The 72,089-nt window shown below is 33.6% G+C and overlaps 6 protein-coding genes and 2 pseudogenes across 9 annotated transcripts in view; 4 read left to right on the top strand and 4 right to left on the bottom strand.

Annotated features, from left to right (window-relative positions):
* LOC120151090 (serine/arginine-rich splicing factor SC35-like) overlaps positions 1-939 on the bottom strand; it is a 3,765-nt gene extending 2,826 nt beyond the window's left edge. For both annotated transcript variants that reach the window (XM_039163628.1, XM_039163627.1), the window contains exons 1-4: positions 663-939; positions 492-570; positions 315-394; positions 98-164 (exon numbers count right to left, since the gene is read on the bottom strand). In XM_039163628.1, the coding sequence (XP_039019559.1) occupies positions 98-164; positions 315-394; positions 492-570; positions 663-738 (302 nt within the window). In that variant the 5' untranslated portion in view covers positions 739-939. The remainder of the gene's footprint in view (positions 1-97; positions 165-314; positions 395-491; positions 571-662) is intronic.
* Positions 940-18,633: 17,694 nt separating this feature from the next.
* LOC120151089 lies at positions 18,634-23,450 on the top strand (annotated as a pseudogene).
* A 1,560-nt stretch (positions 23,451-25,010) lies between these two features.
* Positions 25,011-26,686, top strand: LOC120150997 (copper-transporting ATPase PAA1, chloroplastic-like; the record flags this gene model as incomplete). Its single annotated transcript, XM_039163559.1, has 5 exons — positions 25,011-25,050; positions 25,146-25,199; positions 25,314-25,466; positions 26,173-26,214; positions 26,305-26,686. Coding segments are annotated over 4 exons (279 nt in total), but the record flags the coding sequence as incomplete, so codon positions are not given.
* A 731-nt stretch (positions 26,687-27,417) lies between these two features.
* On the bottom strand, positions 27,418-29,602 carry LOC120151018 (annotated as a pseudogene).
* A 4,835-nt stretch (positions 29,603-34,437) lies between these two features.
* On the top strand, positions 34,438-41,155 carry LOC120150898. The gene is made up of 3 exons (XM_039163500.1): positions 34,438-35,294; positions 36,101-36,453; positions 41,147-41,155. The coding sequence occupies exons 1-3, from the start codon at positions 34,484-34,486 to the stop codon at positions 41,153-41,155; spliced, it is 1,173 nt and encodes a 390-aa protein (XP_039019431.1). The 5' UTR covers positions 34,438-34,483.
* Positions 41,156-48,271: 7,116 nt separating this feature from the next.
* On the bottom strand, positions 48,272-57,840 carry LOC120151069 (NADH:quinone reductase-like). Of its 2 annotated transcripts, XM_039163614.1 has the most exons (7): positions 57,680-57,840; positions 57,356-57,568; positions 57,053-57,148; positions 56,829-56,974; positions 56,523-56,742; positions 56,220-56,421; positions 48,272-48,301 (listed from the first exon to the last, which is right to left on the bottom strand). In XM_039163614.1, exons 1-6 carry the CDS (start codon positions 57,812-57,814, stop codon positions 56,227-56,229), a joined length of 1,005 nt encoding a protein of 334 aa, XP_039019545.1. In that variant the 5' UTR covers positions 57,815-57,840; the 3' UTR covers positions 48,272-48,301; positions 56,220-56,226. The 2 variants fall into 2 exon arrangements, with proteins under 2 accessions (XP_039019545.1, XP_039019544.1); XM_039163613.1 differs by lacking the exon at positions 48,272-48,301 and having other exon boundaries at positions 56,063-56,421.
* Positions 48,517-49,829, top strand: LOC120151071. The gene is made up of 2 exons (XM_039163617.1): positions 48,517-49,235; positions 49,353-49,829. Exons 1-2 carry the CDS (start codon positions 48,999-49,001, stop codon positions 49,443-49,445), a joined length of 330 nt encoding a protein of 109 aa, XP_039019548.1. The 5' UTR covers positions 48,517-48,998; the 3' UTR covers positions 49,446-49,829.
* LOC120151070 (NADH:quinone reductase-like) lies at positions 49,778-51,501 on the bottom strand. 2 transcript variants are annotated; one of them, XM_039163615.1, is made up of 6 exons: positions 51,195-51,501; positions 50,901-51,113; positions 50,692-50,787; positions 50,472-50,617; positions 50,137-50,356; positions 49,778-50,053 (listed from the first exon to the last, which is right to left on the bottom strand). In XM_039163615.1, the coding sequence occupies exons 1-6, from the start codon at positions 51,327-51,329 to the stop codon at positions 49,859-49,861; spliced, it is 1,005 nt and encodes a 334-aa protein (XP_039019546.1). In that variant the 5' UTR covers positions 51,330-51,501; the 3' UTR covers positions 49,778-49,858. The 2 variants fall into 2 exon arrangements, with proteins under 2 accessions (XP_039019546.1, XP_039019547.1); XM_039163616.1 differs by having other exon boundaries at positions 50,472-50,621; positions 50,696-50,787.
* Positions 57,841-72,089: the final 14,249 nt, after the last annotated feature.

Here is a 72,089-nt window from a genome sequence, read left to right as displayed (position 1 = left end):
CAAATATTTATCACACGCCATATATCCTTTCTACATTAGGCACCCGTTCAGGTGTAAAAGCAATTGAATAATTAACGGCAGCTAACACACAACTTACATCATCTCTGCATTAGGCCCATATTTTGCAAACTGAACTGTTATCTCCCGACCATCAACGACTCTCCCTGCAATAAGAAGAAAATTTTCACATATTGTAACGAGTTATCTACAAAATCAATACAATATCGCAACTAAACACAAATTTGACGGGAAAAAAAGTTGCTCGCATGATGGGGGAATAAAAAGTGATATAAAAAGAGGGGACGATGGGTTACCATCGAGCCTATCCACAGCTTTTTGTGCCTCGTCTGCATACTTATAGCGCACAAACGCAAAACCTCGAGAATCACCAGTCCTGCCATAATTAATAAAAATCACTCTCTTATAAATTACCCGCAAAGCAACAACCACAAATGAACAACAAAATTATATCAATCAATCAGAAGAAGAACCTTCGATCTTTGGGGATGAAGATGTCAACGACTTTCCCATACTTGTCGAACAACGGAAACAAATCATCAGCGGTCGTTCCTACACAAATTCAAAACCAAAAACCAAACAGCATAAACAAACTTTTATCAAATAAGAAATTAACGAGCGAAGCCATAGAAAGAGAGGCTTACGGAAGGTGATATTGAGGACTAGAAGAGAGTATGTGTCGGTGATATCGGGAGGGCCTGATCTTCCAAAGTGAGACATATTTTTTCCGCAGATGATGAGAAGAAACTGGGGAGAAAAGATCGATGAATAAACGGTTTTCAGGGTTAGGGTTTATCTGTTGATATTAAAATGCACGAAACAAATTTGGTTAATTACAAATTGTTTGAGAAATAAACCAAAGTTTTCGATAATGCTCTGATTCTGGATAGTTCATATTATTTGGACAGGCGTTTAATTACAACTCTGCCGCCGTTCAAGAGTGTTCTAGAGCTTATTTAAAGGATTAAATACCAATTTGCATTTAAAATATAAAGTACATTAAATTTCATTCTATTTTTTATTTTATAAATATTTTTTATCGTTACAAATTTATGATTTAATATAAAAATAAGTATTTAAATTATTTCTAAAAAAAATTTAGTGTTTAAAGAATATTTTTTTAAAAATATGTGTCAACTTTTTTCTGTTTACATTTTTAGATTATATCATTATATATTTTTTATTTTTAAATAATAAAAATATTATTGTTAAAAAAGAAAATAACATCAGTGACCAAAAATGCTTTATAATATACGAATTTAACCAACTTTTTTTTGGATTTGCCAAAATGACCAATAAATTCGCAACGCGATCTCAAATTCGCAACCCAGTTTCCAATTTCGCAACGCAAATATGTAAATCGCATTGCGATTTTCCAAATTCGCGTTGCGATATTCCAAATTCGCAACGCGAAAATCAAATTCGCAACGCGAAAGTCAAATGTTTTTACGCGAAACACAATATTAATTTCGCAACACAAATGTAAACAGTATTATCGCAAATCATCTCTAACCTAAAACCCTAAAGCACAACTCAAACCCATCTCCCTCTCTCACTCTCTACGGCGACATCCGTCCCTATCTCCGATGAAATTCGTCTATCTCCATCTTTCAGATCAACCCTCACAACCATTCACTGTCAGAAATGGAAAATCAACCATCGAGGGTTAGTTTTTTTAATCTCTTATTTTTATTTTGAAATTTTTGTATTATTATTAGATTAACCATTTCACTGAGATTGCTAAATTCATTCGGTTGCTGCCAATACTGCTAAACTGTTTAGTCTTTAACCCTGTGAAGTTAGTATTTGTCTTTGTTTTGTCTTTTTGTTGAAGAAACCCTAAATCGTAACACCAAATTCACAACGCGAAACTAAAATCGCATTGCGATTTTCATTTTCGCGTTGCGAATTTAAGTTTCAGAAACTTCTTTTATTCGCCAAATTGAAACTTGAATGAATTGTATTACTTCAACCAAAAAACAAAGACAAATACTAACTTCACAATGTTGCTAATTTAAGTTTCAAGAATAAACTACTACTCTTTATGTTGTCCTTGAACCTGCACTAAACCTATATGTTGTCCTTTTAAATGTTTATATAAGTGCTTACTTCTGGAATGTTATCTGATGCATTTTGTGAACTATGATGGAATAATGACTTGGGTGAATACCATGCTAGTTTGAAACATATTTGGCTTTGTTTTCACTGTTTAATATCATGTCTGTTTGTAGTGTATAATTTGTAGTTTTTGGTATATCTAACTTGGTATGTTTATTGTTTTTGTAGAAATTTTTTTCGGCTCAATTGACCTCAAGGAATAAATTAAGCATAGCCACTAAAATTGTGTCGACGCTTACACCTCTACAAAGAAAATTGTTTGAGGATACTTGCTTCGAGCCATGGCTGAAAGTACAACATCCGGGTGAAGATGCTATGTTGACACATTTGTTTCTTCAGATCATGACTAACGATCTACCCGAGGGGGAACAACGTGGTGATGAAGAGATATGGTTTCATTTCCTCCGGCACCGGCGCATACTTGTTTTGGGCGGGAGGAGTTTTGCTTAATCACCGGTCTACGCTTTGGACACGATGATGTAGGTCGGTACACTAGTCATATGGCCCGTCCATCATGGTTATATCGGGTTTTTCCTGAGCTGGCAAAGTCGAAGCCGAGTATACATGTCAACAACTTAAAGAGATTATTTGATAAAGATGGTTTTACTCTGATGGATGACCTTGATGTTGTCCGAGTATGCCATTTACTACTTTTGCATGCCGGCTTTTTAGGCAAAGAGGGCAAACAACCAATCTCCGATGACCTAATATTATTGGTAGAGGACCTAAATACATGAAACCTATTTCCGTGGGGTTCATATATATGGAAAGTTACCTGGAAGAAGTTGCCGTCTGCCTTCGAGGACCAAAAAAGTTTGCAGGGCGATAGTTCTAAATACACTTTGACAGGCTTTACTTGGGCCTTTAAAGTAAGAATTTCTATATAATGTTTCCAAAATTATAATTAATTATTTAACAATTACTAATGTTTGTGTATTATATTGTTTGTAGATTTGGATATTTGAGGCTTTCCCCAGTATGCGGACATATGCGATAAAAAGATCAAATGATATTCCTAAAGGTATTACCTGGAAGAGGAAACACATGTTGGATTAGGAAGACTTACTCTCATATACGACGATTAATGATGTAAGTTAACACAAAAATACTACCATATATAAACAAGTTATTACTAGTACATGTTTAACTTTGTTTGAGCTTTTATATTGTTAGGAGACCAACTACCCATTACAGAGGCTGACACCCTCAGATGCTGAGCTTGCCACTGATTGGTGGCAAGCTAGTAAGCGGTTTTTTGATGGGACGGATGATGAGCACCCCCCACTTTGAAAGCCATCACCCCATCGGGCCGATTCTATAGCTCGACACCCGGAGCCATCACTTGGTCTAGCCTCTTCTTCACCTCCACCATCACCTATTCCATCACATCATCGAGCCTCTTCTCCACCATCACCTCATGATAGGCGACTGGCAAAGAGGCTCCATCTATCTCCATCTCTCTGTTCTCCACCTCCACGAGATGAGTTAGGGGAATTACGTGATGAGGTCGGTGTTTTGCGTCATGAGGTCTGTACTTTACGTGAAGATAATGGTGCATGGCATGATGAGGTTCGATCTTTACGTGGTGAGGTGGATTTTTTACGCGATGATAATGGTGCGCTACGCGGTGAGGTATCTACCTTACGTGATGAGGTTACCGCTCTACGCGAGATTGTTTCATTGTTGCAGAATGAGGTTAATACTCTACGCAATGAGGTAAATTTGTTTAATACTAACTAAAAATGTAAATAATTTTTTCAGCATTATTTATTTATTTATTTACTGATTTATATATTAATTTATTTTCAGCGGCCCGTTAAGGTAGATGCTTTACGTCGGGTTTTTCTTGTACGACGGGGTTCACGCATCAGACGTCGTGCACGTGCCATTACGTCACCGTTCACCCCACTAGTGCCAAGACTCCGTAAGAATAATCCTGATGCACCTATCATCATTCAAGAGGCACCTCATATCGTTCAAGAGGCCCCTATCATCATCAAAGAAGCCCCTCCCACTGTTCAAGAGGCCACTGTCATCGTTCAAGTTGTCCCGCCCGCCATTCAAGAGCCCGATTCATTTGGCGTCATATTTCGACATATTGATAAACCACCTCCTGTACCCGATATGATGGATGCGTGTTGGCTTTCGTATGAGTTACCGGCCAGTACCATTCCTCAGCAGGAGATGGAAACACTACCGGACACAATTACGAATAATACCCTTTAGGCTAAGACCGCAGTTGATTTTTATCTACATGAGCGGAGTAAGGGGTGTTATTCTGATCTATGCCAAATCGACGATGCTAGTCATTTGTTTCTTGATCGGTCTTGGTGGGGTATTTTATTAGGGGTTGAGATAATGGCTACCTCGAAGGGGGTAAGTATTATATTCTTCTTATATTGCATTTTGATTAATTTTTTTTAAATTATTAATAAATTCACTAATATATTTATATTTTTATAAAACAACATATTGATGCATGGGTGTCACGTCTTCTAATAATAAGGAAATGAAGAAAAGAGGTATTTGATGGACTATTATGCTGACGTCTTTCACGCAGCTCACTTGAAGGATCAGAGAGATGCTTCATATAAGTTGGCTAATGGAAAAGCTAAACTTTATCTCACGTGGTGGGAGGTCGATAAGGTTAGTATTTATTTTTTGAATATTTTAAAGGTTTTCATAAATTTTATTTGATGCACGCATTATTTATGATTGCAGGTGTTTATCCCTGTTTTTGGAAAAGCGCAATTGGCTTCTCGTCGAGCTTTAGCTCCCATCCCTGAAGACAGTGGTATATGACATCATGTTGAATTACATACCATTGTCTGATTTGAGAGATATTATTACAAAGAGATGGAGCGATCATTTGGCTAAATTCTTGAATGCGATTGATTATTTGACAAAATCTGGAAACAAGAAGCCAAAGAAGTTCAAAATTATAATGATTAGAGACGAGACTGCGTCACAACAAACGCAGGGAGCCAGAGGGAATTGTGGTCCTCTCGTATGCTTGTTCTTGGAACGTTTGATGACAGGAAGTATACAATATCAACCTCCCACAGATAGAGATAGAGTTGTAGTAGGCTTGTGGTTTCGGCATTATATGGCCATATATTCGAGACGCTGCCTACCTGCATCCGCGTGCTGAAAGTTGTACATAAACAATTGGTAAGTTTGAGCAAGTGTTGTTAACATATATACTCTTTAATTGGTTTTAAAATATTTGGCTAAGTACATAGAATTCAGTAATTTGTTGTTTGTTGGTTTTAGATGTGTAGAAAGTGTTGTTTGAGCAAATGTTTGGTTTCTGCAGGTTAATCCTGAAGTGAGCTGCGTGAAATGTATTTGTGCATAAACAACAGTCTGGGTACAATTTTTTTCTTTGTTTAATTGAATTTTACATTGAAAGTTGATTTGTTACAATTGATGAGGAAATAAGATTTATTTTTTGATTAATTGATTTGTAAAAGTTGATTTGTTTAATTTGATTTGTAAATAAGAATTATTTTTTTGCTTGTTTAATTGATTTGTAAAAGTTGATTTGTTGTTTCTAAAAAATTCAATCTGCATTATGTTTGAAGGCAAAAAATAAATGTTGAAGGTACAAATTCGCAACGCGAAAGTCAAATTCGCAACGCAATTTTTGGTTTGCGAATTTGATTATCGCAACGCTTATTTCGCGTTGCGAATTTGACTTTCGCGTTGATCGAAAATCAAGGTATATACAACATCAAACACATTCCAAGCTATAAATTACAAGCTAAGGACACTTGAAGAAGCAAGATAACAACTATCCAAGCAATCAAAAACGAGAAAATCCTAACATGATAACAACTGAACAGATCATATCAATGTTCAAACTCAAGTTGTAGATTTTGATTTCCTTTTGCTTGGCACTATATGTGCTTTGGATTTTGATGAGCATCGGAAGCATTTCGGACTTATGATTTGGGTGGTACTCAGAAGCATTTCGGACTTATGATTTTAATTGCCATTTGTTGCATTTCTCGTATACCACCCAGATCATACGCCCGAAACGTTTATGACGCTTTAAAGTTAACCAAAAAATACGATGGTCGGGATTTCCCTCGCGTTTAAAGTTGAAAAAAAAACAATGGAATTTAGGAATAATCAATGATAACATGCATATTGGCTTGGGCTAATATTTATAGTGGAGCCGAAATTTATATTGAAATTCAAACTCAAATTGAAATTTAAATTCAAACTCCAATTACATATGAAATGAATTTGAAATGCAGTGTTAAATTGAACATGGAAATTGCATAATTGATTCATACTGTTCAAGTAACATGCTTTATGAACCATCAAGCTAAAAGAAAATATTGATTGGGTTCCAAGCTGAGTTGTGAGTTGATGGGGTTATCACACTTGTCACATGGTTGGAATAAAGTACTCACATGGAAGAGATAGATTGTTTTGTTATACACAGCCCATTTCATCTGAATAAAAATATACATACAATATAATCAAACCAAAACATACATACATAACAAATTTATACATAACAATGTTCGAATAATGTACCCACAAAAACGAAATTAATCCGATGAAAAAGGGTTATTTCTAACGAAGTCCGGAACATTATTTTTCCAAATAATGTACCCATAACAATGTTCAAATAATGTACCCCAACAATGTTTAATTAATTTGTTGTTTAATTTTCAATCTGAATTATGTTGAAGGTAAAAAAGACCTGTTGAAGGTAAATTCGCAAAGAAATAAGCGTTGCGATAGTCAAATTCGCAATGCGATAGTCAAATTCGCATCGCTTATTTCGCGTTGCGAATTTGACTTTTGCGTTGATCGCAACATACAACATTAAGGTATATACAACATCAAACACATTCGAAGCTATAAATACAAGCTAAAGACACTTGAAGAAGCAAGAGAACAACTATCCAAACAATCAAACACGAGAAAATCCCAATATGATAAAATTGAACAGATCATATCAATGTTCAAACTCAAGTTACTAATGAATGTCTAACTGAAAATGTATATTCACACATAAAATACACATAATACAACGTTTTTATTTTAAAATCACCTAAGTTAATAAGTCCCAAAATGTGAAGTCGGTTGTGATTGGGATTTTGATTTCCTTTTGCTTGGCACCATATGAGCTTTGGATTTTGATGAGGACCCATTTTTTGGTAGAGGAAAAGATGATTGTGATGACACTGGTGATCCACAGGTCAACCTTGTATGACCACTCTCCTTGCACCGGCTACATGTCGATATCCTCTTCTCTTCACCCTTAGACGGTATACGATCGTGATTTTTTGGTCGGCCAGGTAGCCTGCTGTCCATGACTGGTGGCAAAACTGTTTGTAAGTCATCTGGTATATCCCACTCAGAAGGATGTGGACATGGTAGACAATCTCGACATAAGTCTGTCGATATACTTCTGTAGTGTAGCAATCCATAGCGTATGCGCTTGAATCATCTTGGTTTAGATGAAGAGCAACTTTTATAACATGGCCACACGGATAACCAGATGTTTGCCATTTCTTACAACTATACGTCTTTGCATTTAATCGACAAGCCCATTTAAATTATTATCCAATATTTCAAACAAAGTGTTTGAACATGGTTCAACTCTCCAGGACGTTGACTTCACAACACGTTTCGTTATCTTTTTTTCAGTCCATGGTGTAACACGACGTTCCAATGTTCCTATAAATTTAAATAAATAATACTTAGTAAAATATATGATAAGTTACGAATTTAAAGAAATAATACCTGCATGGTTTCTTTTCTTGTAGTAGTACTGTTGAATAGATGCTCGAAAAAACTCCATTAACATAGTAATGGGTAATTTCCGGGAATGACGACTTAGAGCTTTGATTGATTCTGCACTATTAGACGTCATGAAACCATATCTTGCTCCAAGTTGATGTACTCTTGACCATCTTTCAAACCCAACATCTTCTAGTGTTTGAGCACATTGAGGCAAAACACGTCTTAAACAATTTATATGCTTATTAAAATCCACTTCCCGATAAGCTTTTACAACCTTCCAGTATGTCCATTTGTGATTTTTTATACCAGCTGGCCTTGATTTTAGATTTTTATACAAATGAACACCACAAAGTCCATGAAAAGCATCTGGGAAACACCTTCTAACAGCATTGTCTATTGAGTTTGCCCTATCGGATATGATTGTCAGATTGTTAATAGGACCTATGTAATCCCTAAGATGCCCCATAAACCATGTCCATGAATCAGAGGTTTTAGATTTGTCAACCCCGTAAGCTATTGGCAGTATCCATTGTTAGCATCCATGGCTACTGCTAATAAGTTTACTCCAAGGTATCGACCTTTCAAATGTGCTCCATCAACTATAATAACTGGGCACATGCAAGTAATAAACGAACGAATCTACAAAATCATATACACAAGAAATATAATCATTTAAATGTGAAATGCATGCAACTAACAAAAATGAGTCAAAAAAATTATAATTATTTACTAACCGCAGCACCAATGGTGATAAACATCAACTCAAAGCGTCCATCTCTATCTGTTTTGATATGAGTTACTGACCCAAAATTTTTCAGCTTTAAATTGTGACAATAAGCCGACAGTTGGACAAACGATGCTTCTGGCGACCCCCTCAACAATTCCAAGGCATAACATTTGGCTCTCCAAGCTTGAGAATATGAGATACTAATCTTGAATCGAGCATTCATGTCAGTCATAATTTCATGTCCCCGATATACCCTTCCATTCAAAAACATTAACTCAGCCAGAAAACCACCCAACACCTTTTTGTTTGCTGTCTATGGTGAGGAAAAACTTGGGTTCTTGAACATGTATGTTTATCAATAAAAGTCCTAACTTGAAACATTTCGCAATCTTTTATCCTCTTAGCAATCATACACCACGTACAATTTTTGTCAATCACACACCTTGTTTCGAAACGATCTTTGCTTGATTTGTTAACTCTTAGTTGATAGCCATCTTCCACACATTTCATATACAAAGTTATCTTCAAGTCTTCCTTTGTATCAAAACAATCATCTTTCTTGATACGAATAACTTTTGTGTAATAATCAACTGATATCTTTACCAACTCTTCTTCCGGTATCTGAAGTAATTCTGGCATATTCCAGTTATACTCTCGTGGCATTTTCTTCTTTTTCCTTTCTTCAGGGACTTCTTCTTTTTCTTCAGGGTTATATGAATTACATAATGGATGTTCAACATGTTCATTCACAGTCGTAACTTCCTCCTCATTATCATTAACAACATATTCCTCGATAGTGGCTGTTTCATCATTTTGTATCAAAACAATCATTCTTGATACGAATACTTTTGTGTAATAATCAACTGATATCTTTACCAACTCTTCTTCCGGTATCTGAAGTAATTCTGGCATATTCAAGTTATACTCTCGTGGCATTTTCTTCTTTTTCCTTTCTTCAGGGACTTCTTCTTTTTCTTCAGGGTTATATGAATTACATAATGGATGTTCAACATGTTCATTCACAGTCGTAACTTCCTCCTCATTATCATTAACAACATATTCCTCGACAGTGGCTGTTTCATCATCAAAATTCGGATTTTGACCAATATCAAAATCATTACATGCAGGGTCTGTTTCTTCTTCCATCACATCATCAAAATCCGAGTATTGATCAAGATCAAAGTTCGGGTATTGACCAAGATCAAATTTCGAATACTAACTAGTACTCACAATTTTTTCTGTTGTCTTATAATCGTTCTAACTGGTCAATACGAAAATTGGAATTTGGTGCTGAAAGTTGATTGAGATTTGGATTAGGAAAAGGTTGTGGGTTTTGAGATTGTGTTTGATTTTGTGTTTGGTATTGGAAATGCGGTGAAACAAAATTTGCTTGGTTATGAAATTGTGGTGGAACCATTAATTTTTGGGTTGAAGAACTTAGTTGATTACTACCCGCTACTGACCCAACTTCACTACTTATAGGTTCAACAGCATATAATGTAACATCATCTTCTTGCGAAACACTAATGTAAGCAATGAATCGTTCAACATCTTCATTGTCGGTTAACAAATAAACTTTACCTTTTCTCATATAAGATAGCCTAAATCCACTTAGAGGCTCTAAATTCAATTTCTTTGCAACATGTAACATTAGAGTTTCATAAGTTAACTTTTTTAATGACAGTTTTAGTTGAAGATTCATGGGTAAAGGAACATATTGTAAAACACCATGAACATTCTCCCATGACCCTCCAAAACACAAATCTATCCAAATATGATCAACATTAGATGATTTCATTCTAAAAATTGTAAATTAATTTACTAAACAAACGAGCTATAAACTAGATATCATCACTAACTTAGAGAAAAACATACCTTTATTAGTTGATAGTTGATAATTTGGGAGAGAAATCATTGAAAAATTATATAGAAATAAAATTATGTAAAAAAATAGAGATGGAGAAGGATGTCGTTGGATATAAGAACGGATTTCGCCGGGAGAGAGTGATAGATGGAGATGGAATGAGTTGCGATTTAGGGATTTAGGTTATGAGTTGATGCTGCTGCGTTGTTATATACCCAAAACATTTGTGTTGCGAAATTAAAACCTGTTGCGAAATTAAATTCGCGTTGCGAATTTGAAATTCAATTGCGAATTTGACTATCGCGTTGAGAATTTAACTATCGCGTTGCGAATTTGGAAAATCGCAACGCGAAATTGGAAACTGGTTTGCGAATTTGAGATCGCGTTGCGAATTTGTTGGTCATTTTGGCAAATCCAAAAAAAGTTGGTTAAATTCGTATATTATAAGGCATTTTTTATCACTGAGGTTATTTTTTCTTGTTAAATTAAATTTTATTTTTATTTTTTAAAATAAAATATTAAAAAATCATTTTAAAAAAAAGATAGGTCCCACCTCACCCTCACCTCCCACCCCTGTCTCACTTCTCTCGCCCCTCCCATGCGCAGCTTCCCCTCCACTCCCCCAATCTGCTAAAACGGTGAAACAAAAATGGCTACAAGAACGAAGAAGCTCGCCTATGGTCACCGTCACCGTCGGTCCCTCTTCCCTAGTATGAATCATAGGGATTATTAAGATTAAATTTCAGCTAAATCTCTCACCCATTAAATTAAAGTTTAGGAATTTTAAGTTTAAAGATTCATAGATTTAGAGAGATTCAAACGATGATAAAAAGAATATCTGGTAATGAAAGTTCGGCGACAGGTGGGTGGCCGTTAAGGCGGCCGGTGATAATCGACGAGGAATGGTATGAAGGGTGAATGAAGGATTTTAGAGTTGGAATTTGACAGAAGGATTTTAGAGTTTGAAGGATTTATTTTGTAATTTTGGAAAATTTAAGATTTTTAAATAATAATATTTTTAATTTAAAAAACTTAAAAAATATGAGGACGATATATGTTAAATAACAGTCAAATTTAATGGCTGTTATGGTTCGAGTACTTAAATTGTAAGTTGAAAACATTAGACACATATATTTAACAAAAATATTTTAAAAATTAAAACGTTTTCCGAGATATAATTTATACATTTATTTTTGTATTAAACCTAAATTTATTCATTTTTGTGAAATTTATAAAAAAAATCATTCATTTCAAATTTAATATATAAATGTTTAATTAAAATGTTATATTTTAATTTTTTTAATGATTTAATAAATCATTTCAGATGTATTATCAAACTCTAACTTTGTTGCTTACTTCTTAAATCGTTTGTTCTATTTTATCTTTAATTTTAGTTTTAGACTTTTAGTCGTTGATGTATGTTATTTTATTTTTTTTATATCATATTTTTTTCTTTTATTTTTAATTTTTTAGTTTTTAATAACTTTATCATTATAATATAATTTTCTCTAATTTTATAGTACGTTTTTTTTCTGCCTTTTGACATGTTATAGGTCGTTTGAACTTTATTTTCGTTTATCTTTTTCTCATAGTTGGATTTGGTATCACCTCGACTGAACAAAATGACTTTTATTTGTTATCATGTTATCTTCCTTACTTTGGACTCTCATATTGTGTTTCGATACGCGATTTGTGTTCTTCGATAGTTTTTAACATCATTCGATTTTGGTTTGTGGTTTGTCAATGATATTTTAATAGTTTGATCCCTTTTATGGTTCGTTTGTTAATATAATCAGTTTTGTTCATATATATTTTCTGTTTGAATTTTTGGTTAGATTTTTAACTTTTTACTTAAATAGTCATTGTATAATTCAATTTACTAGTTTCTTGCGTCGATATATGCACACACATTTGGGTAAACTACTTATTTGGTCATCTTCATATTACTTAGTTTATGTTTAGGTTACCCAATTATTATTTTTCTTAAAATCATAGTTAACTTTACATTTTGATTTTATTTTGTTCACTAAATGTTAAAAATTTAATGGTGATATTGATGTGATTTTTTAATATTATTTTTCAATGTTGATATGACATTATCTTATGATGACACGTTAGAATCACTATTAATTTTTTAACAGTGAGTAGCCAAAACAAAACAAAAACGTAACATTAAGTATGATTTTAAAAAAGACATAATGTCGAAAAATGCCCCTAATTCTTGCCTAGATAATAATTTTGACCTCTATTCTTCTGTTGAAGCATTTTGGCCCTCGATGTTTCATTTTAAGGGAAAAAGGCTCATAATATTGAACTAAATATTAAATTTAGCTCTTATTATTTCTTTTTGGAGCTTTTGGCCCCAACATTTTCATTATGAGACAAAAAAACTCATATTTAAGAGCGTTAACAGTTTATTGATTAACGATTTCCAACAACGAAGAGACATTTTTGGCGCAAAATAAAATATTGAAGGTTATAATGCTTAAAAACAGAATAAATGCCAAAGTGAATAATTAATCAAACATAATGGGTATTTTCTTCAATATGTTTGTGATAAAAATTAGGTGATCAAAATAGAAACTAAATACTAGATGAATGATCAAATAGGTAGTTCACCCTTCTTTTTATCGAATATACATACACTTTATGTAAATATATAAGCCGTAATGCAAACAAATACTCCTAACGTTTGACAGTATTGTCAAATTTGCCTTTTTTTAACATTTGACCCCCAAACGTTTCATTATGGGTCAAAAAGAACCTTCGTTGAATGGAAACCATTAGTGATTAGTCAACTAATGGTCAACACATGGTACTGATCAAGCAAAACACGTGGACCCAGACATTGATGTGGCGTGTCCATGTCATGATAGATGATAAATAAAAATTAAAATATTATTCTTAATATTTATATATTTTTATTTAATATTTTTGTCTAATAAGATGATGACACTTGTCAACACCATATTAGTTTAAATTTAAACCAAACAAAACATGTTTTTGTGGAGAGTTGAACCTAGGCCAAATGCTTGAAACCCCATCACCCAACCACCATGCCAAACCTTTCATTTGTTTATTTTTTGCATTACAAAATATTTAACATATATTATGTCTCTCATACATTTCATTAAACACCTTATTTATCCCCTCTTGACATGTAATTTCTTCTCCCCTCTTAACTATGTGGTTTTACATATAAATAAATAATTAACTATATTGACTTAGGATTTATCTCACTTTATCTGTTACACAAGAAAAAGCTAATTGAATTAGGTTTTTTTTCACATGACAGTTGTTTTCTTTGTAACACCTCAACCCGTACCCGATCCAGATACGAGTCTGAGATGTCACATTGACATTTCAAAACCTTTATTCTTGTAAAATAATAAAACATTTGAACTTATATTAAGAAAATATGATCATATACTGTTCAAATGTGTTTGGTATAAAATTTTGAGATAAAACGTAATTATGAACAATGAAATACGGTATGAACAGTACCGTGAACAGTAATGAACAGTGCCATAAACAGTGTATCGATGCACTACTACAGTGAATTTCGTAAAACGTTCATAAAACTCGTAAAATTTAACCGTTCATTACTATATATTTACATAAATACATTTAAAACATTATAAAACTCTATCATATGATTTTAAAAAACCGATTAAAACATATCGGATTTAAAACTTTAATTACATGTCAACCACTATCATTATTACAAAATACATACTACACATTTCTTTTCTGATCTGATCTTTTGAAAGGATGAACTGATTTGTCTTGTAAAACCTTTATCAATCTTCCTCTTCTCGAAACCTACGTGTGAAACAATCACACGCTAAGTCATAGACTTAGTGAGGCATATAAAACATGAAATAAAACTATATAACATTTCATATAATAAAATGCATACATATACCATCATCATAATCTCTATTTATCATATGATTTTGTACTTATCATTTTCGTATATCCTAATATACACATAACATCATATAATTCATGTAACATATTTCATATCACCAAAAGCATATACATCATAGGTATTGTATTTGTTATTGTCTCTTTATTAGACCATGGTACATTGGTGAGAACTAAGGATATGTGAGTACATTGAGGTTGTGCACTAATGTTTTCACTACAGCTCGTATAAGTCCCACTGAGTGGCATATGAAATTTGTCCCGAAAGACCTCTGTATTATCCCGAAGGACCACTGTATTGTCCCGAATGACCTATGAAACCCTCGACTCTTGGCATGCCAACTATACCTATAGCTCGTATCATATAACATGGGCATTATTCTTATGTTTCATATGTTCATGTACTCATGTCATTTCTCTTGTGATCACATATACCTTTCTTCTGTCACACATCACATGTATGTGTAAACATCTGTATCATTTCATATAACATGTATATCATATCTTATTCACATATGTTCATATATACTTCACATATGATTTGAATCATCTTTTTCACATAACTCATATAATCCTTTTCTATAATTCATAATTTATTTTCATATATGGCATATCACATAAATCATATAGCACATATCAGTTCATATAATCAAGTATACATACATTTCATGTCATTCACATTTTTAGAATCAATACTCCATACACTATAACTATTAGAAATAAACTTATCTCAAGTCCAATTCCTTATAATCCTATAAACTAACATGCACTCATAAGAATCATATCAATTTATAACATTTTAGGAATTACTTCTTACCATAGTAACTCTGTCACTGGCTCATCGCAAGCCAATGTTTTTCGATAGCATAAGTACAATTAAATTGCACTCACCTTAGCCTTGCTTTGATTCGATCCTAATCCTTTGATTATTCTGGAACTTGTTTAGGCTCAATATCTACATAAATATAACATTTCAAAACAACTATCAGAAGCCTAGACCTTAAACTTGATATTGATAACTTAAGTCAGTTTAATGAACCAAAATTACATTTTTCATTTAGGGGTGTATTGATGCACTATGGGTGCATCGGTACACAAAATAGCTTCAAAATTTTCATGCATCGATGCACCCCTTAATGCATCGATGCACCTTCAAAATTATCTTAGTGCATCGGTGCTTATTCATAGTGCATCGATGCACCTATCCAGAATAGTCTATTTTCACCCGAAATTCATAAATACTTCACTCAAATTTTCATGTATAATATCCTTATCATGCTACTAAACTCATCTATAACAACTTTAACTAATTTCTATCATTCGAACACTTTATAATCTTCCATATTCCATCCAAATTCTTAAGGTTAAGAATCATACCAAATTTTCCATGTTATCCAAACTTAATTCTAACACTTCTAACTTCTTATTCTCATGGATGACAAGTCAAATTCATCTTCCAAATTCATTTAAATCTTCTTATTCAAAATTCCACCTAAAAACCCATTTCCTTTAATATATCATAACTCATTTATCTTTTGATTTTAAGATAACTTAAGCTTTCTTTAAGCTTAGTTATCATCTAATGATCAAAACCCAAGCTTTAATCAACAAATAATCAACAAATTCGAAAACTTACCTTTGCAAGCTTGGCTCTCTCTTTCTCTCGTATGATGAAGAAGAAGAAGAAGATGATGAAGAGAAAATATCTCTTCATCCTTATCCCTTTATACAAATATATCATTCATTTTTTTAAAGTCAAATGACTATTTTGCCCTTTCATTCTTTTAATAATTACTAACAACTTTCAGGAAATATCTTCACATAAATCATTAAACTATTAAACTATTCTACTTTAATCACCAAATTCTGAAATTTTACAATTTGATCACTAACCCATAGTTTGGGATGTTACATTCTTCCCATCTACCTCGTTGGCTCCAAGTTCTTCTGACTGTGAAGTTCTTCTGACTGAGAAGTTCTTCAATGCTTGCATAATTCATGAAGATGCCAAGAAAAACGAGAAGAATATCTATTGCTTGGACTGTTGTATCAGTATTTGCCCTAACTGCTTGTACCCTCACTCCTTAAGTTGCTATTGTCAAAAGCAGCACTTTTATAAAATGACATTGACATTTGAGATCCGACAGCACCAGTCCAGGTGCCCAACAACATCGACAGGCAGCAAAAATACATTCCGTTCTATTCTTTAATATTTTTTATATTCATATATTCAGAAGAATCTTACAGAAAAACTGACTGTTGCAACTGTAAACGGAAAAATAGAGTGATGACATGATTTCAGTCACGTCGGTACAGTTATAGGGAGTTAAACCCCATTACTTGGCCTCAAACAGTGCTCTATTTTTGTATGCAGAGACTGAAAATAAACAACTCTCACTCAACATATGCCTTCATTGAATAGAAATACACGGCGTATATCAAAATGTCCTACTCTATTGCGGATGAAGATTCAAATAATGATAATATCGTCTCTGTATATACGCGTTAAGATTATTGACATGGTGACAAAAGAATCGAAAGAACGCATTGTTATTGACCCGGGACTTTTCGAGCATATGTCAGTACCATCACAAATTCCTTTGCACTAGAACCAGCAGATGCTGCTATACGCTGTGATGTCGATGCTGTTTGTAGCCACAAATCCACTAAATTATACAACTGCAGTGTGGGCGGCAACTTCTGCAGTACCTTCTACAGAAGCCTGCAAGACTCTTATCTCTTTTGCTGCTCTCTCCTGCAAGGTTCCTTCTTTTTTTTCTTTTTTGCATTTTCCTCCATAACCCCATAATTATTATTTTATTGTTTATTCTTTTTATTTCAAGCAGGTTAATTATCTGTTAAGAACGGAAGACGGGGTTTCGAAGTTCCTGTTCGAGTGCAATTTCTTGCTTTACCCGGGGTGGGGTCGGAGGATGGTTTGGTGACACCGACTCGGTCCTCGAACCGTCTGGTTCAACCAAGACATCTTTCGGGTCTGGTGCGTGCGTCAAGGTGTCGCTTCGTTCCACTGCCACGACAGAGATCGTGAGGAAGAAGCGAAGAGGGAGAAGAAATTACATGAGGGTGATGAAGGTGTTTGATAAAATGTGTGTGATACATAACTTATATGTTAAATATTTATAATGAAAAAAATAAACAAATGAAGATTTAACGTGGTGCTTAGATGATAAGCTTTCAAGCGTTTGTCCAAGTTCAACTCCCACAAAAGCAAGTTTTTGCTAAGTTTAAATTTAAATCATATGTAATTATTTAATTGAATAAAAATATTACATATTAATAATAATATTTTAATTTTTTATTTAAAAATTTGACGTGACATCATTTATTATGATTTGGACACTCTACATCAATATCTAGATCTATGTGTTCTTGTTTGTTCAACATCATGTATTAATCGTTAGTTTAATTGACTAACGATTTTCATCTAACGAAAATTCTTTTTGACTCATAATGAAACGTTGGGAGTCAAATGTTCCAAAAAAAATAATGCGGACAAATTTGACAATACTTCCTAACGTTAGGGATATTTATTTACATTATGTCATATATAAACACATATATTATTTTCTGTCATTTCAATTCACGACCTACACTTTGTCGAAATTCAGAAAGTCTTAAATGCGATAACCTAATATATGACTAAGGAAGTTACTACCGGAAATGTTATTATTTTTTTAACATTTCTGGTAAAAACATTACCTAAAACATTATTATTTCTATCGGAAATGTTATTATTGGTTGCTTTACTAAAAATGTTTAACATATTCGGTAAAGTGTTACTTAAAACATTATTTTTTTTTACAGAAAATGTTAATATTAAATATTTTATCGAAAATATTAAAAAAAATAATATTTTAAATAAAAATAATGTTATAAGTATTTTTTTATCGAAAATATTAAAAAATTAATATTTTAAATAATTTTTTTAACCATATACGTATATTAGACTACATGTCGAATTTCAGATCATCGCATGGCACAAATAGCCCATTTGAGCGCGTGAAGCTCAAACTCTCTTCGCAATGGATATATCCCCCTGCTTCGTTAGAGGACTGACGCAAACTGTGAAACACCGTTTTGCCATTTCCGTTCACCGCGTAATCTTCGAGCATCATCCAAAATATTTGCCAATCCATGATCTTTTCTTCGTAGTTTATTGCCTCGAATCTCTTATAAATCGTTTGTTTTCTCAATGGCGGAGGAGGTCGGCGGCGGTAGCGGAGGAGGTTCATCGTCGGCGAGAGGAGGAGGAGAGATCAGCAGAGGAGTAGGATCAGCCTCGATGGATTCGTTGGAATCTCGTTGGGTGTTCCCAGGCGAAGATGAATCTGAGATCGAGGACGAGGACGAGGAAGATAATACAGATGTGCCGTATGAAGTGGAGTAGATTCCGAAGACGAGGATAGTCCGGTGCAGCGTTGATTCGCACCGAACCGCGCGTTGATTCTTTCGACGTCGAAGCTCTCGAAGTCCATGCGCGCATAGAAGTGACTACGAGGTATGTCGTTCTTCTTGTTTCATGATGCTAATGCAACAAATCAGTCCTCTGTATGTAATTTTGGAAAATCGAATTTATTTGGTGCCTAACTTGATCAAATTGAGGCATGCATTTTTTTAATGTGCTTTGATTTTGCAGCTTACTTTTATGTGTATACTTAAATTTGATCTCAGGACTTTGGTATAGGAAGGAGATAATACAGCATTTCAGACTCTTGGAGTTGTATTTGGTGATGTTGGAACAAGTCCTTTATATACGTTTAGTGTGATGTTTAGCAAGGCACCTATCAACGGAGATGAAGATGTTATTGGCGCGCTATCACTAGTTCTATACACTCTACTCTTGATTCCTCTTGTCAAATATGTCCTTATCGTTCTTTGGGCTAATGATGACGGTGAAGGTATGCCAGATGTTCTTCAATCCCAATCAAATCCCTGTTAAATATTAATTCCATGTCAACTGTTTGACATTTGACATCTTTTGTTGATGTATTTATAATCTTTTATGTAGGCCTTAAACAAGTATGTTAAGTATATATTCTTTGTCAACTGTTTTACATCATTTGTTGCTTTTTCTTGAAGGTGGTACTTTTGCGTTGTACTCATGATTTGTCGGCATGCTAAGGTCAGTCTTCTCCCGAATCATGTTCCATCAGATACACGGATATTGGCTTCATGTTAAAGGTGCCGTCTCCTGAGCTCGAGAGATCACTTAAAATAAAGGAGAGACTAGAGACTTCATTGACTCTGAAGAAATTTCTTCTGATGTTAGTGCTTGCTGGCACTTCTATGGTGATAGCTGATGGGGTTGTTACTCCAGCAATGTCAGGTTTTTATGTGTTACAGTTCTTTCATCTCTTTTGTTTACAGAATCATGCTATGATAGAATATAACATAACTGTTTTGAGTTTTCTGTTTTCATTTTTAATTTTCAGATTATAACTTCTGCATTTTTTTATAGTTATGTCTGCTGTTGGTGGTCTGAAGGTTGGAGTCGGTGCAATTGAACAAAGTAAGCTGTTATTCCATGCTGTTACCAACTCTATAAAACATTATTGCTTTGCTGGCTCACATTCCTTTGTTTGTTAGTAAATTATGTCAGAGAGGACATTCTTGTTTCTCAATTTACCTTTTGGCTAAGAACCTTTGCATAATTTAACTTGTATATTATTGAAACTTTTTTTTTGAATATAGCATGCGGTGGTTATTAACCTGTAGATCTCATAACTAAATCACGAGTCTACAATCTTCATTATGTTTCTGCAGCTACCTTTTTCTCAATCATGTGATGTTTGTAATGATAATTTAACTTTAGTCAGACTATAGTTTCCAGTTTGGTTAAATGTTAAATCTGCATTTATTAGAAACAATATGACCTTTTTTCTTTTGCCTTCCCTCTTTTACATCCTATGATTTATTTTCCTTTATGATTTGCTTATACAGGTAAATAGTCATTAACTATTGTGTTTCCTTATTTTTTATTTATTTGCAGATGAAGTGGTGATGATATCAGTTGCCTTTCTTGTAATTTTGTTCAGTGTACAGAAGTTTGGAACAAGTCAAGTAGGACTTGCTGTAGGCCCTGCTTTGTTCATATGGTTTTGTTCTTTAGCAGGCATTGGAATTTACAATCTTTTAAGCATGATGCAAGCGTCTTGAGGGCATTTAATCCTGTTCACATCTATTTATATTTCAAGAGAAACTCAGTTAATGCCTGGTATGCGCTTGGAGGTTGTCTTTTATGTGCAACAGGTAAACACATTGATAAAACATTATTGTACTTCAAGGTTGACTATTTTTATTATTTTAATCAATTTTCCTTCTTTTGTCAAGGATAATTTCCAAGAATGTCATACTGCAAATCTCTTGCAACCCCACAAATTGTTGTAGGAAATGTCACTTCTAGTTATCTCACATTATCCCAACTTTTTTTTATTGTTTATCTAGTGTTTCTTGAAGCATTGGAATGCAATATTTTAATGTGTTTACAAAATTCAGCTAAAGTAAAGCATTTTGATTCGCTTTCATGATTTTGAAGTTGGAAATTAAATGGCATATGTTCTATATGATCATTGTGCTGGTGATGGTTTATGTTTCAGGGTCTGAAGCAATGTTTGCAGACCTTTGCTACTTTTCTGTACGATCAATTCAGGTAATGGAGCAAGGGGTTACCTTATCATCTGCATTTTCTATGTCCTGTACAAATTGCTGGTAGTCCTCTACTCTAGATCTTACAATTTTTTGATTTGTGTGATAGTGGTTGTTTGCAGCTGACATTGTCTTTCTCGTATTGCCTTGCCTATTGTTGGGTTACCTGGGTCAAGCAGCATACCTTATAGGAAATCATAACGGTGCTGAACATTTCTTTTCTTCAATTCCTAGTAAGTTCCACGTTTTATCATCAATGGGTGTCGATCACGAATTATTTGGATTAGAACCTATATTTATTTTGAAAATACACCCTGCTTGGCTTCCTTTAAATGGGAAACTGTTTTTGCCCCATGTAGGTGGTGCGTTTTGGCCAGTCTTATTGATAGCTATATTGCCGCCTTGATTGCCAGTCGAGCAATGACAACAGCAACATTTTCGTGCATAAAGCAATCATCGGCTCTTGGTTGTTTCCCTCGTCTTAAAATCATTCACACATCTAAAAGGTTCATGGGTCAGATCTATTCCTGTCATAAACTGGTTCTTGCTGGGAGTTTGCCTGGTCATGGTTGCTCCATCTCAAGCATTAACGAGATTGGAAATGCCTATGGTAATATTTCTTGATAAGTCTCATTTGTATTGGTTGTACTAGCAGTCGTCACTTTTGTTATCATTGAATTAATTATTGTTCATGTAACTCATAAAAGTCTAGGTTCTTTGTAGGGTATAAAGAAGTAATATGCAATTATTTTATGGGGTGCTGAAACAACTACCGAGATAAAGCGATCTCCTTACCTTTTCTTTGCTTCAAAATTAGATAGATTTCTCATCTTTCTAGTTATATATATTGTTCCAGGTATAGCCGAGCTTGGAGTAATGATGATGACCATATTTTAGTCACAATTGTCATGCTTCTCATATGGCAGATAAACATCATAATTGTGCTGAGTTTTGTGATCTTCTTCCTGGTTTGGAATTGACCTTTTTCCTCAGTTTTATGGAGTGTGCCGGATGGAAGTTGGATAATATTGGTTTTCGCTGTCATAATGTTTGTCATTATGTGGATCTGGAATTATGGTAGCAAGCTTAAATATGAAACTGAAGTGACGAGAAAACTGCCAATGGATTTGATGCGAGAATTGGGCTGCAACCTTGGGACAATCAGAGCTCCCGGTATTGGTTTGCTTTATAATGAACTGGCGAAAGGAGTACCAGCTATATTCGGTCAGTTCATAACCACACTCCCTGCTATCCACTCGATGGTCATCTTTGTCTGCGTTAAGTATGTCCCTGTTCCCGTGGTGCCTCAGAATGAACGATTCTATTTCAGGCGACTCTGCCCCAAAAGTTACCATATCTTTCGGTGTATTGCCAGGTACGATGCTCTGTTTCGAAACTAGATCCCATTGTAAAAATGACACTGGTACGGTAATTGTGGAATTAATCTGGCAGCATCTTTGATAGTTCTCCTTTTCCACTATGTGCACAATTCCTTATTCCTCATCGTTCTTCACCTTTTCCCCTTATGGAATTCTCTCGGTCGACTGACCAACCGCTTTCTCAGGTATGGTTACAAGGACGTTCGTAAGGAAAATCACCTAGTGTTTGAGCAGCTGCTGATTGATAGTCTTGAGAAGTACATTCGTCGGGAAGCCCAGGAAAGGCAATTGGAAAGCGATGGTGACGAAGACGCAGAATCTGAGGATTCATCTTTCTCGAGAGTTCTCGTGACTCCAAGTGGAAGTGTTTACTCACTTGGGGTTCCCCTGCTGGCTGAGTATGGGTGCACTAATAATTCGATTTCAGAAGCAAGCACATCTGAGTGGGTAGTAAAGCCCGACTCTGCTGCAGGTCCATCGGCATCTGATGCCGAGCATAGTCTAGAAAGGGAGCTATCTTTTATACGAACGGCTAAAGAATCTGGAGTCGTTTATCTTCTTGGTCATGGAGACATAAGGGCAAGAAAAGATTCTTGGTTTATAAGAAACTGGTTATAATTACTTTTATGCTTTCTTGAGGAAGAACTGCAGGAGGGGTACTGCGAATCTGAGCGTGCCGCATTCACACCTCATTCAGGTGGGCATGACTTACATGGTTTAAGAAGGTTCGGTTCGTGTTTTTTATTTACTTCTTCTGAAAACGGGGATGACGATCGGAAAGGCCAGTGTGCGCCCAATCGGCACGCGATGACCCAAGTTACGGTTCACCATTCTGTTGATCAAAGCTGGCAATTTGAACCAGCAAACTTTAATATCGTACCCTTTTAACCTAGTTGATTACTACGTTCGTTAATGTTTAACGATGTATTGTTTTTTCCACTGTTACATTTAGCAGGTTAAGCTTCTTCCGTTGCTTTTCTATTCACTACTATTCGATACAGGTTTAAAGCGTGGCACGTCCCCATTTTTTTCTCATATTAAAATATTTTATTTTTTTAAAACATTATGATATAGTATCCTATGTCTATGTTGTTCGAATCTGGATCATCAAAAGATTGTGAAGTTTTATCATCATAACTAAAATTTATCTATTTATTTTTAAAATTAAAGTTTTTTAAGAAAAAGTTTAATTAAGCTCTTACACCTTCACATTCCTTCTAATCATTTTGTCATATATATATATATTAACAAATTAGTATAATATTTATTTCATCGAGCTTCTTCTTGTGTATATAATCGAGTCAAATATTTTTTTATTTTTTATTCAAACAATACATGTGAGTTAATAGATAACTATACATATTCATTCATCTCTTCAATTTCTCCTCTCACTTGTTGAAGAATGAAGATAGCATATAAATATCTTTTTCTTGCTGTTGTCACTTATTATTTAATTTATCGATTGAAACAAAAATCATTATAAACACACATGAAAAGATTATTTTTCAGGAAAAAACCTTAAAAATATTTTTCCTCATAAAAATACTGGATGTAAATGTGCATTTTTTAATAATGATACAATCTTTTATGAAAAAACAATGTCAATCAAACATAAGAATCTTTTCCAAATTTACATTTGACTATTAATCTTATTAATTTGTGCAAAATGTATATTCAATATGATAATTGTATATCACCAAATTTTAATATTTTTTTATTTGGATAATGATTAAAATATTGGCCTTATTAGAAGAAATCTTCATTAGCTTTAATCGTGGGTAATATTAAAATTAAAAATATCTCACTTGAAAAAAATTATTTTGATTTTTATAGTATTGATATTATATTGTTTAGGTAAAAGCGTTATAATATTTTTAAGTTTTTTGTGAAATAGTATATTTTATGCATTTGCATAATTTTAATATTTTTTTCTTTTGATATTATTTGAAAAAAGGAAATTCAATCACATTACAAGTAATTTAAAATTTAAAAATAAGAAATATTATATCTTATATTTTTTTTTGAAAAATTATTTATAACATGTATGGAGTATGGACAAAGCATGATTACATTGACATTCTTAATAATTACTTAGGTAAATAGCCTTATTTCAAGAATAAATATAAAAAAAACCTTATTTGAGAATTAAGATGTCAGAAATTCGACGCCTTCTGTGTGTATATATATATATATATATATATACACACACAAACCAAAGGATAAGAAAGATAATTGATAATAATTTTAGACATGGAATCAGCACTCTCAGCTACTCCCTTATCCATTCCTAAAACCCTAAACCTTCATTTCCCCAACCCCAAACCCCCTCTCTTGACCCCCACCGCCTCCTTTCGTGCCCCTCTCCTATAAGGATCAGCTCCTTCTCCATTCCCAAACGTTTTCACCGCCGTTTGGAGTGCCTCGGGAGTTCTGGCGGAGGCGGAGCGTTTGGTGGCGATGATGGGAGCTGTGGAGGTGGGGGTGGGGAAGGAACGGGCGGCGGAGATTCCGAGGCTAAATTAGGACTCGGAGCGGCTGGTGACCTTTCTGCCCTTTCATCCGATGTCATTATTCTCAATGTTGGGGTAAGATGATACATATGATTCCCCCGTGTTAGAAAGATTGAGAAAAAAAAAACTTGTAAAATGCTACTGATTTTTTGCTCTTAAATTTATGTTAGGGGATGACTTGCGGCGGGTGTACTTCAAGTGTGAAGAAAATACTGGAAAGTCAAGTAAGTTATTCTATATATATATATATATATATATATATATATATATATATATATATATATCATTTTAAATGGAATCGTTTCTATCTCTTATTGTATGATTGCTTTAATGTGCAGCCCCAAGTCTCTCTGCAAGTGTCGATCTAGCTTCGGAGACGGCAATCGTGTGGCCTGTTTCCGAAGCCAAGGCTTTACCAAATTGGCAAAAGGAGTTGGGAGAGGCACTAGCTAAACACTTGACTACCTGTGGTTTCAATTCTAACCTTCGAGGTAGTCAATTCTATAGGGATTGTGGTTTGCATGCTCCTTTTTTCAGTTATACTAGGTTATGTGCTGGATTAGCCTAACTTGAAAAATGCTGCAAATTGTTAAGAATGTGCTGATTTGAGGACTAACAATGATTTCCTCATTAGGCATTGGGACTTATTATGATCCCGCTTACTAGGCTTTGTTTCGGTTATGTAGCTGTAAACCTTGTACGGTAGCCTGTGTGTGGTTTTGCCTATGTTGTTCTGTTTTGAAGTATTCGTTTCTGACACATAGATATAGGGATATGACTTCCGAGGACGCTGTTTATAGAAACAATTTAGAAAAATCTAACTATACACATGCCAAACACATTCTCATCCCTCACCAGTACCGGAGTGTCGAGTGTTAATTATGAGTTTAAACATAAAACATACCCCTTTCTAATTTTGGTTTCAGACAAGTGGCTCTTGGAGATTTTGAGTTTATCCTTTGGTTACTTTGGAGGTGTTACGTATTAATTATGAAGTTCCTCTTTGCAAATAGATTGAAACTTAATCTATTTCCCCACATTATGAATATGTTGTACTTGTTAGACCGAATTACGTTTCTGGTGTTTGAAAATAAACTGATAATACAACTTTTTATTAGTGATTCATTAAGCACCTCATACTTTAAATGAACGAGGCATTCATATGATTCATGTGAAATTTGGTGGGTTCAGTTGCAGGTGAGGAAGCTGTTGAAGGTGTCTCACCATAGTTCCTTTCCGGTACGTGTCTGAATCACGTTACTCATCCATATATTATATGTTGACAATCTGCCTCTTCGTTTCTTCTTACAATACTCATGTTTGACACAGAGACCCGAATGCAAGTAACATCGGCGACAATATAGGCTTTGAAGTCCTAGATATAATTAATTTACCATTTCTCCTTTCAATAGGGCAACCACTTCATAAATTTGCATCGAGGGATGATTCGATGGTGGTGAAGAACACTGACCTTTTTTAAGAAATAATCGTGAACATTTTATGGTAATTAAGAGGAGATTAAGGTCTCTTAGAATGCTGATGGCATTCTTCTTCTGTAAAACTTGTACTCATTTTCGTATTTCTTTGCAAAATGGGGTGTGTACCCTTCATTAAGAGCCTCAGATTATGGCTGTGTATCACATGATTCATGATATGGTATCATCTCCCAATGGTGTCCATCAAATAAAAGTAACGGATATTTGTATTGTCATTTTTTTTCCTTTTTCTTTTTGTACTTTTTTTTACATGTTCCAGTAATTTTGTCATTTGTTGATTATGCACCTTATTTTAAAAAGAGAATTTTCATACAGATCATTGTCATATAAGGTTGAAATGACAAAAATAGTCTTTAAAAGTTTAGTTCTTTTTTAAGGTCGAAGGTTAAAAAAATAAATATGAAAGTTAATATTTGTTAACTTGGATAATTTAAAATATACAAGTGATAAAATAATTGACATAGGGAGAGTATAATTTGTTTATGGACATAATTTAGACTATATTTTGTCATAAAATATGGGTGATAGAAGATGTTTCTAACCATGGAAGTAGTACAGAATTTATTCATTAATTTTATGAAGTACAAATTTGATTCTCGGTTGTATGATATCTTATTATTTTATCTGAAGGTTATATAAAATATAGAAAGATAAAAATAATATCATAATAATTTAAAGGAAAATATATTGTAATATTTTTAATTGAATTATCATTTGATTGATTAACTGATCATATTTATATATTATATTCTCATGTGTGTTATTTTTAATATATAGTAAAAATATATTTTAATTGTGTTAACATTTGATTAATTGATTATATCAACTTGATCTGGGTCATTATTAATTTATAGACTGTTTAATTAATTTATTTTTTTAACGGGATTGTTTTAGTACACTTGTACTATAAATAAATATATAATATGTTCTGGTGACAATAAGAATATGAAAGAACTATCAAAATAGTAATAAACAAAAACCTTATTGATTTAGAAATTACAATAAGCCACACACCCTTTTTCTTTTTCCAATAGGGAAATGAAACACAAACTATACTCAATATTTAGAATAAAGACCCTTCAAGTTTGCAGCAACACATGAATATCCGACATTGAGTTGGAGCTAATGATAACCAAGAGGAGCGGGTGCCTCCCTTAATTCCTTCCCCTGAAACTGAATATCCTGCATACCGGAACCCCATACATAGAAAGCATTAAGATCGGTTATCAAACCTTCAAAATTGAGATCTATGAGGACAGTCTTTCCGAGTCTATCCGAAATTGAGCTACTAGCCTGATCTGGTAAGTTAGACTTGTCAAGATCAGGCTTTGGACAAAGGTTTCAAGTTAGACTTGTCAAGATCAAGCTTTGGACAAAGGTTTTAGTAATTCAAGTTAACTCGAATAGATTTACGTTTATGAATCAAATCAAAACCAGATTATGTTCCGAGTTGATTCAAAGACTGAGCTATACATACCGAAGCGAAATGATTGACATCCCTATGATGAGCTTCATCAGCGCGGATGACGGTTATAACATCCTTTAGCGTAGCATCTTTAGGCAATCTCCAGTAATCTATCGCGATGGCAGGAGCCGGGACATTTTCAACTTCGCCACTTTTGATCGCTTCAAGATACTCGGTGTACGAGATGATCGCTTCCTCTTCCAAATACCCCACAAATCTATGCGCCAGTTTGGGGGAGGTTACATAAACAAGGAAGAAAGCGTTGAAGTACACCCCTTGAGCGGCGAGAACAAGGAGCCTCTCGTACCACTTGGGTTGCACAAGCTCGACCATCGTCATCAGATGCATCCTCTCATTCTCAGCTTCTTCGAGTAAAGCTTTAATCCATCCACCGCCATGCTGGAACTTACGGAGTGACTTGAGATGTAGAAGCATCCCTCGACCATGCGGGGACGGCCGCTATAGTTTCCAGCATCATTGCATGACAGCCATAACGTTTCTGCATAGATCAAGTATTAAAACAGGATCGGAGAATCGATTCTAAGCAGGACGCCTACAAATACCCGGATTCTAGACATGTGCCCACTACAGAGACAGAGATACATGATTTATATTAAGATACGGACTTAGAAAGTAATATAAAAAAATTCATAGACGTGATAGCACCTCTACCCTCGACCCAACTCTGATCATACATAAACTAAACCACAGCGGAACTGCAATGCCATAGGATACATTCATGTACAATACATATTTAGAGATGAATGTGTATACGGTCCTCTAATCTCAGTCGAAATGCAAAAAACATTAACAAAAGAACATTTAAAATGCAATTAAACAAATTATAGAATATTGCAGTTATGGAACAGAGAAGGTAAAACACAAACCTTAAAAAACATATCCATAGGAACCCGAAGGAATTTGACCGTCCTGTAAGCTAATTATCCACAAAGTTCTGTGGCATGTGGTGCTTTTTCACATCAATTGACACGTCTGCCTTGTACGTTTCCCATGGCTGCATCATAGAGCACGAACAAACAGAGCACAAAAAGTAATCAGAAAATCAAACTATAATTATACGAATGATTGGAAGAAGTAGAAATATGATATGAGTAATTTAATTTAGAAACTAATGAACTGAATTGATCTTAATCGAAAGAAATTCTATTATCTTTGATGATCGATTCGGTTTCGGATCAAAATTCTAAAAATAAGAGAAGAAAAAAAATTAACAAATAATAAAAGGTGAAATAGTACCATGAAACAGTTCCAGGGCCAAACAGTGCCATCTTCTCTAGTGATCGTAGGCCTTGAAATCCCCCAATAACTCGACGTCACCACATCCTTCCCTTTCGTATCTTCCGCCACCGAGTTCTCATGTTGCTTCTTCTCCAAAGGCGCTTTCTCCAATGAAGCAGGAGCAGAGCTCATCATCCTTCGCCACTCAGATCCTCCAAACACCACGCCGCCGTTTCGTTGCCCGCTCAGCTCAACCACGGCGGATCCGTACACTGCTCGGCCGCCTCCGGTGCTGATTCCGTAGTAGCTCCGGCCGTTGACTAGACGTTGCTTCACTGACCTTAACACAAAACGATTCATGTTCCCTCTCGTGAATTTTCCTTGAGCTTTTGTTTTGAATTTTTATTTCGTCCAAGATGAGAGATATATATTGGAGGGTGGAGAAGCGGGAGAAAGATCAAGGGATGTACACGCGGAACAACAGTTTATGATTCGGTATTTTTCATTGATTTGTTTGTGACTTATTCACCGATGAGATGACATCAAAATACTTTGACGGATTGTATTTCATAGACAGTAAAGCATATGTGTGTATTCTGCACTACAGGATTAAATCTCAGGCGGCTTATAAAATTCTTACGAGGAGAAGTTTCTGGTCTTTGGATTAAGAAATTTGTTGTCCCCAAAATAAATAAATAAACCCTTAAAAATTGAATTATTAATAAAAGTCTAATTAGTCTAAATACAATTCAAAGTTTACTTTATCATGCGATTGGAAATAACCTAATCACGAAATAGCTTAATACAAGTGCACAACATGGAGAAGACACTGGCGGATCTATATGTAGTCGAGCTGAGTACGTGTTCGCTGTAAAATTTAAATGAAAATTTTCAGTTATTAACGTATACGACGGGATAAGTGGATGTTGGTCAAAGTTCCAAGATTTTTGTTTTCATGTCAGTGTTGCAAACCAAATCCAAAACTAAGTCTGACTGCCCAAAACTAAAAAGTTTGACTGCTCAATGCCCAATAGGATCAAGATCATTGATTCATTATGAACTCACGGTCCTCGGATTATGACTACAACTTTCTCTTTAATATATATATATATATATATTTGAATAATAAGAAGGTCTAAGCCAGAAAATCAAAGTCTTACGCTTGAAGTAATTTAATAATCTTAATGTTTAAATATCTTCTTATATTTTTTTTTAAAAAAAAATTAAATTTGAATTTAAATTCGGGTTCAAGTCTCATTATATGTGAGTTCTATCTAATTTATTTCAGTCTAAGTCTCACAAGATTAAAATGATGATAAGTATCGCATTTATTTTTAATTATATTATCACTCTCATCCTACTTGTTTTTAAATCGCTGCTTAATATTAATGATAAGGGAATCATTAGATCATTCAATTAAGGTCCAAACCTTACTACTCTCAACAAGTATTGCGCATTTAAAATTAAACAATCATCATTAAGGGCTTCATCTATGTTAAAGAGATGGCCTTCTGATTTATCCCTTGAATAGGGGATTAGGTGGTGTATACATACTTAATCATTGAATTATGCTAAATATTATACTTACATAAATTAGTTTTCAGAGTTAGTATATTCTGCTCAAGCTGTTCATCTTTGTTCTTTCATATTTCTTTAGGTTATGAGTTCCTAGAAGACCCACTAGGAACACTCTCCTTCCTTCCCTTAGAATCTCACATTCTCTTCTATTCTAAATAAAATTAAGATTAGATTTATAATTTATCAAAAAAAATCTTAATTTTAAATCCCATAATTTTAAACCTATTCATACTTTATTTAAAAAATGCACGTCAACTATATTTTAAGGTAAATATAATTTTCATCAACAATGAAATAAATATTTAGCAGAGCTCAATGATTGTGTGCTTACAACACATAGTTTCTAAGTTTGAGTCCTCTTATTTTCATCTATATTTAACTTGATTTTTTTACTAATAAATGATCATTATATTATCAGAAGACTAAGTTTATTGAATAATTTCTAATTAAAATCAAGATTAAATTAATAAAATACCTAAGTAATGAGAATTGAAAAAAATATTATAATCTAAATTATGACTAAATTTATAAGATGTATAAGTAATGAGGATCAAATATATATTATGTAAATTCTCTTGCCTAACATATCATTAATCTCGTTAACAGTTAAATGATTGATGACTTAATAGAAACTAAATTAAAATTTTAATGATTTAATTGATACATTTTTTGTTTAGTAGTTAAAATAGAATCGATTTCATAATTTAACGATTAATATGGTAATTGACCCTTTTTATAACAATAAGGTGCTACATACTTTCATTTTCGAACAATAATTGGGCCATTCGAGTCTTGCTCGGCTCTAGATTTAGGTAATTAAGGGATTATTGTTATTCTTGAATGGCCCAATTCTTGTTTGAAAATGAAAGTATATAGAGTTAGAACTAAATATTGACAGAGGCCGAAATATTTGATTATTTAGAAAAAAATATAAATACTTATTAGGTATTTAAACTCAAGATTCAAAACGAACTAAGCAACCTTAGTAATTAAGGGATTATTGTTATTCTTGAGGTCTCAAGTTCGAGCATTGCGCATGTAGGGCTATGAGCGTTCATTGTCAAATAGTTGAGAGTCCTTATACAGATATTATATTGTATTTACCCTAATTATATATATATATATATATATATATATATATAACTCAAAATTCACAAGATAATACTTAATTTGTGTAATATTTAAACTTACAAACACCTAAAATATTATTAGACCAAACTTTTTTAGAACACGGGGTTATCATTCTTTTTATATATATATATAACATTTAGAAAAGAGTTAGTTGGAGGTTTGAAGATCTCGTAGCAACGTGGAAGATAACTCCACTGGTGGCTCTAAGAAAATAGTAGCAGCATGGGGGCTCCTCAGCTCAAAGCAGCCAACCTATCCGCAACCATATTCTGCTCACGACATATATGTGATACCTTTGTGATCCACTCAAGTTTGAGCAGTTCATGGATTTTAGTGACCAAAGCACTCCCCACAAGCGCATCCGATGAAAAATTGCAGATCTTCATAACCTCTAGATTATCAGTTTCCAGTTCAATTTGTCGGATTCCTAGTCTCCAAGCATGCAACAAGAGATCATGCACACCCCACAGCTCAGCAGTAAAAATCGAACACCGTTCTAGACTACGCGTGAAACCAAAAATCCATTCTCCCTCATAGTTGCGCAGAATACCTCCTGCAGCCGCCATATTGTCACACGTTTTAACAGCCCCATCCGAGTTTCCCTTAATCCAACCGGTGGGAGGTCGAGTCCAAGACATGATACTTCTATATATCGATGGACTAGGATTTGTGGTGCTAACATTAGCAGTTACAAATATTTTTTTTTACATGAACCAAAATATTATTATACCAAAATTATATCGAATATATAAATTTTAACATGGGCCAGGACCCCTTTGAGCCCTCACTAAGCTCCGCTCTTGTATGTATGTATATATATATATATATATATATATATATAATATGGATTGAGATTGTGGGTGAAGACAATTACATTTTTTTTATTGAAAATACGTTTTTACTCCTTAAAATTTATACATTTTTTTATTGAAAATACGTTTTTACTCCTTAAAATTTATATTTATCTCCTCCTAACATTAAGAAATCTTAAGTATGTTATTTTATATATATATATATATATATATATAACTACTATAACTATTCGAATCTAAATATTGATTTAACAAAAGAGCTATTGAGTTACACGGATAATCAAATGATTACCATTAAATCAATTTCTAAGCAATTATTTAAAGTTTGATGGACTCGAATATATTAATTTTAAAGACAATTATTTTGGAAGATTTAATTTTACTTGTTTATTGTATTAAAATATAGGGTAAAGTATATAACTGATATTTCGACAATAAGATATTATTTTGTTAAATCGTTTGACTATTAAAAGTTATAAAATAGTCTATTACTATAGAATAATATTTTGTTGAGTCAGTTTATTATTAGAAGTTACAAAATGACCACTCAACTATTTATATGTTTTAAACTCGTCATTTTCTGTTAAAAAAATTAGTGGTTGTCTCAACTGGGCGTTAACATGTTGATTGAGATATGATAAAATATGATCTCATAATAGTTTTAAGTTATAATTTATGGATCGAATCTTTGCTTACATTATGTTGTTAAGTCAATACTCGAAAGCAATAACATTGTCAGTAGATATCATTAAAATATAATTTTATCACATCTCAATTGATAGGTTAACGTCAAACTCAAATAATCGTCAATTTTTAAATAAAAATGATTTTAAAATATATAAATAATTAAATTATTATTATATAATTTTTAATAATCGAAAAAATAAATAAAATAACTATCTATAATTAAAAATTATTTTATAACTTTTTAATAATTAAAATATTAATAAAAAATACGCTTTGTAATAAAGTGACTATTTATATATTTTACTCTAAAATATGAATAATTCAGAAAACCCAATAGCAAGAAACAAGCAAACATGTTTTATTTTTTCTGACACTAAATAAAAGCATGATCAGTAATAATCGTGCCTTGACACATGTTGCAGCATACGTACTCTTATGCTTTTCTCCCTAGAAAGCAAAACAAGTTCAATTTCAATTTCAATTATTCGAGATTAAGTTATAATGAAACATATTCTAAAATTAAAAATTAATCACAATATTTATTTAATTTTAAATTTATGTATGAATGTTGGTTTCTTTTGAGAATGTATTTCCGATCAGATATTATTTAAAATTAATAGGATTGTATTTTCATTTTTTAATTCATACTATTTATTGTTTAAAAATAAAAATATATTAAATACAAGTAATCAAAAGTTATGTGATTTTTAATATATTTAGATTTGATTAAATAATACCAAATTAGTTATTATTTGAACCTCGACATATTACTAGATTTTCACTATCTATCGTAATAGCAACTAATGTCCCAAAATCATAATTTAAAGCGAGTAGGGTTTATTGTTAGCCCCACAGATCAACTAAACCGGACCCTCGCCATTAAAGCAAAAATCCCAAGCTTCTAAATGCCAAAAATTATTTCACACACGGTAAACATTTCCCACTAGTCTCCATCTTCACATTAAACATTTTCAACTGCCCAATAAGGCAATAATCCCTTTATCTTCTTCACTCTTAATACTTCACCCTTTCGTCTTCCCAATTATCCTTTCTAGAAAAAGAACACCACGTTCAGTCAAACTTCAAGCCATTACAATCAAATGAAAGAGAAAGAAACCATGGGTTTCATACAGAATCCACCAAAGATTGTAGTCCCTTTGCTGCTCCGAAATTTTGTGTTTCATGTATTGATTTACGCCGATAAATCCCTTTTTTACTTTTCGGAAAGGAACAAGCTGCTTAAAATAATTCGTTACCTCATCGTCTCTTGTTTTCTCTTCTTTCTAAAGTTCATCCCATCGAATTTGCTCTCTCTACAAGCCGATGATTACTCGTTCAAGCCAAGAAAAGCCGGTGTTTACGCCATCGAGTCCGGTTCTGGGATCGGCGATTCGGGGATCGCTCGTGCGCTTTCGCAGGTATTGTCGAGTGTTAATGACATTCCGGTTAGCTCGAGGAAGTATGAGATTGTTCGGTCGTTAGCCGAAAGGCTTATCGAGGAGAATAACAGGGAAGGTGTCGAGGCTTTACGTGAAGTTAATCGGGTGGTTTTGTCGGCGGCTTTTTCAAAGACGCTTTGTCAGCTCGAAGATGCAATGGCGGAACTGAAATACGGTAAGGTCGGTTACGAAGGTGGGCCGGTTCACTGTCAGATGATAAGGGTTTTAAGGGCGGTTCGATCGGTGGGTGATGGGGTGTGGAGTTCTAGGGTGGGGAGGGGGATAGAGGATGTGAACCGGTCTGGGAACTGGACGGAGAAACTGGCGGCGGAGATGCTTTGGTTGGCGCAGAAATTGGCTGCTTGTGGTTTTGCCGACGAGGCTGTTGAGAGATGGGCGTCGGCTTCGAATTTGGCTTCGCTTTCTCTCATGGCGGAGCAGCGCCTTCAAGGTTCTCTTCTTAAAGTTTCGGGTATTTTCTTTGCCCTTTTAATCGGTTTAATTAACAGTTTCATCCCTCGGTTTTATGAAAAATTAAAAGTTAACTTCACTATTTTTAATTTATCAGAATGTGGTCCTCTTATAAAACTGAAAAACTAAGCAAATTCGATAACATTATGAAATACTAGATTTTATCACAATTCACAAATATGGGGTGAATTAATGAAAACGTTTTATGTAAAAAAATATTCATAATTTTTTAAAAATAAATAAATAAACGTTTTATTTAAAAAATATTTTAATAAATTATTAATGAAGTAATAAGAGAGTTCTCTATAAATTTATTGGTCTTTTTCTTTGATTGTCAAATAATATTTTCGATTTTTATTTAAAAATTATATAATAATATTATTATAATAATATTAATTAAATTTTAAATCAACATATTTTAATAATAATAATTAAGTTAATATCAACTTGTCCTTATTATATGGAGTATATAGTATAAATGAAAAGCTGCTCTAATTAGATAAAATACTATTAAATGTTGCCAACAAATCATAAAAAATAAACAATTCATTAATTAATAAAATTCAACTTTTTATTATTTTATATGTAATAACTTAATTGAAAATTAGCGAGTCAAGTTTATGTATTTTACCACAAGTTTTCAATTTTTATAGAATATAAAAAATAAATTTTGATAAATTGAAAATAAAGGATTAATTGGTTTTTGTAAAGTAAAATTATAAAAATTATAACTAAACCATCTTTAATTGATGAAATTCAGTTTAATTTTATTAATTTTATTTACTTAATAAATGAAAAAACATGCAGCATTTTTATTCATGCAAGCGAAGAACATGAGAGTGGAAGAAGATAGTGAAGAAGGCAACAACAACAACGAGAAGCCGAGGCAATCGAAGATGAAGATGATTACATCGTGGCTGCCGTTGTTATGCCGAGCGAGCAACGGCAGCGACGTGCCGGTGCTGAGCAAAAACGAAAGAACCGAGCTAGAGAAAATATTGGAAGACGCCATCGACAAGCTCGAAGGAGAGGAACAAGAGCAAGTATTGTCGCTCTGGCTTCACCATTTCACGTATTGCCCGTCCTCCGATTGGCCCAACCTCTATGCTTCGTATGCTCGATGGTGTATCACTTCTCGTAGGCTCTTTCTAATTAAATTTGTATAATTATATGTTCTTTTTTCTGCTTAAGAAAATATTGTCCTTAAAATTTATGTGAATATAATAATTGTGGTACTAAACTTCATCGACACCTTCATTTCCTACTCGGCTTCTTTTAAACTATGATTCCACCACAATATCTTTACTGGGGTCTTCTTGTTTCTCAACTCATTGACTTCTCTCGCAAAAATTTTCACATGTTCATCCTCATACGATAAATTAAGATTAACACATAAAAAATGTTATGGATTCAATTCATAACCAGCTGTTTTTAGTCGCAAATTCTTCTCTCTTTGTTTCAATTTTAATAAAGTGAAATAATAATGTACACAGTAGAGACATGAAAGTTGGAAAATGTTGATACATTTATTAAAATAAACAGTAATTAGGTTACATGGACCACGTGTTTTCTTCCGTTCTCTCAATTATTGACATCGCTTTTTACTGCAGATTGTCTTGTCAATAGGTTGTCTTGTCGAATATAAAGTAAATATGTACTTTCAATTATTGATTTGTAAATGGATAAAATAAGTTGAGAGAGTTATTTTTATAATAAAATTTTATATTAAAAAAATTTAATATAAAAATAATTATTCAAATTATATTATTTATCCAAAAGTGATGCTCAAAATTTGTTTTTGGGTCAATCTAAATATGTAATGTTACAAACGTCATTACTTTAAGTATTTTGATTATAACGATTGTTAAAAATCTCATTCAGTGACACTTATCATGTTCTAGAAATTTTAAAAATTTTATTTAAAATAAAAAACTTAAAATTATATATATTTTAAAAAAATAAAAGCCAAAAACTTTTAAAAATCTTTAAAACGTCCCCAAACTTTAAAAACTCTAAATCAAATCTCTATATTCACGCCTGTTGTTCTCGTCGTTTTTTTCAATCGAACCTCTAACCGATCGTACCTCTACCGATGACCAATAACCCGACGAAAAATCACTATAATAGAAGCCGGCGAACAAAGCTACCATGATGAACTTAAATTGCGACCAGTTGGGTGCTTGGTCGGTTGCGGAAACAGGGGGTTTTGGTCGTAAAAGGTTGGGCGGTTATTCGTTGTTGGGTGGTCGGCCATGAGCAAAGGATTGAAATTAAGGTTCTAATTCTTTTTGGGTTTTTTTTTGTAGTTTAGTAAAATTTTGGGGTTTTTGTTTTTTAAAAAACATAATTTTAAGTTTTTTAATTTAAATATTTTTAAAAAAAATTTATAAAGGCGCCACATGTCCTTTATCGGCCGTTACTATACGGATACCTAAAATAATAATGTTTGTAATGTTAAGTACCTAGATTAACCGAAAAATAGTTTGTACACTAATTTAAGAAAAATGATATAGTATGGATAGTTAATTTTATATTATGCCATTAAATAAAGATGACAATTTATCAATATTATTAGATTTAAGAAAAATATCTTAATATTGACCAACGATCGATTTTTTATTGACTACGACTCTCTATCCGAAATAGATAAGATAAATCACTAAGTACAACCGACACAATTTATTTAGTCTCATCAATATAAATAAATCCTAAAAAATAATAGTTAATGTATTGCTTAAAAACTTATTAAAAGTATTGGATAAAAATAATGTATTATTTTATCAGAATCAAGGAAAATTATATTATGTATAAATTATTTTGGTTAAGTAATATTTTTATATTATTATTCATTGATCGATTAATTTAAATCAAATATTGTAAAGAAGTTATTAAATAAACAATTCTCTTAATATTATAATTAAGTAATATTTGATCCATGAAAATAAATATAAATTAATAATAAAGATAAAATGAGAGGTATAATTTTAGAAAAATCATTTTCAGTGATTAAATATGCATCGCATTATGCATGGGGTAGAGGGCACAGCTCATAAGTGGACCTCATCAACAACTATCTTACACATTAACGAGAAAACTATAATCAAATATATTTATTAATTAACGTATGTAGTCCCACATTTTATCGTATCTAATATATATGCAGTGACATAGTTATTCACTAGTTGGAACCAACCAAAAATACATTTAACTTATTTTATAAATTTAAAAATTTTATTAAATAATTATAAATTATTATTTGATATAAGAAAATATTATATTTTATCTCATCAAATTAGTATTCTAGTTCCTTCCTATACAAGGGTAAACTACTAAAAAAGTTATGTAATGTTATTAATTATATGATAAACAATCAAATTTTATCTTCTTTTATTAAATAAAATTTCCATAAAGATAAATTAACTAAACAAATTTTATTCATGCTGACTTCGTTTTATAGTAATTTTCTTTAAAAAAAATCCTTTCATGTTAATTTATTTAAGGGTAAACTCAAATGGTCATTAATGTTCGGGTAAGTTTTCATTTTTACTACTGATGTTTCACAAGTCACAAATCGGTCACTAGCATTATCATTTGTTACAAATTGGTCACTCGACGTTAACAATCGTGACGGAAATCACACGTCGACTGTTAACAGTCGTTAACAGGCTTACCTGGATGGTATAATTACACAAATAGTTCATGTTATTTATATATTCTTTCAATTTGATCATAGTTTTAATAAATTAAAATAAATTAACCTACGAATCAAGAGGAGTCATGTGCCATTGGTTACATTCCTTTCATGACACATGTCATCATTTGATTGGAAGATTAAATTTATTTTTAATTTAATATATTTATTCTTGAGTGAAATAATGCAAGCCAAACTATTGAGCCAAGACAACCATTTAATATATTTTGGACAACAAATGATTTACATTTTGTATCGTAGTATGTAAATGATTTACACAAAATTAATAATATGTTATATATCTTAAATTTTAAAATTATATTTATTTTTGTTTTAATTTATTAAATATTTTTATTTTTGTCTTAATTTATTAAATATTTTTTTATTTTAATGTAAAAATATATATTTTATCTTTACCATAACATAAAAATATTTTTTTAAACATATTAACTTGAAATATATTTAAATATTTTATTATTAATTTAATATAAATATATATTTTTTACTCTTATTTGAAATTAAAAAACATATAATATTTTATTCTTATCTTTACTTAAAAATATATTTTATTCTTATTTTAAATTAAAAATATATATTATTATTATCTTATCTTTTTAAAATATATATTTTTAAGTAAAGATAAGAAAATATATTTTTAATTAATTTTAATTTTAAATATAAAAAAAATCAAAGTATTCTGAAATTGTACATCATTCACTTTAGTCATTATCAATCCTAACTTTTAACCTTCATATATTTTTATAACATTTATGTCATTTATGATGATCAAACAATGAAAAACTTTTATTAAACACGTTTGTTTACGCGAATAAGGGATACAAGGGTTTGTAGTTATCTTTATATATATATATATATATATATAGGGTTTGTAGTTATCTTTATATATATATATATATATATATATATATATATATATAAAGATTTAGGCTAAACTACCTACTTAGTATTCCACCTATTTTCATGTTTTTGTTTTGGTTATTTAATTATTATTTTTCTCAAAATCATAACTAACATTATATTTTATTTCTATTTTGATACCTTATTGTGAAGTTTGAACATTGATTAAACGAAAATGATGATGTAACATAATATAATAATAGTTTTATTCTCTAAAATTTATACATTTGGTCAAATTAATTATATTTCAAAAATAATTATATAATTCTTTAATATTTTAAAAATCCTATCAAACTGGTTATATTTTAATTTGAAATAATTTAATAATTTATCAAAGGCCAATTTTTTTAATAATTTAGTTTTTCAATTGATTTACTATTAATTGAATAATTTACTATTTTATTATTAATTTATTATTAATTTAAGGGTAAATTACTCCAGATACCTATGAACTTTAGGCGTTACATTGTTTATACCACTGTACTTTTAATTTTATCAATTGTAATATTGAACTTTGATTTATGTTTTAATTATACGACTTATCAATTAAATTGTTAATAACATGATGATGTGACGGATGATTGTTAGCATAGCAACCACACCGTTTTGATGTAAAAAGCATAAAACAACGACATTTTACTAGATGAAAATTGTTCATAAATAAAAATAGCTGAATAATCAGTTTCGATGATCACTCGTCGTGAACCAAGATTCCAGGTGCATTTCTGTATCATCCCAAACATCGGGTCAGTGATCAAAATGTAAAAACTCAAAATTTAGTGGTTCAATTAGAATAATTTAAAAATTCAAGGATTTATTTTGGAAATTTTCAGTCATGACTTGATATTAAATTTGGATTAGTGGAAGGGCATTATGATCTTTTCACCTGAAAGATTTTATTTTCTCTATCTTTTAAGGGATATAACACGTGGATAAGGAGAAAAAGTCTAGAACCATTTATGCTTTATTCTTCTTCGTGTTGTGAAATCCATGGCTAAAGGTAAGTTTTTGTAAATTTGTGGGTTTCTTCAATTTTTGGTTGGGTATTGAAAGTTTGGGTGATATATAAGCTTAAGGAAAGTTTATATAGGATTAAAACAACAAGATGAGCAAATTAGAGATGAATTGGTAAAATGAGTTTAGAAATGAAATTTTGATATAGAGTGGTTTTTGAAGTTCTATTAAGATATTTGACTTGTCAATGATCTAATCAAAGGGTTAGGAGTATTAGAAATGATTAAGAGCTTGGTTGAAAACATGGTATAATTTTTAGAGATAAGATTTTTTTTGTGGAATTTGGCATGTTTAAGAGTAGTAATTGATGACAAGTTGGTTTGAATGAAAGAAGTTTAGTTTAAGGGCTTAATGAAGGATGATATAAGAGATTGAGAGGATTTTTTGGGAGATTTTCGAAGTGAAAATGGCAAGTATGGGCTTCGAGTATCGGTACCGTTAGAATAGTACTTATACTTCAAGGGAAAATCTATGAAATTTGAGGGTAGTATCGATACATGTTGAAGAGACATCGATACTGTAAGGGTAGTATCGATACCCTAAAGAATGGTATCGATACCAATTTTAAGATGCAAACATCGAATGTCATTTTGGTATCGGTACCTTGAGGAGGTTTCGATACCCTTGAAGAGAAGTATCGGTACTGGAGGGATAGTACCGATACTTCTAGGTATGAAATGAAAAGTAAAAATTTCTTGCATCACAAGTTATTCTGATTGGATATAACAGTTAAAAGAACGATATTGATTTTTGATTTGTTTTGTTTAGTGGTTGATCGTAATCAGCTTCAGGTTAGCTCGACATATTAAGTACTTATCCAAAAGTGTTATGGAATTCGTTTAGGACTTCAGTGAGGCAAAGGTGAGTGCTATATACATAATTTATTGATGTTTGACGGAAGGCTTGTGATAAGCCAACCTACAATGTTTTGAACAAAATGAAATGATATTATTATATGTGAAGATTTTCTATATGATTATGTTTTTATACAAGTAAATGAATTCGTTGAATAATGATATGTGATATTAAATAATTATGTAAATCACTATGAAAATATGATATATGTGATTAAATGAAAATAACGATCAATGCTTTGTGAAACAAGATATCATGAATAAATGTGTGATTGTGAATAAATAATAACATTTGAGAACGCTATGTGAATAAGATATATGTGAAAGATTATATGAATATGTGTTAAGTGGATATGTTCCATGGAACATAAATGGAAAGTGAAAATGTGAACTTTGAACAAGTGAATGTGAAAAGACTCTATGTGAGAGTAACTATGTAAATAAGAAACACTTTGATTAATGATTGAGCATAATTATGTGATTAATAGCCCACATTATATGTATGAGGATTAGAGGTATAGTTGGCATGCCAAGAGTCGAGGGTTTTATGTGGTTCTCCGGGATAATTATGTGGCACTTCAGTGCAAATTACGAGCTGTGGTGACAGCATTAGTGCACAATCTCAATGTACTCAAATACCTAGAATTCTCAATATTATACGTTTGGGAAAATTAAATAAATGGTTATAAAATGAAAAATGTATCAGTTTTATGTAGTTTATATGAAATTAAAAGTCTATATGAGAAACGACTTGAAGATATAATCAAGAATAAAATAAGTATAAATTCTTCAGTAATTAATAAGAGAGGTTATAAGTTATAACATTGGTGACTTTTGATAATTTAACATTTCTTTTATAAAAGTATACAAATGTTTTATAGATTCATAGTACTTATAATGCCTCACTAAGTCATCGACTTCGCGTGTGAGTGTTTTTACACATAGGTTTAAAGTTATGCAAAGAGTAATACATGTAAGCGAGGAGCAGGACATCATACCTTTGAAGATTATCATATCAGAGAGATTTTTAAATTGTATGTGATTGTGTATGGTAAATGTTATTGGCATGTATGATAAATGTAAAGTTTAGATACTCTGATATGTATTTTAACTGTGTTTTATTAAATTTTGTTTTCTTTATCAAATTTCAATCGGATTTTTAAAGAGTCAAAGTACTTTTAAAAGTTAATGTGATACATCGGATTCGTATTTAAGTTGGATACGGGTTAGGGATGTTACAATTTCAAACCTTCAAGAATCCCCATAGTTCAACTTTCAATGTTGAACATATGCCCGCCGCTTTTATGAAACCGGTCAGCCGTTCACCTTGGTTATTCCTTGCTACTCCTTCACACTTCAGCATATTCGAATATGGATACTAAACGATTGGGAAATAATTTTCTCACAAGTGAGCCGGAAAGCGAACAAGGCAGCGGATGCAATGTCCAAGCTAGTGCAGAAGGATGACTTCAATGGAAGGGAGTTTAGGACAGCCCCAGCAGTATTACAAGCGATCCTTTTAGAGGATGAAATAGGATTAGGCAGTATATTAAATTAGGAGATTAGATGGATTACCAAATAGATAATTTACCCTAAATTATATATAATATTCATATTAATTTATAGGAGTATAGTTTAATAAATGAATAAAAACTAAAGATCCATTAACTTTATATGGCACATTTTTTCGGTTTAGGAGTTTATTTATTCTTAGGGTAAAGTATATAAATAGTTCCTAACTTTTAGGATGCTTGTATTTTGGTCATCTAACTTTTGAAACTTGCAATAGAATCATCGAACTTTTAGTTCGTTTTCATTAAGGTCCCTGTCGTTACCTCTCGTTAGTTTTAGTTGACGTGGCATTTTACTCTCGTTAACCCCCCATTCTTCTTCTTCTTCTTTTCTCTCACCCACCTCCTATCACCCCACTTCCGGTCAGCAGTGATTCACACTGCCATCACCATCGTCACCGACATCGCCTCCCGACCACACCTTGACTCTCAATTCATATTCACTGTCCACCGTTCGTCCCAAATCGCGATAAGACAATTTGAACACCCATTCTCGATCTCCATCGTCAGTCGTCGGTGACTGTCACCGCCGGTACTAGTAAGAGAGTTGTCTCATTCCGACCAAAAAAACCCGTTAGCCACTCACTGGGACTCGCCTCCGTTGGCCGTGGAGAGGGCTAGCCACTCACTGAGACATACCTCCGTTCGCCGTGGAGTGGGCCATCATTTTGCCACACCGCCACCATCGTTGACCGTTTTTATGGACGTCTCCCTTTACTTTCACCGGCTAATAGGTTTGTTGTAATCAGGGAAGTTTTTATGGATTTTATGTTACACAGTGAATTCATAAAATTTTATGAGAAGATTAATTAAAAAAAATTAGAGAGACGATAATATATTTTTAACATATAATATAAGAATATTATATATATATATGACTTTAAAATTTTAGAGGGCAATTAAGAGTGTTCAAAAATACCCGATTCAAATGACATGACCCATTGACCCGATCTAAAGTTACAAGATATTTATATTGAAAAAACTTGAATTTTTGGGTCGGGTATTGGACTCATTATTTTTGGTAGGTTTCTAGTCAGGCCCAGATCATGACATAATACTTTACCGGATACCCATCGATCTAATACCTAATTTCTTTTATTTATATATATATATATATATATATATATATATATATATATATATATATATATATAATATTTTATATTATTATTAATTCTCAAATTATTTCAATCAAACATTCTAAATTTCTAACTTCTTAAATTTTTTCACAATAGCATTGTAATTTCTTAATTTCTGAAAATTTTCACCTATATTTTATTTTTTAAAATATTTATTTTTAACTTCAAAATATTTTAGATTTAATTATATTTCTTTTTTTTTAATTTTTAATAATTTTTATATTTCAATTAGATAATTTGAAATTTGAAATTTTATGTGTGGATTATGTATTTTAGATTTTTAATTTTAATATTTGTTATATGTGAATTTTTAAAAGTATTTTAATTTAAAGAAAAATAAATTAAAAAAATATGAATTGAGCACCCGTGATCTGAAAATACGGGTAACCGAATTTTACATGTATCCGAAAACTTGGTTACCTAATTTTAAATACCTCGATAAGAAATTATTTCTATTCGTCCTCTTCTAAATTATCCCCGATTATAATGGTTAGCTTTCACTTTCATTTCACGTCGATGTTCCACTTTTTTTTTTTTGGATAATCAATTTCATTACCCAAGAAAGCAGAAATCTGCTACAAAAGAACCAGGTTCTAACAAACAGCAAAACCAACAAAGCTATACGCCTATAGGTTAAGCACAAAATAAGCTAAACAAATACATCAGGAAAACAAGGAACATAAAAGAGAAACTTCTACACAACTTCACGCAATGCCCCAGTTTGCACAGATGGCTGCATTTCTCAGGTCCATTCTATTGATATGCCAGCCAGACATCCGGATTCGAATTGCATCTTTAATATCTTCTAGGATCTCGATCAACGGCCTTGCCTTCCCCCCAAACAGTCGACTGTTCCTCTCTCTCTAAATGCCATACACGTAACTTGTCAGAGCGAGCTTTAGCACTCTCGTGATGAGAAACTTACCCTTAAAGCAGTGTACAACCCAAGCTAGCTCACCATCCCAATGGCATACAATGCGATTGACATCACAGAGTTGGAGAATGGCCGCTCATAAACTTTTTGCGTAGCCACACTCGAAGAAGATGTGGCTCCGAGTCTCAGGTAACATGTTGCAGAACAAGCATTTGTCATTCTTGATGGTTAGCCCCATCCGTAGAAGTCACACTCAGATAGGGAGTCTATCCAAGATGACCATCCATAAGATTATACTATGTTTGGGAATACGTCCAGAGAACCAAATCAGGTGGTGTCACGTGACCTTCAGGGCCATGGATCGCATGTCTTCCCAAATCTGCCTAGTGTTAAGCACCCTGTACTTTTATTGATTTGCTTTACCTTCGCGATAATACTTGTAAAATATTATTATTTTTGACATTTTTTTAGAACTATGCTACAAAGTAATAAGGCTAATCTATTATTTTGGCATCATGTTAAAAGTTCGATCCAGGAGTCATTTTCACATTTACTTTTTCAGTTAATTATATTATACGTGTTCAAATTATGATATTTATCTTAAATTAGTCTATAAATGTTTAGACATTTTAATTTCATCTGCAAACTATGAGTCTCATTATAAATTGATCCATTAATTTTTGAACATTTTAGATTCATCATAAAATATAAATCTCATTCTAAATAGAACCCTAAACTTTTGAATATTTTAATAACATCTTTCGAAATAATTCAAAAGTTTGAAAGTTTAGAAACTAATTTAAAATTAGGATCATAGTTTGGGGATGTGTAGTGGATGTAATTCTATTTTTTTTTATCAAAATGTCCATTTTTTAATCTAAATTTTTCTTTTTTTACATTTTCAACTCAATAAATTTAAACTTTAATTTTTTAAGAAGAAAAATTAAGCGGTCAAAGCCATTGTCGAAGTTATCACCATCGTACAACCGTTTCATGACCATGAAGAACGGCTAAACTCACGATATAATGCCCTCAAAATAAATAATTCACGAAATAACGTTATCCCAACATTATTTGCTGAAATAGGGCGAAATCAACAGTGTGGCCGTAGGTCGCCATGCCTTCCGGGCGACCTACGACGTGGCTTGCTCTGCATGGGACATGCACAACCCAACCAACAACCCAACCATAGGTCGCCATGCACTCCCAGCGACCTCCTAGGTCGCCATGCACGCCCGGCGACCAAGGAGGTCGCCATGCACTCGGGGCGACCAAGGATTCATGCATGGGGAGATCGTGCCATGCACTCGGGGCTCGGTTCATGCATGGGGCACTCGAGGCGACCAAGGAACGGTTCATGCATGGGACACTCGGGGCCATGGAGTCCCGGCAAGGTCGCGAGCAGGCGAGCATGCAGCAGGGCATGGATGGGCGTGCATGGGCGTGCTCCTTTGGCGAGATGGGCGTGCATGGGCATGGAGGTCGTTGGCTGGTAGGTCGCAGGGCATGCATGGCGACCTACCAGGTCGCTGGGCGTGCATGGCGACCTGGTAGGTCGCCGGGCGTGCATGGCGACCTACCCCCGGTACTGTAGAGGACACCACTTGAGCAATTAATCTGACGATCCCACTATTTCGTGAAAAAAAAAATTTCAACGCACTATCAACGAGATTTTGCCCATGAAGAACACTGTATTTTCTTTCAATCTCTTATTCTTTTGCATTCCATCAATTTATTTGTCTCTCATTGGTCATGTTTTATAAATCCTAATGGTGAGAGATCAGTTTAGGAGAAAATAAGTAATATATTTAAAATTTAGATTGATCTGACGATTAAGATTGGAGATTGAAGAAAGATAATTTGAAACTTTAGGTATAGATTTAGAAAAATCATGACTCATTTTAGTAAAACTAAGATCCGATTGGGAGGTCAGGTGAATTTTTGGTGTTGATGGATGGTGATTATCAATATTGTGATGATTAATCAATAATTTTTTAAATCAATTTTAAATTTTACGGACCCAAACTCGATTAGACACAATTTTTTAAAAAATTACTGATAATTGAAGAGAGAGAGAGAGAGACGCAGTTCACGCCGAGTCTGTGCCACTCAACAAAAAGTAGCTATAACCTCCAAATTAATAAACAATAGTCGGACGTTAATTTGTTAATTGAGATATGATAAAATTTGATAAAAAAATCATTTTAGTTGTATTTTGTTGATAGACACTCGGCTTACATTATGCCATCAAGTCAATGTTTAAAAAATTATATCGTCGAACCAGTATTTGAAAGCAACTTAGTACCGGTAGATATCATTAATATATGATTTTATCATATCTCAGTCAATAAGATAATATTACGACTATCATTTTTTAAAGGAGAATGATAAGTTTGGAACGTATAAATAGTCATTTGATCACTTTATAACTTTTAATAGTTGAAGTACTCAACAAAATAACACTCTATAATCAACTGACTGTTTTATAACTTTTAATGATCAAGGAACTCAATAAAACAACGCCTTATAATCATAATCGTTGTATACATTATCTTATATAATATATTATAATTCATCACATCAAATTTATATATTTTTTAAAATAATGAAAATTTAAAATAATGTTAAAAAATTCTAAATATTATTAAAACAAAACAATAATTCGAAACCACAGTCTATTCTAAAACCATAAGAGTAATCTATGTCAAATACCACTCACCTTTAGGTTCGGGCTCGTTTATGCCAACGACGTTTTAATTTTGTCAATTTTAACACTAACGTTTAAATTTAACTGCAATTATGCCACTCCGCCGTTAATGGCGTAACGGCACGATGACATGGCACATCCGCGTGGAGGTGCCATGTCATCATGCCGTTACGCCATTAACGGCGAAGTGACATAATTGTAATTAAACTTAAAAATTAGTGTTAAAATTGACAAAATTAAAACGTTGCTGACATAAACGAACCTAAACCTAAAGGTGAGTGGTATTTGACATAGATTACCCAAACCAAAATTCGGCGCTGAAACAATGTCAACCACGCAAAGGAAAACAGAGGACTTTCTTCGTTACGTTTTTCTTTCTTCGATCACATCTCCTTCTTCGTTGTTTCTTACCAGTTTATTTATTATTTAAACACTAACAAATTTCATACAATCAAAACCCGAGAAAATAAAGAGAGAAAAAAGCATGGGAATGATGGAGAATTCTGCATCAATGGTGATTCCATTACTCCTTCGTAACACGGTAACTTCAGTTCTTATTTACGCCGACAAATTCCTCTTGAACTTCGCAAGAAAATACAAACTACTCGAAATCATACGTTATCTTGTAATCAATTCCTTTATTTTCTTTCTGCGCTTGTTCCCTTCTTATTCGCACTCTCTACGACCCGATGATTACTCGTTTAAGCCCCACAAAAACGATGTTTACGCTGTCGGCGACACGGGATCGGTCGGCCGCTTTGGCAGTTACTGTCGAGTGTTAATGACATTCCGGTTAGCTCGAGAAAATACGAAATCGTTTGGTCTTTAGCTGAAAAGGTTATAGAAGAGAATTATAAGGAAGGCATTGAAGGATTACGTGAAGTTAATCGGACGTTTCTGTCGGCGGCTTTTTCGAGGACCCTTGCCCGGGTAGAAGATGCGATGGGTTTTACGGACGGTTCGATCGGTTGGCGAGGGAGTGTGGAGCGGGAGGGATGAAGTGAGGCGGTCGGGGAACTCGGCGGAAAAGCTGGCGGCTGATGGTTGGCGGAGAAATTGGTGGCTTGTGGATTTAAGGAAGAGCCCGTTGAGAGATGGGCTGCGGCTTCGAATTTGGCTTCGCTTTCTCTTTTGGCTGAGCCGCGTCTTCAAAGTTCGCTTTTTAGAGTTTCCGGTAGGTTTCTTAATTACAATTAAGACACATAATTAATAAATTAATAAATAATTTTAAAATTATTAAAATCAAATATAATGAGTATAATTATTAATAAATAATTTTTAAATTTGCAGCCTTTTTTGTTCAAACAAACCAAGGGCATGGGACTGGAAGAGACCGAAGGATGCAAGTGCAACAACAAAGAGAGGTCGAGGCAAACAATGCTGAAGATGCTAACATCATGGCTGCCATTGCTATGCCGAGTTAGCAACGGCATCGACATGCCGGTGCTAAGCAGAAGCGGAAGAGCCGAGCTTGGAAAAATATTGGAAGACGCCATAGATATGTTACAACACGAGGAACAAGAGCAAGTCCTTTCACTTTGGCTTCACCATTTCTCGTATTGCCCGTCCTCTGACTGGCCTAAACTCCACGATTCGTACGCTCGGTGGTGCATCTCGCAAGCTATGTTCATGAACATGTATGTCGTATGATATTGGATTTGATTTGATCATTTGAACCTATAAAATGGTGTCCAAAATATGTTCATAAAGGAGCAATGAGAGGAAATCATCGCTTTATTTCATGTACTCTGGGTTATTTTTTCACATAAAGTACACAGTTTTGTTTACGATAGATTTCTAGACTGATTCCTCATTAAACCTTTGCTGGATCAAACGTTGAGCCCCTTCAACCAGCATCTTCACCACTTCTCCAGCAGGCGGAATTTCCTTGATGAGGCCTACACTTTGGCCTGCGTACAGCGCCATATTTTCGATCTCACCCGTTGTTGCCGGATTTGGTACCGTAATAGAAAAGCGTCGAACTTCAGTTTCCTGTGTGATACAAAGAAGCTTAGAATTCATTCAGCAAACAATCCTTCCAACCATATGATGTTTCTATACTTCATTGATCTTACCACGCCATGTATTAGTGATTGACCGATGACGGGCTGGTTAGTTTCGTTTTCGTGAGCGGGAAGGGATTTCCAGTTACCGACGAAAGGTGTTAACAGGACACGCATCGGTGCACCTGGCCAGATTGCTCGGCCGAAAAGGTCGGTGTACTTGGTTTCTTCGTATTCAATCAATTTCTGCTTGTAAGTCGGGTGAGCATAGCTTTCTTGAGTTGCAAGAAACCTGCACATCTCTCGTATAAATCATGTTCAAACACCGAGTCCAGAATTCCATCACCAAGAGCCAGAACAACGACATAACCAAATCAGAGCCTAGATAACATTAAGATGGTTCTCACCTAGTGCCCATGCAAATGCCTTTAGCACCAAGAGCCAAGGCAGCAACATAACCGCGAGCATCCACGATGCCACCGCAAGCAATCACCGGAATATCACGACCACCGATCACATCAACCACCCGTGGCAACAATGACATTAGACCATCCTGAAAATGATAGAACAGGGTTGAGAAACACAAGGCCTCTAGTTATGTAAATAGAGCTCAAGAAATGCACATACCTTTCCAATTACATGCCCTCCAGCTTCATAGCCTTGAACGATGATTGCATCCACACCCGCATCAATTACTTTTTTCACTTCCTCAACACTTCCAACCTATATCATTCATATTCGAATTCGAGTGAGTCTAAGAAATGAATTCGAATATATGACCTCGAAAGATCATTTATCTAAAATCATCTTAGAAAAAGTCTAATCATGATACTCACTTGAGGAACAACCTTGACCCCATGATTATGAGCTTCTAACACAAGCTCCTTTGAACATTCTCCCCTGAATACTTGCAAAATAGCAACCTTTTCTTCCAAAATAGCCTTTATGTTTTCCTTGTGAGGAAATGGAAGAAGCACACCAACCCCAAAGGGTTTATCAGTCAGCTCCCGAGTCTTCCTTATAAGCCCCTTCATCTTCTCCGGTGATTCCTGAAAAAAACAACAACAGTAAACTAATATTTCCAAGGAAGACGTGAAGCTAAGAACAACATATAAACAAGGAAATAGTACCCATTCTGGAGCATGAAGAAGGCCAATCCCACCGGCGTTTGCGACGGCAGCTACAAGCTCCGGTCCGGCAATATCATGACCCATAGGAGCTAAAACTATACCATAATCAAAACCCAGAATCCCTTTCCACCCCATTTCCCCTCTGGTGCGATTGATAATTGATTTGATCGGCCAGGAAAGTGGATGTTTATATGAAAATACAGAGAGGCAAAGCTCATGTGAAAGGAAAGATAGATTTGGATTCTTTCACTGGGGAAGTTCATAGCTGCATTTGGATTTTTGCTTCTTTTTGTAAGAATCAGTTGAAGTTTCGGTTTCAGTTTCGTCTGGATTCAGGAAGCAAACAAATTTTGCTTAGCATGAAATTGAACGGTGGAGATGCCGTTACTGTTGACTGAGGACAACGTAGGCAAGGACGTGTTTTTTTTTCTTTCTATCACGCTAATTTTATTAAAATAAGAAATATCTTGAATTATAACATAGATTTACAATTTATTTTAATCATAAATTAAACACATAATTATAATAATTGAAATAAAAATTAGTCGTTTAAGATCGCACAATGATCATATAAAGAAAGATTATAAATCTAACCAAGGAACTCAAACAAATATAGATACAAAAGTTCTATTCGCATCAGCAAACGAACCACAAAAGAGATCAAACTATTGGAACACCACTGAAAAACTGCAAATCATACTCAAGCGACGTGAGAACCTATCAATGAACACAAATCGAATATTCAAATCCAATTAGAAAAAAAGAAAGATCAACAAGATAAACACAATCTTGATCAATCGTGACGATATCAAATCAATACTTAAAAAATGTCAAACAGTCAAAAACGTACTAAAATCAGAAGAAAACATGTCATAAAGACATATAAAAATATAAAATATATGCATATTAATTGAAAATAATAAAAATAAAGATATGTTATAAAGAAATAAAATAATAAAAAAATACTAATGATCAACGATTGATATTAAAATTAATGTAGTCACTAATCAATAAAGACAGAAAAAAAAGACGAACAACACATCAATTAAAAAACTAGGTTTTCGGGTCGAAAGAAATTTAATTCAAAAGGCCTTATCATGGACGTGTTGATTTCAAAGATTTATTATTAGTATATTGATTATGTGTTTTAACAGTTGAGTACAGTGATATTTTAGGGATGAGTATGGGTTTTGACTTAACTTATTGTTATTAGGTCATTTTTTTAAAAAAGAAATCAAGTTTAGGTTAGGTAGAGTTAGATTTTTGCGTTTGGTTCACGGAATGTAAGATTATCAGGGAATAGGATTACTGAGAATGTTGTATTTTGTGTTTGATTAGTTTAGCAGGAATGTACGATTACCGTGTTTGATTAAAGGAATAAAAGATTATTGGAATGTATATTTGACTAAATTATCCTTATTATATATTTATTTTTTAACAAGTTGTAAAATATTTATATATTTTCTTTAAAAATTTTAAATTCATAAAGTTTATATAATTTTTTTTATAAAATTAAAAATATAAAAAGGTTTAATGAAATGGTAAAATTTTATTTTTATCCCTAAACTTCATATAAAATTTTAATTATAGATTTTTTTGTAAATCTAAAATAACTTAAAGATAAATTTGTAATTTAACCTTCGTAGAATTTTTATTATTCAATGAAAGAAGAAGAATATTTTTGAAAAAAAAAATTAAGGGCATTTTAGTCCAAAACGTCGGTAATCCAACAATACCTAAGGAAATGGAGGTAATGACATTCCCGGTAATATATCCCAAAAAATATACTATTTGTAATAAAACATTACCGAGAATGAGATTCTCGACCAACCAAACATGGGAATGTGGATTCCATTTGTTGAGTTAATCGATCGACGAAATAGCCAAGAGGGGGTGAATTGGCAATAAAAATTTTGGTGGAAGCATTTGCAGAAAATTGAAAATAATTGCACAGCGATTTAGAGTAGTTCGACTTTCTCAACCAAAGTCTACGTCCACTACCTTAGCTATCCACACTAAGGATTTTCCAACAAATTCACTAATTTGTTCTTTTTTTTAGGACAAAGAATAACCTTACAACTCCCTCAAGAATTATACCCCAAATTCTTGAGAACACTCTCTCCCAAAGAGAAATACACAACTTTTACAAACTTACAGAAAAACCTCATAAGACAATATGTTTGCATAATTCTAAAACAAAGAAAGAACACTCAAAGATTAATACAATTGAGTACAATAAGTGTTATTGAAAGCAAAATGAATATTGAATGAAAAATAGGCTTGAAATACTCAAACTTGATGTTTAAGGCTTTTTCTTTAATTCTCTCTCAAATATATTGTTGATCAATGGCTCCTAAGCTTGTTTAAATACACCTTGAATCACTTCTGAACGTTGAGGATCATTAGTGAAGTCAATAGAGTCGTTATGGTGTGAAAAACATTTAATAAAACAGTTGAGAGCGTGTGTGCATCGGTACACCATCAAGGTGCATCGGTACACTATGTGTAAAATTCAAATATTTCGACTGTTATAAGACTTAGTGCATCGGTACACTAGGGGTACATCGGTACACTAATTACATTCGATGTTTCAAAAGAACCAGGAGTGCATCGATGCATGGTATGTGCATCGGTACATTAATGTGCTAACTGAGATATGATAAAATTATATTTCAATGATGTCTACCGATACCGTCGTTGCTTTCAAGCATAGGCTCGCCGACATAATATTTTAAACACTGGATCGAAGACATAATGTAAATGAAGATTCAAACCACAAAATATAGCTAAAACGATTCTATGATCATATTTCTATCAACAAGGTTAACGACAATCTCAGACGACAACCAATTTTGTAACGAAAAAGGATGAGTTTGGAACATATAAATAGTCAGATGACCATTTTGTAACTTTTATTAAGTGGAAGACTCAACAAAACAGTGTCCTATAGTCAGATATCATTTTATAACTTTAATAGTTCGAGGACTCAACAAAATAACACCCAACAATAGGAGACCATTCGTATGCTTTACCCTTTTATAAATCATTTTCAATATTTCAAGTAAATAAATATAAATAATACCGTCATGAAAATGTTAATGTGAATTTGTTTTTTAATTTAAACAAGAGAAAATCGCCTCAGTGACCAAAAATGCCTTATAATATACGATTTTAATCAACTTTTTTTGGATTTGCCAAAATGACCAACAAAATCGCAATGCGAAACAAAAATCGCAACGCGATTTAGAAAATCGCAATGTTGAAAAGAAAATCGCAACGGTCAAAAGAAAATCGCAACGCGATCTTCCAAGAATCGCAATGCGATTCAAAGAATCGCAACGCGCGATTGAGAAAATCGCAACGCGATTCCAGGAATCGCAATGCGATTGAGAAAATCGCAACGCGATTCCAGGAATCGCAATGCGATTGAGAAAATCGCAACGCGATTCCAGGAATCGCAATGCGATTGAGAAAATCGCAACGCGATTCCAAGAATCGCAAAACGACAAAAGAAAATCTCAAAAGCAGTAGAGCTGTTCGTATTGCATTTGTTTCTTAAGAATTTTCTCTAAAAAGATAGTATCCGCGCGGACGTGTCGAAGACACATATTACCACGACCACGACCACGACCACGACCACGACCCGAGACGAGACGGCGGCGGCGGCGGAGCGCGAGAGTCCCCCTTGTTCTCTTTCACTCAACAAGGAAATGAGAAATTCAAACCTTAAATACACTTCCCAATAGTGTTTCCAATACTATGTGGGATTGAACATTATCAACAATCTTCACATGTCAACCTATTTTGCTAAGAGCTTGAGTGTGACTATAAGAGAGATTAGTTCATTTGGTATGCCAAAATTGTTTTGTTTAGTGAAAAAAGGTGGGTTGCCGTATACAAATATAATTTCTACCCGGTTATGCATACATGTGGATTTATACACAACAATTCTACATTCAAGACTCTCCTCATAGCTGATCAATTTCTTGTAGATTTTTTGTTGCTTTGTGATATTGGAGATAAAGTTACAAGTTATGATTTTAAATTCTCTACTGGATGGAACTGGAAGCATAGTTCAAGTTTATTACAAGGTCCAAAGTTCCACCAAAGGTTGCAGGGACATCATTTCACGACAAATAAAAGCAATTTACTTGGCTTATGGTTTATTAGTTACACTTCTTCAAATGAACTAATCTCCAACAATTTTAGTGAATGGCACAGTCAAATTAAGCACACAAAATAGGTTGACATGTGAAGGTTGTTGGTAATGTTCAATCCCACATAGTATTGGAAACACTATTGGGAAGTGTATTTAAGGCTTGGATTTCTCATTTCCTTGTTGAGTGAAAGAGAACAAGGGGGACTCTCGCGCGCCGCCGCCGCCGCCGTCTCGTCTCGTGGCCGTGGTCGTGGTCGTGGTCGCGCGGATACTATCTTTTTAGAGAAAATTTTTAAGAAACAAATGCAATACGAACAACTCTACTGCTTTTGAGATTTTCTTTTGCCGTTTTGCGATTCTTGGAATCGCATTGCGATTCTTTGGCTCGCATTGCGATTCTTGGAATCGCATTGCGATTCTTTGGAAGATCGCGTTGCGATTTTCTTTTGACCGTTGCGATTTTCTTTTCAACGTTGCGATTTTCTAAATCGCGTTGCGATTTTGTTGGTCATTTTGGCAAATCCAAAAAAAGTTGATTAAAATCGTATATTATAAGACATTTTTGGTCACTGATGCGATTTTCTCTTTAAACAATATAGCAACTACATCAGAAATACAAAAAGAACAATAAAATCGAAATATAAAGGCACAGAAATAATAGACATAATAAGCTAATGCATGGACTACTCTATTAGATTCACCTCGGACGTAACGAACAGCAACCCATAGATGAAAATTTAAATATGCGAATTACAATTTTCAATTAAGCTATCCCATTGTATAGGATAGCTTTTAATTATTGTTATAGATTATGGTCTCTTCAAGTTATTTCACATAAACATGTACATAGTTGCGTTCACAAACAGATTTTTTTTAGAATGATTCCCCATTGAACCTTTGCTGGATCAACCGTTGAGCCTCTTCAACCAGTCTCTTCACTACTTCTCCAGCAGGGAGAATCTCCTTGATGAGGCCTACGCTTTGGCCTGCGTACAGCGCCATGTTTTCGATCTCACCCGTCGTCATTGGATTTGGATCCGAAGCGGAAAAACGTCGAATCTCGGTTTCCTGTTGAACAATATCATCAATGAAACCAAAGTGGAGCTTAATATTCATTCAGCAAAGGATCCCTCTAGTCATCTGATGTTTCTGTGCTCAAGTGATCTTACCACTCCATGTATTAGTGATCGACCAACGACGGGCTGGTTAGTTTCGTTTTCGTGAGCGGGAAGGGATTTCCAGTTGCGGACAAAAGGTGTTAGCAGGACACGCTGTGGTGCACCAGGCCAGAGTGCCCTGCCAAAGATATCGGTGTACTCGGTTTCATCATGTTCGATCAGTTTCTGTTTGTATATCGGGTGAGCATAGCTTTCTTGAGTTGCGACAAACCTGCAAATGACCAAAATTTCAGCTCAAAGAGACAGAGAAGCGACATAACCAAATCAGAGGCTAGATTACATTAAGATGGTTCTCACCTAGTGCCCATGCAAATGCCTTTAGCACCGAGCGCCAGGGCAGCGACATAACCACGAGCATCTACGATGCCCCCGGCAGCAATTACCGGAATATCACGGTCACCGATCACATCAACCACTCGTGGCAACAATGACATTAGGCAATCCTGAAAATGATAAAACATCAAGCATGCTCCAGAAATGCAATGTAAATTATGTAAACAGAGCTCTAGAAATGCTCATACATGTCCAATTACATGCCCTCCAGCTTCATATCCTTGAACGATGATTGCATCCACACCCGCATCAATTACTTTTTTCGCTTCCTCAACACTCCCCACCTATATTTTTCAAATTCGGATGTGAATGGTGCACATGTATCCTACACGTTAGAGGTGTGTATGAACACAAATTCATATTCGAAACGTCTCATATTGTTCGTACTCTTCATTTTTCTTAAAATATCAGTGTCTAAAACATGAATACGAATATATACCTCCAAACACCCTTAATGTTAAATCTTAGAAGGAAAAATACATGATACTCACTTGAGGAACAACCTTGACCCCATGATTCTGAGCTTCTAACACAAACTCCTTTGAAATTTCTCCCCAAGCAACTTGCAAAACGGCAACCTTTCCTTCCAAAATAGCCTTGATGTTTTCCTTGTGAGGAAATGGCAGAAGCACACCAACCCCAAAGGGTTTATCAGTCAGCTCCCGAGTCTTCCTTATAAGCTCCTTCATCTTCTCCGGTGATTCCTGGAAAACACCCAAAACATGGGGGAAAAAACAACAGCAAAAGAACATTTCTATGGAAGATCAAACTAAGAACAATTTAGAAACAAGAAAACACTGGGAAACTTTTAGTACCCAATCAGGAGCATGAAGAAGGCCAAGGCCACCGGCGTTTGCGACGGCAGCTACAAGCTCCGGTCCGGAGATATCATGGCCCATAGGAGCTAAAACTATACCATAATCAAAACCCAGAATGCCTTTCCACACCATTTCCTCTCTGGTATGATTGGTAATTGATTTGATCGGCCAGGAAAGTGGATATTTATATGAAAAAATATAGAGAGGCAAAGCTTAATTTGGTCTTAAAGATAGCCTTGGGGATTCTTTTAATTACTGGGGAAGGACTTCATTGAATTTGGATTTTTGTTGGCAATCAATTCAAGTTTGTGAATATAAAATATGTTGTTGATCTATGTTTCTGGCAAAACGTAAACAAGGGCGTAGTGCAAGCTGACAATTATTTATTGTTCATCTATTTTAATTGCTCTAGTATATATTAAATTAAGAGAAAATAACTTAAGTGACCGAAAATGTCTTATAATATACGATTTTGATCAACTTTTTTTCGATTTGCCAAAATGACAAACAAAATCGCAATGCGATCTCTAAATCGCAACGCGATCTCCAGTATCGCAAATCAGTTTCCAGATTCGCAACGCGATTTTAACTATCGCAACGCGATAATACATAATCGCAACGCGATTTTGACTATCGCATTGCTATTTTCCAAATTCGCGTTGCGATTTTAGAAAATCGCAATGTGAATATGTAAATCGCAATGCGATTCTGACTATCGCAACACTGAATTTCAAATTCGCAACAGGTTTTAGTTTCGCAACACAAATGTTTTGGGTATATAACTACGCAGCAGCAGCAGCTCATAACCTAAATCCCTAAATCGCAACTCATTCCATCTCAATCTATCACTCTCTCCGGCGACATCCGTTCCTATATCCAACGACATCCTATATCCAACGACATCCTTTCCCATCCGGCAACAGGTTTTAGTTTCGCAGCTCGTTTGTTTAGTAAATTAATTTACAATAATGAAATCGTCTAATGTTGATCATGTTTGGATAGAATTGTGTTTTGGAGGGTCATGGGAGAATGTTCATAGTGTTTTACAATATATGCCTTTACCCATGAATCTTCAACTAAAATTGTCATTAAAAAAGTTAACTTATGAAACTCTAATGTTACGTGTTGCAAATAAATTGAATTTAGAGCCCCTAAGTGGATTTAGGCTATCTTATCAGAGAAAAGGTAAAGTTTATTTGTTAACCGACAATGAAGATGTTGAATGATTCATTGCTTACATTAGTGTTTCGCAAGATGATGTTACATTATATGTTGTTGAACCTAGAAGTAGTGAAGTTGGGTCAGTAGCGGGTAGTAATCAACTAAGTTTTTCAACCCCAGTTTATGGTGCTCAAAATTTAATGGTTCTACCACAATTTCATCACCAAGCAAATGTTGTTTCACCACATTTCCAATACCAAACACAATCTCAAAACCCACAACCTTTCCCTAATCCAAATCCCAATCAACTTTCAGTACCAAATTCCGGTTTTCGTATTGACTAGTTAGACGATGATGAGCCAACAGAAAAAATTATAAGTACTAGTCAGTATTCGAAATTTGATCTTGGTCAATACCCGGACTTTGATCTTGGTCAATACTCGGATTTTGATGATGTTTCAGAATAAGAAACAGACCCTGCGTGTAATGATTTTGATATTTGTCAATACCCGAATTTTGATGATGAAACAGCCGCTGCCGAGGAAGTTGTTGTTGATGATAATGAGGAGGAAGTTACGACTGTGAATGAACATGTTGAACATCCATTCTGTAATTCATATAACACTGAAGAAGAAAAAGAAGAAGAAGAAATCCCCGAAGAAAAGTCCCCGAAGAAAATGCCACGGGAGTATAACTGGAATATGCCAGAATTACTTCAGATACCGGAAGAAGAGTTGGTAAAGATAGCAGTTGATTGTTACACAAAAATTATTCGTATCAAGAAAGATGATTGTTTTTATACAAAGGAAGACTTGAAGATAACTTTGTATACGAAATGTGTGGAAGATGGCTATCAACTAAAAGTTAACAAATCAAGCAAAGATCGTTTCGAAACAAGGTGTATGATTGACAAAAATTGTACGTGGCGTATGATTGCAAAGAGGATAAAAGATTGCGAAATGTTTCAAGTTAGGACTTTTATTGATAAACATACATGTTCAAGAACCCAAGTTTTTCCTCACCATAGACAGGCAAACAAAAAGGTGTTGGGTGGTTTTCTGGCTGAGTTAATGTTTTTGAATGTCAGGGTATATCGGGGACATGAAATTATGACTGACATGAATGCTCGATTCAAGATTAGTATCTCATATTCTCAAGCTTGGAGAGCCAAATGTTATGCCTTGAAATTGTTGAGGGGGTCGCCAGAAGCATCGTTTGCCCAACTGTCGGCTTATTGTCACAATTTAAAGCTAAAAAATCCTGGGTCGGTAACTCATATCAAAACAGATAGAGATGGACGCTTTGAGTTGTTGTTTATCGCCATTGGTGCTGCGGTTAATAAATCAATATAATTTTGTTAAGTCATTTTTTAGTTACATACATTTCACATTTAAATGATTATATTTCTTGTGTATATTATTTTGTAGATTCGTTCGTTTATTACTTGCATGCGCCCAGTTATTATAGTTGACGGAGCACATTTGAAAGGTCGATACCTTGGAGTAAACTTATTAGCAGTAGTCAAGGATGCTAACAATGGGATATTGCCAATAGCTTACGGGGTTGGCAAATCTGAAACCTCTGATTCATAGACATGGTTTATGGGGCATCTTAGGGATTGCATAGGTTCTATTAGCAATCTGACAATCATATCCGATAGGGCAAACTCAATTGACAACGCTGTTAGAAGGTGTTTCCCAGGTGTTTTTCATGGACTTTGTGGTGTTCATTTGTATAGAAATCTAAAATCAAGGTCTGTTGGTATTAAAAATCACAAATGGACATACTGGAAGGTTGTAAAAGCTTATCGGGAAGTGGATTTTAATAAGCATATAAATTGTTTAAGACGTGTTTTGCCTCAGTGTGCTCAAACACTAGAAGATGTCGGGTTTGAAAGATGGTCAAGAGTACATCAACTTGGAGCAAGATATGGTTTCATGACGTCTAATAGTGCAGAATCAATCAACGCTCTAAGTCGTCATTCCCGAAAATTACCCATTACTATGTTAATGGAGTTTTTTCAAGCCTCTATTCAACAGTGGTACTACAAGAAAAGAAACCATGCATGTATTATTTCTTTAAATTCGTAACTTATCATATATTTTACTAAGTATTATTTATTTAAATTTACAGGAACATTGGAACATCGTGTTACACCATGGACTGAAAAAAAGATAACGAAACGTGTTGTGAAGTCAACGACATGGAGAGTTGAACCATGTTCAAACACTTTGTTTGAAGTACTAGATAATAACTTAAATGGGCTTGTCGATCTAAATGCAAAGACATGTAGTTGTATGAAATGGCAAACATCTGGTTATCCGTGTGGCCATGTTATAAAAGTTGCTCTTCATATAAACCAAGATGATTCAAGCGCATACGCTATGGATTGCTACACTACAGAAGTATATCGACAGACTTATGCCGAGATTATCTACCCTATTCCACATTCTTCTAAGTGGGACATACCAGATGACTTACAAACAGTTTTGCCACCAGCCATAAACAGAAGGCTACTTGGCCGACCAAAAAGTCACGATCATATACCGTCTAAGGGTGAAGAGAAGAAGAGATCGACATGTAGTCGGTGCAAGGAAAGTGGTCATACAAGGTTGACATGTGGATCACCAGTGCCATCACAATCATCTTTTCCTCTACCAAAATATGGATACTCATCAAAATCCAAAGCTCATATGGTGTCAAGCAAAAGGCAATCAAAATCAAAATCGCAATCAAAATCAAAATCCCAATCACAACCGGCTTCACCTTTTTGGACTATTAACTTAGGTGATTTTTAAATGCAAACGTTGTATTATGTGTAAACTTTTAACATTTTCTGTTAGGCATGTATTAGTAACTTGAGTTTGAACATTGATATGATATGTTCAGTTATCACTTATTACACATTCATTTCAATATCGCAACGCGAATTTGACTATTATGTGTATTTTATGTGTAAACTTTTAACATTTTCAGTTAGGCATGTATTAGTAACTTGAGTTTGAACATTGCTATGATATGTTCAGTTGTTATCAATTATTACACATTCATTTTAATATCACAACGCGAATTTGACTATTATGTGTATTTTATGTGTAAACTTTTAACATTTTCAGTTAGGCATGTATTAGTAACTTGAGTTTGAACATTGTTATGATCTATTCAGTTGTTATCACTTATTACACATTCATTTCAATATCGCAACGCGAATTTGACTATTATATGTATTTTATGTGTAAACTTTTAACATTTTCAGTTAGGCATGTATTAGTAACTTGAGTTTGAACATTGCTATGATATGTTCAGTTGTTATCACTTATTACACATTTATTTGAATATCGCAACGCTAATTTGACTATCGCAACGTGAATATGACTATCGCAACGCAAAAATTGCAATGCGAATTTGACTATCGCAACGCGAATTTGACTATTGCAACGTGAATTTGATTATCGCAACGGGAATTTGACTATCGCAATGAGAAAATCGCAAAGCGTATTAGACTATCGCAATGTGAATTGACTTTTGTAACGCGAAAATCGTAACGCGAAAATCGCAACGCGAATTGACTTTCGCGTTACTATAACGACAAAATCGCATTGCGATTTTGAATTTAGCGTTGCAAAAGTGTACCTTCAACAGGTCTTTTTCCTTTAATATGATGCAGATTGAAATCAACAAATCAACTTTTACATTTCAATCAATTAAACAAGCACAAATAAGAATTATTTACACATCAATTAAACAAATCAATTAAACAAGCAAAAAATAAAATTAATAATTCTTATTTTCCTCATCAATTACAAAAAAATCAGACTTTTAAGAATCAATTAAACAATAAAAAAAAGTGTACCCCAACTGTTTATGCACCCATACATCAATTTCACGCAGCTCACTTCAGGATTAACCTGCAGAAACCAAACATTTGCTCAAACAACACTTTCTACACATCTAAAACCAACAAATAGCAAATTATTGAATTCTAGGTACTTAACAACACTTGCATTTGACTTACCAATTGTTTATGGACACTTCCATAACGCGGATGCAGGTAGGCAGCGTCTCGTATATATCGCTATAGCCATAAAATGCCGAAACCACAAGCCTACTGCACCTCTATCTCTATCGGTGGGAGGTAGAAACTGTGTACTTCCTGTCGTCAAACGCTCCAAGCACATGCATACGAGAGGACCAAAATCCCCTCTGGCTTCATGCGTTTGTTGTGGCGTGGTCTCGTCTCTGATAACTGTAATATTGAACTTCTTTGGCTTATTGTTTCCAGAATAAGTCCAATAATTAATTGCATCCAAGAATTTAGCCAAATGAGAGCTCCATCCCTTAATAATATCTCTCAAATCAGACAATGATATGTAATTTATCATGCTGTCATATACTATTGTCTTCAGGGATGGGAGCTGAAGCTCGACGAGAAGCCAATGAGTACGTTCCAAAACAGGGATACACACCTGCAATCATAAGTAATAATTCAATTGCGCACTTATTTATGAACACCTTTAAAATATTTAAAATAAATAAATACTAACCTTATCGACCTCCCACCATGCAGGATAAAGTTTAGCTTGTCTATTAGCCAACACATATGATTCATGTCGTTGATTCTTCAAGTGAACAACGTGAAAAGACGTCGGCATAATTGTATATCGCGTATTTTTTTATTTTTCCTTAGTTTCCTTATTATTAGAAGACGTGACACCCACGCATCAATATGCTGTTTTACAAAAAAAGACATATTTTAGTGAATTACATAAATATTTAAAAAAAATTAATCAAAATGAAATATAAGAAAAATATAAGACTTACCCCCCATCGAAATAGCCTTTGTCTTCAACCCCTAATAATACACCCCACCAAGACCGTTCAAGCAACAAATGCATATCATCGTTGAGTTTGTATATGTCAGTGTAACACCCCTGGCTCCGCTCATGTAGATAAAAATCAACTGCGATCTTAGCCCAAAGGGTATTATCCAGAATTGTCTCCGGTAGTTTTCTCCTCTCCACTTCATCTGCCGGGATGGTACTGGCCGGTAACTCATACGAAAGCCAACAATCATCCATCAAGTACGGCACGTGAGAGGGTTTCTCAATAATTCGACATATTACGCCGTATGAATCGGGCTCTTGAATGGTGGGAGGAACCTCTTCAACGATAACAGGGGCCTCTTGAACGGTGGGAGGGGACTCTTGAGGGATGATAGGGGCCTCTTGAATGATAGGAGAGGCCTCTTTAACAATGACAAGTAAGTCGGGCTTCTTCTTACGGAGTCTTCGTACGTTTGGGGTGAACAGAGACGTAATGGCACGTGCACGCCGTCTGATGCGTGAACCCCGTCGTGCAAGAAAAACCCGACGTAAAGCATCCACCTTATTGGGCCGCTAAAAATAAATTAAAACATAAATCAGTAAATAAACCAGACATGATATTAAACAGTGAAAACAAAGACAAATATGTTTCAAACTTGCACGGTATTCACCCAAGTCATTATTCTATCGTAGTTCACAAAATGCATCAGATAACATTCCAGAAGTAAGCACTTATATAAACATTTAAAAGGACAACATATAGGTTTAGTGCATGTTCAAGGACAACATAAAAAGTAGTAGTTTATTCTTGAAACTTAAATTTGCAACATTGTGAAGTTAGTATTTGTCTTTTAGTTGAAGTAATGCAATCCATTCAAGTTTCAATTTACAGAAGAAGAATAGTCACAACACGAAACTTAAAACCGCAACGCGAAAATGACTATCGCAACGCGGAAATGACTATCGCAACGCGAATTTGACTATCGCAACAAGATAATCGCAATGCGAAATAACAATCGCAACAAGAAAATCACAACGCGAAACTAAATTCGTGTTGCGATTTTTATTTTCGCATTGTGATTTTCACGTTGCGATTTTTATTTCGCATTGCGATTATCCCGTTGCGATAGTCAAATTCGCGTTGCGATAGTCATTTCTGCGTTGCGATAGTCATTTCCGCGTTGCGATTTTGGTTTCGCGTTGCGATTTTCTTGTTGCAATAGTCAAATTCGCGTTGCGAAAGTCATTTCCGCGTTGCGATAGTCATTTTCGAGTTGCGATTTTAAGTTTCGTGTTGCGATTATTCTTCTTTTGCAAATTGAAACTTAAATGGATTGCATTACTTCAACCAAAAGACAAAGACAAATACTAACTTCACAGGGTTATTTTAGAACTGTTTAGCAGTATTGGCAGCAACCGAATGAATTTACTAAGAAATCTAAGTGAAATGGTTTAATCTAAGTGAAATTATGAGTAAATCAAGTTAAATATGAAAAAAAATCTTAAACTTACCTCGTTGCGTAGAGTATGAACCTCATTCTGCAACGATGCTACCATCTCACGTAGAGCCGCTACCTCACCACGTAGAGTTGATACCTCATCACGCCATGCACCATTGTCATCGCGTAAATTACCGACCTCCTCACGCAAGGCATTGACCTCATCACGCAACTCCCCTAACTCATCCCATGGAGGTGGAGGTGGAGAACATGGAGATAAAAGTCGTGGCATCTTTGTCGGTCGCCTATCATGAGGTGATGGTGGAGAAGAGGCTCGATGATGTGACGGAATAGGTGATGGCTCTCGTTGTAGAGGTGTATAGTGTGGTCGATCAGGTGATGGTGATGGCTCTGGGTGAGGTGATGGTTCTCGAAGTGGAGGCTGCTCATCATCCTTGCCATCAAAAAAATGCTTACTAGCTTGCCACCAATCAGTGACAAGCTCAGCCTCCGTGGGTGTCAACCTCTGTAATGGAGTTTTGGCCTCCTAACAATATAAAAGCTCAAATAAAGTTAAACGTGTACTAATAATAATTTGTTTATATATGGTAGTATTTGTGTTAACTTACATCATTTATTGTCGTATACCATAGTAACTCTTCCCAAATCAATAGCCGATGTTTCCTCTTCCAGAAAATAGCCCTAGGAATATCATTTGAAGTTTTTAATGCATATGTCTGCATGTTGGGAAAAGCCTCAAATATCCAAATCTACAAACAATATAATACACAAACATTAGTAATTGTTAAATAATCAATTATAATTTTGGAAACATTATATAGAAATTCTTACCTTAAAGGCCCAAATAAAGCCTGACAAAGTGTATTTGGAACCATCACCACGCAAACTTTTGCGGTCATCAAAGGCAGACGACAACTTATTCCAGGTAGCTTTCCATAGATACGAACCCCACGGAAACAGGTTCCATGCATTTAGGTCTTCTACCAATAATATTAGGTCCTTAGGAATAGGTTGTCTGGCCTCTCTGCCTAAAAAGCCGGCATGTAAAAGTACTAAAAGGCATACTCGGACAACATCGACGTCATCCATCCGAGTAAAACCATCTTTCTTATTAAATAATCTCGTCAAGTCATCGACGTGTAAATTTGGCTTCTCCATTGACAGCTCAGGAAAAACCCGGGATAACCATGATGGGCGGGTAATATGACTAGTGTATCGACCTACATCATTGTGTCCGAAGCGTAGACCAGTAATTAAGCAAAACTCCTCCCGCCCAAAACACGTATACGCCGGTGGAAAATGAAACCATATCTCTTCATTACCACGTTCTATACTCTCGGGTAGATCGCGTGTCATGGTCTGAAGCCACAGATGGGTCAACATAGCATCTCCACCCGGATGTTGTACTTTCAGCCATGGCCCGAAGCAAGTATCCTCAAACAATTGTCTTTGTACAGGTGAAAGCTTCGACGCAATTGTAGTGACTATGCTTATTTTATTCCTTAAGGTCAATTGAGTCGAAAAAAAGTTCTAAAAAAACAATAAACATACCAAGTTAGATATACCACAAAAACTACACTGTGAAGATATACCAAAATAATAATAAACATAAAGAGTAGTAGTTTATTCTTCAAACTTAAATTTGCAACACTGATTTTTTGTTGAAGTAATGCAATTCATTCAAGTTTCAATTTGCAGAAGAAGAATAGTTTATGAAACTTAAAATCGCAACACGAAAATGAAAATCGCAACACGAAAATGACTATCGCAACGCGAAATGAAAATCGCAACGAGAAAATCGCGAAACTAAAATTGCGTTGCGATTTTGTCGTTGCGATTTTCATTTCGCGTTGCGATTCTCGGTTTCAAATAGTCATTGTCTAAAATTGAAACTTGAATGAATTGCATTACTTCAACCAAAAGACAAATACTAACTTCACAGGGTTAAAGACTAAACAGTTTAGCCGTATTGGCAGCAATCGAATGAATTTAATAAGCAATCTAAGTGAAATGGTTAATCTATTATTGAAATTACCAATAAACTTATCACTAATTTCAATATGAAAAACCTAATAATAATGCAAAATTTTCAAAATAAAAATAATTAAAAAAACTAACCCTCGGTGGTTGATTTGGTTGATTTTCCATTTCTAACCGTGAATGATTGTGAGGGTGGCTCTGAGAGATGGAGATAGACGGATTTCGTCGGAGATGGGGACGGATGTCGCCGTAGAGAGTGAGATATGGAGATGGGACTGAGTTGTGATTTAGGGTTTTAGGTTAAGAGTTGCGATTACGGGATATATTAATATTCGTGTTTGGAATTTGAAAATAAAATACGCGTTCCGATACTAATGGCGCTTTGAAAATCGCATTGCGATTATGTATTATCGCGTTGCGATAAACAAAATCGCGTTGCGATAGTCAGAATCACATTACGATTTACATATTCGCATTGCGATTTTCTAAAATCGCAACACGAATTTGGAAAATCGCAATGCGATAGTCAAAATCGCGTTGCGAATCTGAAAACTGATTTGCGATACTGGAGATCGCATTGTGATTTAGAGATCGCATTGCAATTTTGTTGGTCATTTTGGCAAATCGAAAAGAAGTTGGTCAAAATCGTATATTATAAGGCATTTTCGGTCACTGAGGTTATTTTCTCTTAAATTAATCATTAGTATCATGATCAATAAATTTAAATCAGATTTTATTGAGATTTATTATTAGAATTTATTTTTGGATGACACTCTCAATTCATTTTACATGTTAAGATTCAAATTTTTTATTTTTTTTTAAAGAAGTTAGTTCATCATTTCATTCGAGGCAACAAATTATTAGTTGAGATTTAATTTTATAATTGACCATTAGCAGCCTTTAAAAAAATTAATCCAATCATATAATTTTTTTAATAAAAAATTCTTTTTCTCTTTTTAATTTTCTTTCTTATATAAAAAATAGCACCACCAATTTTTGGTTCATTCATATTTTGGCATTTTTACCCAAAAATCACCATGACAAGAAATAATTACTTATCAGACACCATTTCGTCGAATTTTACTGATCTAGCACTATTTCTGACAAGGTGTTGATCGTCATTCACATCTTTGCGGAGTTTCATCCGAGCTAACACCATGTCATGAAAGGCATGAATGGTCATCCGTGCCTTATCCAAGCTGGCACCATGTCAAGACAAACTCGAATCACCATCCGTGCTTTAGTATTTTAAAAATTAAAAAAATAAAACTATAGGGACCAACATTATAATTTAATACATATTAGTTCCATGAGTTGAATAGTTTAATGGAGTTGACTTATATAGATATATTAGAGTGTTTAGGTTATGTTTCTTGACAATGTGGGATAAAAGCTAAAAGTTGTATTTCTTGACAATGTGTTTAGGTTATGTTTTCATAAGTTGCATTCGATCGTTTTCATTACATTTTTATTTCAATTATATACATATAAATGTAATAAGAAATTAATAAATTATTATTTGTTTAATTTTTAAGTTACCTTATATCAATCCAAAACAACTGTTTGCTCCTACCTCTGTTTGTTTGCTAAGATAACAACAAAGATGAAGAAACAACTGAAGACAGCTGGATTTATTCTTCCATTTCTTTCAGTTTCTCATCCATGCATTTCGTTACAATGCGATTTAGAGTTTCTCTCAGTTATGTATAAATGCAACAATTAACAAAAGAACTCGTTTTTTTTTGAGGTAATTAATTCAGCAATAAGTAAGAACCAGAAACACATGATTTCACTGGACAATTCGATTAGCGTGGCTTTTCCACTCAAGTTTGATACATCGATAGTTCAATTATATTATGCTCTATGATACGTAAACACAATTTTTATCTGTCTACTGCATCAATACTATGCTTTTTGCTTGTGCAACATGCTGCTAGTTGCAGTTTAATTAAACTATCATCGTCTTCTTTAATATTATATGGTGCTTGATTTGCTAGTTGCTACTATCTTATGTGATCATCAAGAGTTTACATGTTTCTTTAATATTATATGGTGATTGATTTGCTAGTTGCTACTATCTATTTTATTTGATAAATTATTATTTGTTTAACTTAAAAATTAAACAAATAATAATTTATCAATTCCTTATTATATTTATATGTATATAATTGAAATAAAAATATAATGAAAGCGATCGAATGCAACTCATGGAAACATAACCTAAATACATTGTCAAGAAATACACCTTTTAAATTTTATCTCACATTATCAAGAAACATAACTTAAACACTCAAATATGTCTATATAAGCTAACCTCATTAAGCTCTTCAACTCATGGAACTAATATGTATTAAATTATGATGTTAGTCTCTATAGTTTTATTTTTTTTAATTTTTAAAATTCTAAGGTGCGGAAGGTGATCTGCGCCTGTCCTAATGTGGTGTCAGCTTGGGTAAGGCGTGGATGACCATCCGCGCTTTTCATGACATGGTGTCAGCTCGGATGAAACCTTGTAATCCGCGTCTTATCAGAAAATGTACTAGATCGATAAAATTTGATAAAACGATGCCTGAAGGGTAATTATTTATTGTCAAGGTGATTTTGGGTAAAAATGCCTCCTGTTTTATTATAACTCTTAAAATGAATAATTTGTTTGGTCAATCATTTATTTTTATTTTTGCATACAATTATTTTTTAAAATCATATTTAATATTAAATTTTACTTTTATTTTAATTATTTATTTATTTTAATTTAGTTTAAAATAATTTAATAAAATTTTAATATTTTATTATTATATAGTTTAATCCTTATTTTTAATTTGAAAACCCTTATATGTACTTAAGCCCTAAGTTATATTACATTCTTCATACAAGAAGGATATACCTCCTATTACTTTAATTTTTTTGTTACATTTCTTCCTCCTTCGCTCTTGCAGGGTAAGCATGATATTGATTTATTAACTGATTATTTCAAATCAAGTTTTATAGAGACCTATCCTCTCATTCCGATTTTTTCTATTCACAAATATTATGATTCAAATTTCTAACTTTATTTAAAAATTTAATATCTCATCTCATTATACTAACAATTGGTAGGGTAAACATGATATTGATCCTACTAAAACTCTATAATATAATAATGAAAAAGGAATTCACCAAAGTTCAAAGCAAAATACCTGGTTCTATTTCCTTACTTCTCTTATTAAGGAGACACAACAACAACAAATCAAGGCTTCTACTTGTTGGGCTTAGATAACACATCACCGACCCTTTTATTCTAAACTTAACATAAAATTAAGTGTCTACATATTGGCTCGAAAAATATTTAGTGTCTAATGAAACTTTCGTTAAAAATATATGTCTAACATTTTTATCAGAGATTTTTCAATGTCTAGATCGTAACGACCGTTAAATTTGATCGTTAACTGACACATGTCACGTTCTGGTATTTTTGAGAATTTATTTAAAAATTAAAAAAAATATTTTTTATTTAAAAAAATCCAAGAGCCCCCTGCGTCCCCCCTTATCCCCTTCTCTTTTCTCCTTCTCCTTTCCCCTTTTCATGGTCGTCGATCGACCATCTGTGATCATCACCGCTACCTTCACGGCACTGGCGTCGACCGTCGATCAAACCCATTTTGGCCTTTTGTCATAAAGTGACATCGTTTGCCGCAGAGAAGTGTTCAAATGTTCGTCATATCTTAAGCCACTGTTACTGTTTTTTTATGATTCCTACCGATTTCGACCGATCTCGACGTCCATAAGCCACACCGTCACTACCATTCGAACCGACGTGCAATTTCGATCAAAACCCAATTGTTTGGAGACGATAGTGGCCATAGATGACCTACGACAGTTAGTGATGAGGTTGAAATGAGATATTTTAGTTTTTTTAGAGTTTTTTTAATAATTTCATTAAAAGTTTGGGTGTTTTTATAAATAAATTAAGTTTTTTTTAAAAATAATATTTTTATTATTAAAAATTAAAAAATAACGATAGACACCTAAAAGTGTAACTGATAAAACGTTAGACACCTATTTTTAATAAAAAAAATTAGACACCAAAACATTTTTTAAAATATTATTTAAGCATTTATTTTTTGTATTAAGAATTTATTCTATAGTATTTCTTCTCTTGTAGTTATTAAAAGTATATTAGAAAAATGGTTTGTGCAATAATGCGGAGGTGGTGGGATATTGAAAACGAAATAGGATGGTTGACAGATAATTAATTAATTATAATTGGTGACTGAATTATAATTGATTGCTGTGTAGATTTTTTTGTCTTCATGATAAGGTAGAGAATTAAATAAGAGAGATGAATTCAACAATATTTTTGATAATATATATATATATATATTAATAATATAAATTTTCATATGAAGTAGATAAAAAATTAGGATGGATATTGTTAATAAAATAAACAACTAACATAAAAAAAATTAAATTTCTGGTGGACACATGCCCACTCTAGGTTATTTATACATTCGACACTATTGAAGAGTAAATAGAATGATCTTGTATCATTCTTTTAGTCTTGATCGAGAAATTTTATAATAATTGTTAATGTTAGTGTAAAATATAAGGTTATCATAACTATTTGTAGGTTGACACTTGATAGGCACACAAGATATGATCGACTAATAATAAATTTATTTTTTTGTAAATCATATCAACATGTCAGAAATTATGTTAAAAAATCACGATTTTTTTATATGCATAATTCCTTAGTCTTTATGTACGAAGATGTTCTCTTATACATTTATCCTCGTAAGAATTCTCAAGAGATTTTAATGTATGGAGGTCAATCTTATGGAGGAGATGCAACAAAAACTGAAGTGTTTGTGTGAAAAAAATGCAACAAGGGGTGGCATTAGAGATTGCATATGTTGTACAGATACGGTACATCAATAGAGTTAGTCATGTTTAGGGACGTACACAACATTTTATGTTAATAGGATAAATTTCTAAAATTTTAAAAAG

Source organism: Hibiscus syriacus, unplaced genomic scaffold, assembly GCF_006381635.1.
Source record: "Hibiscus syriacus cultivar Baekdansim isolate YM2019G1 unplaced genomic scaffold, ASM638163v2 tig00111027_pilon, whole genome shotgun sequence".
Taxonomy (NCBI): domain Eukaryota; kingdom Viridiplantae; phylum Streptophyta; class Magnoliopsida; order Malvales; family Malvaceae; genus Hibiscus; species Hibiscus syriacus.
This window is presented reverse-complemented; position numbering and strand designations above follow the sequence as displayed.

Bases quoted from the DNA above. Each gene is read 5' to 3' on its own strand.
- LOC120150898 (XM_039163500.1), top strand. From the start codon at position 34,484: ATGAAAGAGAAAGAAACCATGGGTTTCATACAGAATCCACCAAAGATT. The intron at 35,295-36,100 runs GTATTTTCTTTG...AAAAACATGCAG, and splicing joins TTCTCTTCTTAAAGTTTCGG to CATTTTTATTCATGCAAGCG.
- LOC120151071 (XM_039163617.1), top strand. From the start codon at position 48,999: ATGCGATGGGTTTTACGGACGGTTCGATCGGTTGGCGAGGGAGTGTGG. The intron at 49,236-49,352 runs GTAGGTTTCTTA...TAAATTTGCAGC, and splicing joins TTCGCTTTTTAGAGTTTCCG to CTTTTTTGTTCAAACAAACC.
- LOC120151070 (XM_039163615.1), bottom strand. From the start codon at position 51,329: ATGGGGTGGAAAGGGATTCTGGGTTTTGATTATGGTATAGTTTTAGCT. The intron at 50,618-50,691 runs GTATGTGCATTT...TATCATTTTCAG, and splicing joins GAGGGCATGTAATTGGAAAG to GATGGTCTAATGTCATTGTT. The intron at 50,054-50,136 runs GTAAGATCAATG...TGTATCACACAG, and splicing joins AATCACTAATACATGGCGTG to GAAACTGAAGTTCGACGCTT.
- LOC120151069 (XM_039163614.1), bottom strand. From the start codon at position 57,814: ATGGTGTGGAAAGGCATTCTGGGTTTTGATTATGGTATAGTTTTAGCT. The intron at 57,149-57,355 runs GTGAGTATCATG...TGAAAAATATAG, and splicing joins GGGTCAAGGTTGTTCCTCAA to GTGGGGAGTGTTGAGGAAGC. The intron at 56,743-56,828 runs GTGAGAACCATC...GGTCATTTGCAG, and splicing joins GGCATTTGCATGGGCACTAG to GTTTGTCGCAACTCAAGAAA.